The sequence below is a fragment of the Carassius gibelio genome, chromosome A16 (genome assembly GCF_023724105.1).
Source record: "Carassius gibelio isolate Cgi1373 ecotype wild population from Czech Republic chromosome A16, carGib1.2-hapl.c, whole genome shotgun sequence".
NCBI classification, from domain to species: Eukaryota; Metazoa; Chordata; class Actinopteri; order Cypriniformes; family Cyprinidae; genus Carassius; species Carassius gibelio.
Window position 1 is genome coordinate 31,295,954 of NC_068386.1, and position 72,089 is coordinate 31,368,042.

At 38.1% G+C, this 72,089-nt stretch overlaps 1 protein-coding gene and 1 long non-coding RNA gene across 4 annotated transcripts; one reads left to right on the forward strand and one right to left on the reverse strand.

Moving 5' to 3' along the window:
- The first annotated feature begins 10,858 nt into the window (after window positions 1–10,858).
- Window positions 10,859–15,590, forward strand: LOC128030953 (uncharacterized). Of its 3 annotated transcripts, XM_052619057.1 has the most exons (3): window positions 10,860–11,296; window positions 11,359–11,575; window positions 11,654–11,907. In XM_052619057.1, exons 1-3 carry the CDS (start codon window positions 11,153–11,155, stop codon window positions 11,713–11,715), a joined length of 423 nt encoding a protein of 140 aa, XP_052475017.1. In that variant the 5' UTR covers window positions 10,860–11,152; the 3' UTR covers window positions 11,716–11,907. The 3 variants fall into 3 exon arrangements, with proteins under 3 accessions (XP_052475016.1, XP_052475017.1, XP_052475015.1); XM_052619056.1 differs by having other exon boundaries at window positions 10,859–11,575; window positions 11,654–12,852; XM_052619055.1 differs by adding an exon at window positions 15,260–15,590 and having other exon boundaries at window positions 10,862–12,043.
- Window positions 15,591–24,365: 8,775 nt separating this feature from the next.
- On the reverse strand, window positions 24,366–32,598 carry LOC128030964 (uncharacterized). Its single transcript, XR_008188008.1, has 2 exons — window positions 32,410–32,598; window positions 24,366–25,174 (listed from the first exon to the last, which is right to left on the reverse strand). It is a non-coding gene; the product is annotated as an uncharacterized LOC128030964 (long non-coding RNA).
- Window positions 32,599–72,089: the final 39,491 nt, after the last annotated feature.

Sequence of the window (72,089 nt, forward strand, 5' to 3'; positions counted from 1 at the left end):
ACCTACATGCCAGTTGGAGTTTCATCTCAGAGTCCCAGCGTGTCCACGTAACAGGACTACACAAGAGTTATGGAACTTAGCCCACAAAGCTTGCACCAAGCAAAAGACTATTTGTGAAAAGACTGTGAAAAACCCCAAAGTCTCCGTCTCTGAGCACTGCTTGGAGTTAACCCTAGATGGCACCCTACAACACCACAGTCACAGACATTTTTACAGAGAGTCAATACCGTTCCAAGCCAGCAGAGGGCAACACAATCATGGTGGTGCTCGTCCAATGCACCAGAGCGAGCGATTCCCACCATCCAGGACACAAAGCCCTGACAGCCGGCAGTGAAACCACTCTCGACATGACACTGGTAAGCTCAATCCTGAGCCCACATCATAAAAACACAGTGCAGCCACGTCTGAGACAGCAGAGATCCTGAGGGTGCTGAAAGAGCTTCTTCACATGAAAACTCGCAAGGAAGATAAGCCAAGCACCCAGCACACTGCCCGTCATCCACAGACCACAGAGCTAACTGTCACAGCACAAAGTGACAACAACACCCAAGCTCCACAGCCGACAGCTGCACACCGTGAACGAGACAGCACAGGTCCTCACACCAGGTACCACAAACACAAGGTACCAGAAAATGCTGTTTGGACTACCTGCCTTCGCATCGAGCTACACAAGACCGGTCCTCACCACCCATCGATCGTCACACCTGCCCTGATGCCAACATTCCTGGGCAGCCTTGTCAAAAAGGGGATGGGCCGAAAAGGAGTCAGCATGGAAGACCTGATCGACACAGGATTAAACCTGATGGTGATCTCATCTCACCTTTTCAAAAGACTCCAATTTGAAGCTAAGAGACAAGATCGAACTCTTACACCTCAAACTTATGAGCTGAATGTACAGGCGTACAGACAGAATGACATCCGGTTTGAACAGGTTGTTTCCACTCACCTCACAATCGTTCTGATGGGTCTAGTACATCCCATGTTTGTCTCATCACTGAACACTCATATATTTCTCATCGGCAAAGACCTGCTAGAACACTTTGACCCTTTTCTGAATTTCAAACAGCTAAAAGACTTTGCTCAAGTGCGAGAACCTTTTTCCCACCAGCCACACAGGTTGCCAGAGCCAGACTGCCAGGTCACAGAGGTCACGGGAACTCCCACAGAGCCAGACTGTCAGGTCACAGAGGTCACGGGAACCCCAGCACCCAGCCGTGGCTCAAGTTCAAAGACAAGCCCCTGCACCTTAGTAAACGAACAGGGTAAAGTGGTACCAGCTTACACCAAAGGGGTCGCTGTTCAGCTCAACCTGCAATGTGGTCAAACCTTAAACCACACGCTGGGTTTCTTCCAATCCTCACCTGAATGTGTGAAACTCGGACCCACACTTGAAGCCACACCCCTCAATGAAATGTCATCTTGTATAGTCTACATCCTGTGCAACAACTGCATGGCAACGGACATCAACATTCCCCAGGCCTACCGGCTGGGATGGCTAGTGAGCCATGACTTTAATGACTTTGAACTAGTACTACCTGTCATTGAGCCCATTCCACCTGAACTGATACATGAAGGGAGTACAAACAACACATTGTTTACTGCACTCTTCAAATTTTGTTGCCATCACATCTGTCATGTCGGTGAGCAAAGACCAGGTGTGCAGAATGGATCTGACAGATGACCAACACCTTGCAGTATACACAGTCTCCCACCAGAACGTCAGTGAGACTGATGAAGCTGCTACACCTCGCAATACCAGACTGACATTAACACTTGGCGACCGTCAGTTCACCTTCAACAGGTGTCTGTTCGACTATGCCAACTCACCATTTGAATTAAACACCTGTTTGAACAAAGCCTGTACAGACTCTAACTATGCTAGACTCAGTGTCGTGTGCCATCTTCCATGCTGTAAACAGAATGGTTTCAAAACTGCAAACAACAAGCATGTTAAACACCAACACCTGTTCCAGCAATGTGATAACATCACAAAAACACACAATGTGACCGTGTTATGGAAGAAGGTAAAAGGACACTCGAAGCTACTAAGTCTAGACAAGTTCTTAAAAGATCAAACTGACACCCTTGCCAAAACTGGCACACTGAATAACATTCTGTGGTCACTCCCAACCCACCCACCCAAACTTTTAAGGTTGAAGTGATTACACACAGCATAAGAACTTTACTAGCTAAACTGCTTACCTCAGAATCGCTTACGCTGGCTCCGTTGTCTACACAGACCAACATAGCGGACATGCGGGCTTCTGAAACCTCCATAATGACTTTGTTTTACCACCTCTCAGACTCCTCCATCCACCCTGTCAACCAGTCTACAGTCACTGACAACCAACGCCCCAGACCACGGCATGATACACAAAACATGCTGCGTGCACAGAACAATATTGTGGGTTGTGCACCGTCGGACATCACAATGCCAGGGCTTGTAATGCCACAGAGCAAAAGGGGGATAATGCCAATATATTTCCATGACGTAGCATGTGCTGCGCCACGCAGCACCAGAGCCACTGACAAAACACTGAGGCAAGCGTCATGCCAGCAGCAAGATGTGGCAAAACATGGGCGAGGGCCAGCTAAACCCAGTCGCCGCCCACTAAGCAAAGAGGCTGCCCTGTCCAACCAAAGACAGCCCTCCTTTGTTTCTCTCTCCCCTTTCTCTCTCTCTCTCCCTATTATCTGTACCAGGATGCTGCTGTGATTTGCCGTGCCGTGCTGTCAGCCAAAGAGAGGACAGCTGCCACCGAGAAAACCGCTGAGACTCCTGACCACCGATGACAGGGCACACTACCCCAGCAATGTAACCGAATACAGCTGTACAAGGTTCGGATGGAGAGAGGACTCCCTCACTCACACTGAGGCCCATGTCAAACACATGTTCAGCCAACACGAGAAAGTGGCTGTTACACAAATGGAGTTAAGTGGACACCACCACCGCTCCAAACAGTTCCCGGGAGCTTTGCTCAGAGCCGCTGCTGCCGCCAGAATGTTAAACATTGTTATGTCCAGTGTCAATGCAGCGAACCAGACTGTAAACTCCTTGAAACCACTGTTTACTGTCTTCCAGAAGGACTTTACCCAGACTCAGCTGTTTACAGCATTAACAACAGACATGCTGTGGGAGGTTAGCTCCTCCAATGACAGCCTAACCACGAGTAAAACTCCACCATACATGATACCCTTAAGCCTTGTGTTAACTGTGCTGTCTTACGCCATCACCATGCCAGCTGACCTGCTACAAATACACCTGGCCAACTCTCTGGATAGTGCCTTCCTACGGCACGTCAACCCCAAACAGAGAGAAGTGAATGTGCTCCTGAACCAACTCATTAGCGAGTCAAGCCAAGTCTACAGACCTAAAGACATTGTCAGTGTCAGGATGTGGAAAAGCAACACCCACACCAAGACACACATTCCAGATGTGTTGGCCTACCACGACAGTGACACACAGCTGTACCTGGCCCCAAACATGCACATGTGTACTTTGACCAAAGACATTCATTATCTCTGCCTTAGCAAACCCTTCCTCAGACACAACGCTGAAGGAATCTGCGAGTTGCAACCCTGGGTCAGCGATACGCGCTGCAGTGCCGAAGCCAAGCCTCTTAAACAAGTGACAGAAACGCAAGCAGAGATTGTGGGTAACAGATGGCTCGTCAACACTCCTGTGCGCTCAGCTACACTGACCTACGACCAGCATGACACCGCCACCCGTGCCAACCTGCTTGACCAAGTACTGATAGGTACCACCCAACACATTGACATTACTCCCGTCGACACAGCCCTCCAAGCACTGTCTCGACAGCCCGTTCTGTACCCGTCATCTGCGGTCCGAGCCTGGACTGCTGCCGACACTGCACGGTGCATCTCCACTGTCATTGGTCACATCCTGACTCTTGGCGTGACCTTCATCCTATACAGGATGCTCAACGAGAGGCTAACCGCTACAGCCAAACTCGCGACAATCGTGGCTGGAGGTCTCCGATGGAATCCCCGGAAAGGGGGTGCCAAGTCAAAGACAACACCGAACCTCATCAAGCTGAATCCTCAGCTCCAGGAACCACCTGCCATCTTGAACCACCTGCCATCATAATCCACCTGCTACATGACCATCACGATTCACCTGTCATCTGCCCATCCTGATGATTGCCGTCCGATGATGTCCACACAGGGACTTCATCCGACGGAAAGGGGCAGGTGTAACGGATATGCAGGTCATCGATTCGTGGGTTAAATTCAGGCATACAAATGAAACCTTTTTGCACTAAATGCCTGGCCTGGCGCCAGCCTGGCTGGACTTAAATTATTTACGATACCCGTGCGAGCCTCAAAGGAGACATGAAAACCCCCAACCACATTCCAACACATACACAAAAAGAAACCTTTCTTAGAAGTTCCTTACCTTCATCATTTTATTAATAATATGTATTTTGATCGTTCATTGGTTGTTCACGCGAAAAGAGGCGTGAACCATCCCAAGCCATGAGAACCGACTGAACAAGGTCCGCCTCCTCTTCTTCTCCTTGTCGTTCTCTGACACGCTGTTCTCCTGTGCGACCAACGGGCCAAAAGCGCTCATATCGCCGTCCCCCTCAGCACAGGGACTGAGAGGAGCCAGTCTCATGGCTCCTCCGGAAGCTTTCGTTTTCGTTGCTTTGTTTTCTTTTCTTTACTAAGTTTATTCAACTATTCGCCTCTCCACACAAGGAAGACGAATTCTGGAACATTGTTTGTTGAACCTTTCAAATACCGTGCGAAGACAGAACAAAGGCCCCGCTCACGCTGCTCCACGCTCACGCTAAGATCCAGCGCTACTCCAGCGCTCGCCGGTCTCCAGCTCACGCACATTGGACACTTTGCAAGTATAACTTTTCTATGGAGATTTAAATGCTTCTTTAAAGTGTTGCTATGATTTGAGTCGTTGTTGGCTTCCAAAAGTTAAGAAGTGATAACTTTATTGAACATTTATAGGTCAATCTTACGGCCGTTTGCTGGACAAACCACTGTTTGATTTGCAGTAATTTACAGTAAGAGATATCACAATAATTGATATGAAGAATGGAATATTGACATATTAATGAGTAAGTTACAGTGCCCTGTAATTAGTTATTGGTATAGACAATTGAGCTATTTTTCATAATCAATACAATTTATGCTTTTAGCATACCGGTATTTTTGGACATCTGTTTTAATAGAGGTTTTAATCTTTTGCCTGCGCTGCCGCTTTTCAGAGTGCTCTTCACAATGCAAGCTTCCTAATTCGTCCCACCGAGAGCAGAGACTACATTACTCATACACCCTTGAGTTTTACAAGTGAAAAGCGCATGCGTCGCTTTTGCCGCTGTCAGTAACAACTCGACATGGCCGGAGATGCTGTGTGAAATGCGCCCACTCATCTCAGTAAAAATTCAAATACATTGAACAACATTTATTATGTTCTCCTGGGGTCAGACTCTGAGTACTAAAACCACATGTTCAGAATCAGATGACATGCTGGCTGACACCCCACCAAGTCTGAATGATATCGCTGCAGGTCAGACGCAAACTAATGAAGTAATGCAGTAGCTTTTTCAGATAGGGTGACCAGACATCCCGAATCTGGCCCTAATTGTCCCGAAAATTATACTAAAGCAAAATCTTGAGTAGTTATTGTCTGATAAACATTAAAAACTGTCTGCGGTGGTTGAGTCGTCCTGCAACCAGCCCCCACCGGCTGCTTATTGGCTGCAGCATCTTTTTTCTAAGTTCTAAAAAAAATACCGTTGTAGAATTTAGATATTCATTTATCTAATTAATCTATATGCACAAAGACAATACAACCTTTTTGTCCCCTTTTTGTTTTAAAGCTTGATGAAGAGAGCGCAAGTTGCTGCAGCTGTGAGGAGGACAGTGATGCACGCGTACAGGAGTGATTGACAGTTCCTGGGACTGTGTACAATATAAAAATAAATTTAGGCTTATCAGCGTTAGCGTTACAGAAAGGTCTGATTTACACACTGTTAAAACAGTCATTGTTGTTGTTGTTGTTTCTTTTTACAATGACATTTGAGTTCATGATTTTAATGTTGTTGTTTCTTGTGGCAGACTAAAGAGTAATGACAGATGGTTGATCTTTAAATAAAAATGTGTTTAGTTAAGGTTTGAAATTCATTATCTTTTATAATAGGCTACGAAGTCTAATATCATAACCCCCCCATCCCGTATTTATGAGAAAAAAAGAAGAAAATAATTGAAAGTTCAATAAATCAAACAGTCAGCTAAGATTTGTGGTTTCCTTTCAGTGTAAACTATTAACCACTAGGTTTAACGAAGGTCTGAATGTGCTAATATATCACTGATTAAAAGTAATACTTTCTAAACTGAATGTTTATGGGGGATACGGGGAAATAAGCTAAATCTGACAAAATGCATATATATTTAAGGAAATGTTATTTTGTACAAAATAAATAAATAATTATAATTAATACCATAAATAATATAATGTACAATAATTAGGCAATAATGAAAAAGTATTAATTGTGTGTGGCGTATCTTTGTTCACTAACAGTCATCAGCTAGATTATAAAAGAGTGGTCTTATCTTGTAAAAAGTCAAAGATGTATGGGCTGATATTAGTTAAGGGGTGATGGGAAAGAGAACACATGTCTATGTTGTACCTGCAGGAGCTGGGGTGGGGGCATGGTCCCACTGGTCTCCTGACACAAGGCAACCATTTGCTCTGGGAAGGAGTTCTGTCAAAAAAAAAAACATGTTTTAGCTCAAGGCTGTATGATTTTAATTTATCTTTGTCAGAATAGTCATTCCGAGCTAAATCCTCATCCTCTGAATACATATTCCATTAAAACTAAAAACATAGCTCGCTTAATAGTCTAAAATACACAGCCATATGAATTCAATGTTATATAACTCTTATTAGTAGTAGTACCATGCAAAGTTAATCCTTGTATAAATGCTCTGAAACACTACCCATAATGTGTATTAAATTAAAGAAAAGTCTGCTACTACTAATAGTAATAATAATGCAAACTAACGATAAGAACTTAGCTGTAATAAAAGACACTCATCCAAAAAAAAAAAAAAAAAAATCTTCTACAAAGAGAAAAAAAGCCTGTCATTAGAGGTTAAGGTGGATGAAAGAAAAGAGCAATAATTCAATATTATTCTAAAGGCTCATTGGTCAAAAAAAAAAAAAAAGTATTATGCAATCTTTTAAAAACATAAGTCTGCCACCCATTGACTCTCTTCTAATAGTTTTCTACCAGCACAAGAAACTCCAGGAAATTTGATACAATGTTTGCATAGCTCAGAAAAATAAATTAATTAATACAATAAATTAACTAATATCTGTTACAGTGCACATAATTTCGAAGTTAGATGAAAATCATTGGTATAGCATTTATATAACCAGAGCCATATTAAAAGATGAACTACAGTAAGATTAAACTAGATACAGGTTTATTAGAATCAAGTACTCCAAAGAGCCATGTTTAGCTGTTCAGGCCACATACCTAAATTATTCTCAAATGGAAATACATTAACATACAAATAACAATCCCACAATCCACAATTGACTGATTTATCGCTGGTTGATTATTACAATTATATCAAGTGGCCTTAACTACTATGTACCTTCATTTTAATTAATAACTTGGTACAATGCACTTATTGTGTACATACGTTTAACATCATACTTATAAATATTTAAAAAAATCCCTTACACATCAACCCACCCTTAATCTTACCCATACCACGAAACCTGTCCCTAACCTTACCCATATCCCACATCAATAGCAGCAAAAGAATTTTGCAATACAATATGAACACAACAAGTACACTGTTCTTATTTTTTGATGCAAGTAGTAGTTAAGGCCACTTAATATAAAGTGGAATTGTTTTTTTTTTTTTATTCATTTTATGGAAGCCCATACGTTTTGCTAAGTTCAAATGGAATGCAATCTGATCAATCAAGGCACATGGAGTCACTATGTGTAAATAGGCTCAAAGAAAGTGTTATCAAAGATTTTATAGTCAAGAGTGTACTTGTGTTCCAGCAATTTAAGAAAAACTGAAGGAAGTCTTACTGCATGTTGTTAAAAGTCAAACTGAATCATCTACAGTAGGTAAATAATTATGTTTGAATGCTCCTGGAGATCACAATTTTGCCCTAGTAAATATTGACATCTTGTGGTGATACCTGGGAACAAATCAACCTGGTCTCGAAGAATTCCGTGAAATGAACACGGTCCCCAGAAGTAATCCTAGCGATCAAACGACAACAGAACAATGAATTATCAAGTTAAAATCACTTTAAAACTATTTTAAAATATTTAAATTAAAGTACTTTAAGTAAACTCAGAATATTTAAAGCGATACGTTTCCAAATTATAAAACAAAGTCAATTGGGGGAGTGCAGGTGTTGGACCGTGTGTGGACCACTGGTGCTGCCTTTCATTCACTAACATAGGCATCACTTCCGTGGGCACATCACGAAATTGCAGGCAATTCCATGAAACTGCCACAGATTTTGAGTTAAGGGGCCATGTTCATTTCACGCAATTCTATGAGACCAGCTTGCAACAATTAATGGAGGAGTGTGGAATTTCTATAACACACTATCATTGGTGATTTTAAGAAGTTAGTTTTTTAGCAAATATAAAAAAAGAAAAACAAATTTCTATTAATTAACCCTTATGCGTTGTTGGGAACGTTTACGTCCACTAGGGGGTAAAGCTGATTGTTATTTTGGCCACAACTTTGTATTTTGTAAAACAAATTGTAATTCGTTTTTTTTTTTTTTTTTTCATATCTATGCATGACTTCACACTAGACAAATGCAGCCAAGATGAATACATCTAAATATTCAGTCAAGTAATGAATGAATGCATGTGTTAATTAAACAATTAGGCTATATTTTATTTACTGACAACAACAGGAGACATGAATAAACAAGTAAAATAATAAATAAAAGTAACTGTCACAATAAATAAAATACAAGTCAACAACACATGAAACAAAACTTTATTCAGACATTGTTCTGTTTTTGAATGTTTACAGACGGTGAACCCACATCCGTCCATCACGTCCCTCACTGCTGCAGTCAGACTGAATCTGATCATGATGACAGAGTGACATCGAGTCCTTGTCTGAGTGCACAGAGAGGATGAGGAAGACCATAATGAAGACCCTGAACCACAAAACCCTGAACAAGAGCAGGAGAACATGTGCGGGATGCTCTTTGTGTTGCTCTCCATGAGCATGACTACCTGTAAAACATTTACACAGAGTAAACGCTTTATATCATGTCAGCATTCTATTTATTGCTGAATTAATTTTATATTTTTACAACTGCATGTTAATTTGATATAGCTTCATTATTTCTGTGGTGTAGTGAACTGGACTGGTGAGCAGAAGGTTGCTGGATCTATCTCCACCTGTGAGTCTTTACTCCAGGTGACTCCAGAGGGATTGAGGTCCCTGTAATAACAGCACTGTAAGTCACTTCAGATAAAAGTGTCTGGCCAATTAATACATGTAAATGTTAATTTTGTTAATGATTTTTTTTGTTTTTGTTTGATTTTAAATGCTCAATGATGCTGCTTATTTCTTAAAGCTTTTTCTTCTAGGTACAACTATAATTTTAATGGATGCATACATTTAATACAGTTTCTGTTTGGGGTTTTAAAGGGTCAGTTCATTTAAACGTATAAATTCAGTCATTAACTAGAAAAAAAAAGTTTGTTGAGACAAACTTTAAGTTGGCTTGAGAAAGCCTGACCAGAAAGTTTGAAGAAGTTTAAAGAAGTTAGAGGTTTATAGTTTAAAGTTAGATTGATAGATTAGTTGAAAGAAAGATATGTTAGTTAGAAAAAATGACAGATAGATTAGTTAGAAAGAATGATATAGATTAGCTCAAATGAAAGAATGATAGATAGATTAGTTTGACAGAAAGAATGCATGCGACTAACATGTTTCTAGCATGATTAGGAAGTTGCTAGCATGTTGTTAGCATGACTAGCATGCTGCTAGCATGACTAGCATGCTGCTAGCATGTTTCTAGCATGATTAGCATGCGGATAGCATATTTTTAGCATGATTAGCATGTCGCTACCATGTTTCTAGCATGTTTATAGCATGATTAACATGCTGCTAGCATGTTGCTAGCATGTTTATAGTATGATTAGCAAGTTAATAGCATGTGGTTAACATGACTCGCATGTTGCTAGCATGTTTCTAGCATGAATAGCATGCGACTAGCATGTTGCTAGCATGTTGCTAACATGTTTCTAACATGATTAGCATGTTAATAGCATGTTGCTAGCATATTGTTATCATGACTAGCATGTTGCTAGTATATTTCTAGCATGATTAGCATTTGACTAGCACTTTGCTAACATGTTTCTCGTATGATTAGCATGTTGTTAGCATGTTGTTAACATGTTTCTATCATGATTTTAGCATGATTAACATTTCGTTAGCATGTCTCTAGCATGATTAGCATGTTTCTAGCATGATTAACATTTTGCTAGCATGTTTCTAGCATGATTAGCATGCAACTAGCATGATTAACATGTTGCTAGCATTTTTCTAGCATGACTAGCATGCGACTAGCATTTTGCTAGCATTATTTTACCATGATTAACATGTTGTTAACATTTTTCTAGCATTATTAACATGTTGCTAGCATGATTAGCATGCGACTAGCATGTTGCTAGCATGATTAGCATGCGACTAGCATGTCGCTAGCATGTTTCTAGCATGATTAGCATGTTTCAAGCATGACTAGTTTACATTTAGTTTACATCTTTTTTTTTTAATACGTCACTTCCTGTTTGTTGTTGACGGCTGAACTGCGTTGAGCTCCGTCACTATATTCTTTTCATTGACTATTTTTAACTTAAAAATCTATTTTATACACCATCGTTTCCGTTTATATAACGCGTGAATATATCCTCTATTGTATTCTACAACAAAAACAATTAGAGCGACTCGCTATCACTAGATTTATTTTGATCTCCCGGGTCGCTATTAGCTTTTAGCCAGTTAGCATCAGCAAGCGTGGTTGCTGCTAACTGAGCTTACATTGCTAATACTCTATTCACACACATTACCACTGCTGTACTCACTGTTACTTGCTTTAATGGCGGATGAATGTCTCCACTCTGTGCAGCTCGAGCTCGAGGCCGTGGGGAAGCAGATTCGCGACCTGGAACGGAGGCAGGCCGAGCTGAGAGAGCGGAGAGCCACGCTGGAATCATCCCGGGCTGACGCTCACAAGTCCGGGGTAAGTATACAGCGTGCTGTTAACAGTCCCACCACGTCTACTCCGTGTGTTTCTCTGCGCAGGCCCGGTGCACCCAGGACGCGATCTTCCCAGATGTCCTTCACTGCGACGCCGGGACACCACGGACCCTGGGTGCATCCACAGCGGAGGATGCGAGCCGGGTCCCGGGCGACGACATCTCCCCCTCCTGCCTTCGAGATCTCCATCCAGAACCGCTTCGCTCCCCTCCGCGAGACAGGACGCGACGCTGTGATCATCGGAGACTCCATCGTCCGACACGTAAGTGCTACGTTAGCCGAAGGTAAAGTGCACACTCATTGTTTGCCTGGTGCTCGTGTTCTCGATGTTTCTGCGCAGATACCCGCGATCCTGAAGGACGACGAGAGCCCGAGAGCGGTCGTGCTTCACGCCGGGGTTAACGACACCACGCTGCGGCAGACGGAGACGCTGAAGAGGGACTTCAGGAGCCTGATCGAGACGGTTCGCAGCACGACGCCCGCGGCGACGATCGTCGTGTCAGGACCACTGCCCACGTATCGACGAGGACACGAAAGGTTCAGTAGACTTTTTGCTTTAAATGAATGGTTGTTGTCATGGTGTAAAGAACATAAACTGCTATTTGTTAATAACTGGAATCTTTTCTGGGAGCGTCCTAGACTGTTTCGTGCTGATGGATTACACCCCAGTCGAGTCGGAGCGGAGCTTCTCTCTGACAACATCTCCAGGACACTTCGCTCCATGTGACTAGTAAGACAATTCTCAAATAACCATTATGATGAGTTTTGTTCCACCCGCTTAAATGATAAAAGTACTTGTGCTGTAAAACCTATTAAGACTGTGTCTGTTCCCCGAATAGTGAGGTCAAAATATAAATATAAATATAATGTAGGATCTAGAAAAAATCTTATCGTAATTAAACCAGAAAAATGTAAAGTAAATGAACAAAAACAATTTTTAAAGTTTGGGCTAATAAATATTAGATCACTCGCACCAAAAGCAGTTATTGTAAATGAAATGATCACAGATAATAGTTTTGATTTACTCTGCTTGACTGAAACCTGGCTAAAACCAAATGATTATTTTGGTCTAAATGAGTCTACTCCACCAAACTACTGTTATAAACATGAGCCCCGTCAGACTGGTCGTGGCGGGGGTGTTGCAACAATATATAGTGATATTCTCAATGTTACCCAGAAAACAGGATACAGGTTTAACTCTTTTGAAATACTAATGCTAAATGTTACTCTGTCAGACATGCAAAAGAAATCTAATGTATCTCTTGCTCTGGCTACTGTGTATAGACCACCAGGGCCGTATACAGAATTCCTAAAAGAATTTGCAGATTTCCTCTCAGACCTTCTAGTTACAGTTGATAAGGCGCTAATCATGGGAGATTTTAATATTCACGTTGATAATACAAATGATACATTAGGACTTGCGTTTACTGACCTAATAAACTCCTTTGGAGTCAAGCAAAATGTCACCGGGCCCACTCATCGTTTTAATCATACACTAGATTTAATTATATCGCATGGCATCGATCTTACTGCTATAGATATTGTATCTCAAAGTGATGATATTACAGACCATTTCCTCGTATCGTGCATGCTGCGTATAACTGATATTAACTATATGTCGCAGCGATACCGTCTGGGCAGAACTATTGTTCCAGCCACCAAAGACAGATTCGCAAATAACCTGCCTGATCTATCTCAACTGCTACTGGTACCCAAAAATACACATGAACTAGATGAAATGACTGGCAACATGGGCACTATTTTCTCTAATACATTAGAAGCTGTTGCCCCAATCAAATTGAAAAAAGTTAGAGAAAAACGTACTGCACCATGGTATAACAGTAATACTCACTCTCTCAAGAAAGTAACTCGTAGTCTTGAACGCAAATGGAGAAAAACTAACTTAGAAGTTTTTAGAATTGCATGGAAAAACAGTATGTCCAGCTATAGACAGGGTCTAAAAACTGCTAGGGCAGAGCATATACACAAACTCATTGAAAATAACCAAAACAATCCAAGGTTTTTATTTAGCACAGTGGCTAAGTTAACAAATTACCAGACGCCACCTGATTCAAATATTCCACCAACGTTAAATAGTAATGACTTTATGAATTTCTTCACTGATAAAATAGATAACATTAGAAATACAATAGCGAATGTAGATTCTACAGCATCTAACACTTCAGTTTCATCCATCGCACCCAAACATAAACTGCAGTGCTTTACAACCATAGGACAGGAGGAGCTAAATAAACTTATCACTGTATCTAAACCAACAACATGTTTATTAGATCCTGTACCCACTAAATTACTGAAAGAGCTGTTACCTGTAGCCGAAGAACCGCTTCTCAATATCATTAACTCGTCGTTATCTTTAGGACACGTCCCAAAACCATTCAAGCTGGCGGTTATCAAGCCTCTTATTAAGAAACCAAAACTAGATCCTAGTGACCTGGCAAATTATAGGCCTATTTCAAATCTTCCATTTATGTCTAAAATTTTAGAAAAAGTTGTGTCTGCTCAATTGAGCACCTTCCTGCATAAAAATGATCTGTATGAAGAATTTCAGTCAGGTTTTAGGCCCCACCATAGCACAGAAACTGCACTTGTTAAAATTACAAATGACCTGCTCCTTGCGTCAGACCAAGGCTGCATCTCATTTCTAGTCTTACTTGATCTTAGTGCTGCGTTCGACACCATAGATCATGACATACTCATAGATCGACTACAAAACTATACAGGTATTCAAGGGCAGGCTCTAAGATGGTTTAGATCCTACCTGTCCGATCGCTACCATTTTGTTTACTTAAATGGGGAGTCATCTCATTTATCATCAGTAAAATATGGAGTGCCACAAGGATCCGTCCTAGGTCCCCTTCTATTTTCAATATACATGTTGCCCCTTGGTAATATTATTAGAAAATACGGAATTAGCTTCCACTGTTATGCTGATGATACTCAGCTATATATATCAACGAGACCAGATGAAACTTCCCAATTATCTAAGCTAACAGAGTGTGTTAAAAATGTAAAAGATTGGATGACAAAGAATTTTCTCCAATTAAATTCGGATAAGACGGAGATATTAATTACACAGAATTAACACTACACAGAATCTTGTAGATTACAATCTGCAACTAGACGGATGTACTGTTACTTCCTCTACAGTCAGAAATCTGGGTGTTATATTAGACAGCAATTTGTCTTTTGAAAATCATATTTCCAATGTTACAAAAATTGCATTCTTCCATCTTAGAAACATTGCCAAGCTACGAAACATGTTATCTGTTTCTGATGCAGAAAAGCTAGTTCATGCATTCATGACCTCTAGACTGGACTATTGTAATGCACTTCTAGGTGGTTGTCCTGCTTCTTCAATAAACAAGCTACAGGTCGTCCAAAATGCAGCAGCTAGAGTCCTTACGAGGTCAAGAAAATATGATCATATTACCCCAATTTTACAGTCTCTGCACTGGCTACCTATTAAGTTCCGCATCAGTTACAAATTATCATTACTTACCTATAAGGCCCTAAATGGTTTAGCTCCAGCGTACCTAACTAGCCTTCTACCACGTTACAACCCATCACGCACCCTAAGGTCACAAAACGCTGGACTTTTGGTAGTTCCTAGGATAGCAAAGTCCACTAAAGGAGGTAGAGCCTTCTCACATTTGGCTCCCAAACTCTGGAATAGCCTTCCTGATAATGTTCGGGGTTCAGACACACTCTCTTTGTTTAAATCTAGATTAAAAACACATCTCTTTCGCCAAGCATTCGAATAATGTATCTTTTTAATTGTGAGTGTAGTTGCATCTGATCAAAGGTGCATTTTTATTCATTAGCTTGGGTTACATAAATTTTACTTTGTTGGATCAGCAGCTATGCTAATGATGTCTGTATTTTGTTTCTATGTTTCGCCACGGGATTTACATCCCGTGGTAACTAGGATTTAAACAAGCTCCAGTCTGGATCCAGAACACCTGAGAAGAGATGATGCTGACCCTCAGAGGACCCCAGATGATGCTAACCCTGAATGAACAAACAGAACTAACAATTATTCCTAAATGTGTGACTTAATCATATAATAACTTAATTAATAATATTGATAGTTCATCGTCTAGCTGACTACGTCTTGTATTATTATTATTTTTTAGTTTTTCTAAAATCCTGTCAAATGTGCACAAACTACTAGCTACTACTAAATATTGTAGAAACATAATTTTCTGTAAAGTTGCTTTGTAACGATTTGTTTTGTAAAAAGCGCTATACAAATAAACTTGAATTGAAATTGAATTGACTAGCATGTGACTAGAATTTTGCTACCATGTTTCTAGCATGATTAGCATGTTTGCTAGCATGTTTCTAGCATTATTAACATGTTGCTAGCATTTTGTTAACATGTTTCTAGCATGATTAGCATGCGACTAGCATGTTGCTAGCATGATTAGCATGTTGCTACCATGTCGCTAACATGTTTCTAGCATGATTAACATGTTTCTACCATGACTAGCATGCAACTAGCATGTTTCTAGTATGTTTAGCATTTGCTACCATGTTTCTAGCATGATTTTAGCATGATTAGCATGTTTTGCTAGCATGTCGCTAGCATGTCGCTAGCATGTCTCTAGCATGTTGCTAGCATGTTTCTAGTATGACTAGCATGCGACTATCATGTTGCTAACATGATTTTAGTATGATTAGCATGTTGCTAGCATGTTTCTAGGGTGATTAGCATGTTTCTAGCATGACTAGCATTCGACTAGCATGTTTCTAGCATGATTAGCATGTTGCTAGCATGTTTCTAGCATGACTAGCATGCGACTAGCATGTTGCTAGCATGATATTAGCATGATTAACATATTATTAGGACAGATAGATAGATAGATAGACAGATAGATTTACCATAGTTTACCATGATTTACCATAGTTTACCATGATTTACTATAGTATACCATGATTTACCATGTTCAAGTATGATTTACTGATTCTAGCATGATTTACCACGATTTACCGTAGTTTACCATGATTTACTACAGTATACCACAATTTACCATGTTCAAGTATGAAAACAAAACTACATGTATTTCGTATTGCTTGGCGGGAAAGTAGCATATCCTATAGAAGAGCATTAAAAACTGCTAGATCTGATTACTTTTCTTCTCTTTTAGAAGAAAACAAACATAACCCCAGGTATTTATTCAATACAGTCGCTGAATTAACGAAAAATAAAGCCTCAACAAGTGTTGACATTTCCCAACACCACAACAGTAATGACTTTATGAACTACTTTACTTCTTAAACCGATACTATTAGAGATAAAATTGCAACCATTCAGCCGTCAGCTACAGTATCACATCAGACAATGCACTATAGACCCCCTGAGGAACAGTTCCACTCATTCTCTACCATAGGAGAGGAAGAATTGTATAAACTTGTTAAATCATCTAAACCAACAACATGTATGTTAGACCCTATACCATCTAAGCTCCTAAAAGAGGTGCTTCCAGAAGTCATAGGTCCTCTTCTGACTATTATTAATTCCTCATTGTTATTGGGATATGTCCCCAAAACCTTCAAACTGGCTGTTATTAAGCCTCTCATAAAAAAATAAATAAAAATAAACACAACTTGACCCCAGAGAACTTGTTAATTATAGACCAATCTCGAATCTCCCTTTTCTGTCCAAGATACTAGAAAAGGTGGTATCCTCACAATTATATTCCTTCTTAGAGAAAAATGGTATATGTGAGGATTTCCAGTCAGGATTTAGACCGTATCATAGTACTGAGACTGCTCTCCTTAGAGTTACAAATGATCTGCTCTTATCATCTGATCGTGGGTGTATCTCTCTATTAGTTTTATTGGATCTTAGTGCTGCGTTTGACACAATTGACCACAACATTCTTCTGCATAGACTTGAACACTTTGCTGGCATCAGTGGAAGTGCATTAGCATGGTTTAAATCGTACTTACTGTATATGACCGCCATCAGTTCGTAGCAGTGAAAGAAGATGTATCATATCGATCACAAGTGCAGTATGGAGTACCTCAAGGCTCAGTACTAGGGCCGCTACTCTTCACGTTTTATATGTTACCCTTGGGAGATATCATCAGGAAACATGGTGTTAGCTTTCACTGTTATGCTGATGATACTCAGCTCTATATTTCCTCGCAGCCCGGTGAAACACACCAATTTGAAAAACTAATGGAATGCATAGTCGATATAAAAAATTGGATGACGAGTAATTTTTTACTGCTAAATTAAGAAAAAACAGAGGTGTTAATCATAGGGCCTAAAAACTCTGCTTGTAATAACCTAGAACACTGTCTAAGACTTGATGGTTGCTCTGTCAATTCTTCGTCATCAGTTAGGAACCTAGGCGTGCTACTTGATCGCAATCTTTCCTTAGAAAGCCACGTTTCTAGCATTTGTAAAACTGCATTTTTCCATCTCAAAAATATATCTAAATTACGGCCTATGCTCTCAATGTCAAATGCAGAAATGTTAATCCATGCATTTATGACTTCAAGGTTAGACTATTGTAATGCTTTATTGGGTGGTTGTTCTGCACGCTTGGTAAACAAACTAGTCCAAAATGCAGCAGCAAGAGTTCTTACTAGAACCAGGAAGTATGACCATATTAGCCCGGTCCTGTCCACACTGCACTGGCTCCCTATCAAACATCGTATAGATTTTAAAATATTGCTTATTACTTATAAAGCCCTGAATGGTTTAGCACCTCAGTATTTGAATGAGCTCCTTTTACATTATACTCCTCTACGTCCGCTATGTTCCTAAAACTCAGGCAATTTGATAATACCTAGAATATCTGGAATTGAACTACTGGTTTCGTCTGGTCAGAGGAGAACTGGCCCCCCAACTGAGCCTGGTTTCTCCCAAGGTTTTTTTCTCCATTCTGTCACTGATGGAGTTTCGGTTCCTTGCCGCTGTCGCCTCTGGCTTGCTTAGTTGGGGTCACTTCATCTACAGCGATATCATTGACTTGATTGCAAATAAATGCACAGACACTATTTAAACTGAACAGAGATGACATAACTGACATTCAAGTATGATTTACTGATTCTAGTATGATTTATCATAGTTTACCATGATTTATGATCTATGATAGATAGATAGATAGATAGATAGATAGATAGATAGATAGATAGATAGAAATAGTCAGATTGATAGATAGAAAAATAAGAAGAAGAAGAAGAAAAAGAAGAAGAAGAAGTTTAAATAGGATTTCAGTGAGTTGGCTTTCTCAAGCCAACTTAATGACTTGCCTTCATTCTGTCCAAACACAAAAGGTGATTTTGGTCAGGTTTCTCCTGCTGGTTTGTGTTCACACAGTATCATTCGATGGAGCCTGACTTTCAGATTCTTCATGACATTATTAGATGATACTTTAGAAACTTCTGAAACTCTGGTTTTATTGACTGATGTTGTATGAACAGAAACCAGCAGAACAAACTTGACCAAAATCACATCCTCAGTGTCTTTTGGTCTTTCTCTAGATGTTCTCACTGGCTCTGGGCTCACTGAGGATGAAGAGACCACAGCAACATCTGGTCCTGATGAGAAAACAAGAGGAGATGCAGTGATGGAGCATTTCACTCATGGCACATCTTCTCCATCCTCAGAGCACACAGCTGTCTGCAGACATTTCAGATCCTGCAAAGATGCACAAACACAAAACAAAAGCAGTCATTTTAACAGCACAGTGTAATTTCATTTCTGTATTAGAAGTAACAGAATGATCTTACTTTATATTTTGGTTTCAGGTTTTAGATAAATTATGTTTACTTAATGTAGATTTATTTATTTACATTACTTACATTAATCTAAAGCAATACAGACAGTGAAATCAACATAATAACACACACATCTCTCACTCAGATATCTGTTCATGTAATTTGGTCTTTTGCAATTATGTTAGAACATTTCTCTGTCTCATATTACACAGACAATTAATTGTCTTTAAGATGTACAGTATATGGTTCATGCAAATCCACTTTGGAGACGTAAATGTGCTTACTGGAGATCCGCTGTTCACTTTACATAATAAAACGTTTTGTTGTTGTTGTTTTTTTTATTACAAATATACTATAATGTTACTGTCTAGCGTCTTTACACCTTAACAAATCAACAGTTTACTCTACAGTAGCTCAACAAATACGATTTTATCACATGGGAACTGTGTTTTGTTTTATAATACTCACCTTTGTAAACACCCTCTACGCTGCTCTCCTTCACGTTCGATGATGATTTATCCCTTTCGCGTGGCATTCTGGGATTGAAAAGTATCCATCGATGAACCCTTCAGAATCTTCACTGAAGCAGTAGGACATCCGGGGATATCTCGCCTACTGTTTTATGGTTCAAGGTTTCGAACATACTTCTTTCTTTACATACTCTTTTTCCCTACTATATAGTAGGTGAGTAGGCATATTAGAACGCAAATTAAGTATACGTACAACTGAATCTCGCGAGAGTTATTGCAATTCTCGCCTACTCTTTTATGAACTCAAAAGATTCAAACATACTAATTTGTCGCATACTGCTTTTTCCATACTATATAGTAGAGAATTATGTGATTACGGACGAAGCCTTTGTTTGAGCTAATGGAATGATGGGAAAATGCTTTGAAATAAATAAAAAAAACTCAACAGTACACTGTGGGCAAATTCACTACCCTTTCGTTATGTTCGTGGATGAAAACATCCACTAAATTAAACTGCTTTAAAAATGTATCTCTAAATGTAACTCTCTCACAACAGACACGGAAGAGAAGACTATGCTGAATAAAGTCGTAGTTTTTGCTATTTTTAGACCAAATTTTATTTTCGATGCTTCAAAAAATTCTAACTGACCCTCTGATGTCACATGGACTACTTTGATGATGTTTTTATTGCCTTTCTGGACATGGACAGTATACCGTACACACAGTTTCAATGGAGGGACTGAGAGCTCTCGGACTAAATGTAAAATATCTTAAACTCTGTTCCAAAGATAAATGGAGGTCTTACTGGTTTGGAACGACATGAGGATTATTAATGACATATTTTTTTGGGGTGAACTAACGCTTTAATGTCATCTCTCCCAAAGCGAAAACGTGCATACAGTTCTTCTGAATTCTCCAGTTCTTCAGTATTGCACGAGTAGTTTGGCACACTCTGCATGCACCCTTTGACGGTACCTTCTCCTATGGTAACGATGAACAATACATGCCACATGGATGCCTCTGTAGGCTAGGAGAAATGGGTGCAAAGACACAATGTGTTTAAATGGTGTCACCCATTAACCAGCAATGATCTGATTGGTGTAAGCCTAATAATTTAACACAAGCAAAAGCAATCTTGCTCAAGGCTTTTAAGATTAGTGTTGGGGAGATCACAGAGTTGGAACCATGGAATCAAAAGGGCCTAATTTCACTGTGGCAGAAACCTGTGCAATGTTGGAGGGTGTTCAGGCCAATTGTGCCTCAATAGTAGGAGGTTTCAGCTCTGCAAAGGGTGGAGGACTGACCAAAAAAGGAAAATACAACATTTGGAGGACATAACCAATCATATCAAAGCCATGGGTCTGGCCAAAAGAGGACCATAAAACAAGTTATGTTGCGATGGAAAAACCTTAGGGCTAAGGCAACAAAAGACCTTACTGAAGCCAAGAACCCCCAAACAGGTAACAAGCCATATAAGAGGGGTGATTTCACTGATATGGTCCTTGATATCATAGGAGGAGAAATATCAGAGGCTTTTCATGGCATTGAAGGCACAGAAGCAGATGGAAAGGCCACAATTACAGAGACTAGGACTTCAGAAAATATAAGCAAAATTATCCTGCAGTGGAAATGTTTGTCCTGGACTTGACTTCAGTGACTGAGGAGTAGGATAGATCCCCAGTGGATGTAATGAAGACAGTCCAAGACATTCCTACAAGAAAACGGGTGGAGAGAGCACTGTAACATTCACTCCCCCACCTACATTTCCTACCAGCCCTAGACCCAAATTCGCAACATATTGAATTATGAGTTTGAATATGGCCACAACTTCCCCCAAAAGCAATAACATTAATAAAAATGTTAAAGGCACCCTTTTTTTATGTTAGTGTAAACCAAAAATAAGTAGCACACAATGCAAAAAAAAAGCAGTACAAAATTCTGGCAATAGATGGTGCTACACTTCTATAAAGCTCCAAAGCCTCTACTCAGGGTTGTCCAAACTCAGTCCTTGAGGGCCAGAGTCCTGCAGATTTTAGCTCTTGATTTGAAACACACCTGAATTAGCTAAACTTCCAGGCAGGTGTGTTTCATTTGGGTTGGAGCTGAACTCTACAGGACTTTGGCACCTCATGGACTGAGTCTGGACACTACTGCATGTTAACAAAATCAGATGAAAGAACACTAATGCAACTACAAAACCTAAAGAGGAATTGACATGACAAGTAACATGTTCTTCTGAAAAAAGTGCATTGAGAATTAAAGCATCACAGTAACAATCAGCATGAAAAATGAACACATAAACATTGTCTTGTTTAATTTCAATTGGCCGGGTTATTTTAATTATTAAATTCCATAGTACGTCCTGTGACAGGACGCAAACAAAGCAATTTAACTACATATACAGTAAAGCAACTGTGAAAACTATCAGTATCTGAGTAATTCAGGGCAGGTGTATAAACCATTTTAGGCTGGAAAAGCACTGGATTAGGCTGGATTTTAGCACTGGAAAAAAATCAAACCACTACAACATTTGAAGGTAAATGAATGTGAAAACTTTTTACATTTGGCTAGACAGTAAAATACTTGCACAGTGAAATGCCACATGGCTTAAAGCCTTTAGGTGCTGTGTTTAAGCATGCTATGTAATAATAGCCCTGGCTAAACAAGGGTACTATAAGTGGATACATCTAAGAGTGTGTCTGAACAGGAAGTGGTGGACCTGAAAATGAATCTAAATTGAAACTTTGAAACTGTTCTTTACATCAGTACAAACATTTTTCATGGGATGTAATTAAGTTGCTATCCAGCACACTACCAAAATTGATTATTGTGGCTCCCCATATATATTTTTTACTTTCTATACATTAAAGATTCCTGAGGAAAGAACAACTGTTTCACAGTTTCCGCAAAATTATTAAGCAGCGGAGTCATTTTCAACTGTGGTGTCATGACATTTTTTATCCCGTACCTAGTGTTTGATACAGGACATAGTTCCATGATATTCAGCTCGCTCAGGCACTTGGCAGGCAGCTGTTGGTGACTGATATTGTCTTTTAACAGCAGGACATGGGCTGGGTCAAACTCGCACTTCTGACAGATCACGGGCACCAGGGTATGGGGGGAGGGGGGATGGGGGGGTTGGTGGGGGAGGGCACTGGATTTACTTAAACCAAGGCCTTCTGATTTTGGTTAGTCACCACCAAACGCAGTGTTTTCAATGTGATGAGAGAAAGTGAAACTGATGTGAAGAATGAGAGAGGTTTATTTAAACGTATTAAAGAGATGGCATAAAATATCATTTTAAATAGCTTATATTATAAAAAAGAACAATAGTAAGGTTTGCCTTTAAACGTATATTAATCAAGTTTAAATACATCTTTAGCTTTATGCTGTCACTTACCAAAGTAATTAAACTGAATTGTCATGTATATCTATTGTTGTCTTGTTTTTTTTTTGTTTTTTTTTAAAAAACAAAGCTATGCTGTATTTAATCTGGATTTTTTTTTTTTTTTTTTAATGAGGAAAAAAAAAGAAATCGAGAGTAAACCACCCGGATGATACCTAGCATTCAAATGATCTTTTCCTGTGCAGCAAACTCACTACTTTGTGGCTATTTTCATATGCATGATCAAGATAAGATAAGAAGCAACACAGATCTCTGAAGTTTCACATGAGAAGTGGGCAAAATTAGACTTCATATGCACATGTTTGCAATGTCTTGTAGAGGAAGTATCACACTAACCACAATACACTGCTTAGAGAAAACTTCTTCAGAGAAAGAATTTTGGGTTCCATCAAACACCAATAAATCACATTATCTAATTTAATTACTCATATACAAATACTAATATTACTCATGAAACATTCAAATAACTTTATTTTAGAGGCAGTTACATTTAATTTAAGCTAATAGTAAAGAAACTACTGTTAATAAAAGTAGGCACATAAGACATTTAGTGTGTGCCATTTCCTGTATATTACTGTGCAGACAAATGAGAGCACATTAGAGAAGACTGAAGTGTATGAAACAGTATACATCATTTCAGCTTTGTTCCACATTTTAGTTGAAGTGTAATCCTACTTGAAAAAAAAAAAAAAAAAAAAAACAGTTTCTCCACTTTGTCACACATTCTTAGACCATGGATGTGAGACAACATATTTGTGAAACTGCACACTTAAATGACACTGAAAAAAAGCTAACTTTATAAGTACTGTATGTGGGCTGTCTGAATGACTATCACCTTGAATGCAACTGACAGATATGGTATAGATATGCTAATTTGAATCTCTATTCTATAACTTTTCTATTCTTCAATTTGGGAACTTTGTATTTAGCACTTTTCATGTTGCTGCATTATTATAATTAATTGCTTTGTTGTATTACTTATTTGCAGGTCACTTTGGATAAAATAGTTTTTTATTTGCAGTGTAGCAGTGGAACTATGACTGGGATCAATTTAGAGATTAAAGATGTCAGAAAGAGGTTCAGCAAGCTGAGCAAGTATTTAGACAGTTATACATATATAACAGCGTGCTTACCAACCAACCAAAGGGTTGACCATCCTGACCCATCCCTACTCAAGTTAAACATTTCTGAACTTACATGTGATCTATGTCTGTTTTCCTCACAAACATTGAAGAAGAATGAATGGTTACTCCATTTCTTCACATATGCACACACCGCTGACTTTCAAAGAAAATGATTTACAATAGAGTGCAGTGTTTCCCCCAGGTTTACATCTTTTGGTGTGTGGGGGGGGGGGGGGGGGGGGGGGGAGTGAGTTTGGATGGTTGGGGAAAATTGACAGACACAAACACTTAAAGGAGTCATGGTGTTCATTTGTTTCTTTTAATGGCAGCAGTGTAACTGAACAATTGTTTGAACTGTACATTAAACTAAACATGTAATTTAATCACAAAATGTGCAGCTTTTGTCAATTGCTGGGTATCTTTATCTATTGCACATGTTTGTCTTGACGTGCAAATCCATTAACTGTTAAATGTGATAGCTTAATCAATCAATCAATCAATCACCTTTATTTATATAGTGCTTTAAACAAAATACATTGCGTCAAAGCACTGAACAACATTCATTTGGAAAACAGTGTCTCAATAATGCAAAATGATAGTTAAAGGCAGTTCATCATTGAATTCAGTTATGTCATCTCTGTTCAGTTTAAATAGTGTCTGTGCATTTATTTGCAATCAAGTCAATGATATCGCTGTAGATGAAGTGACCCCAACTAAGCAAGCCAGAGGCGACAGCGGCAAGGAACCGAAACTCCATCGGTGACAGAATGGAGAAAAAAACCTTGGGACAAACCAGGCCCAGTTGGGGGGTCAATTCTCCTCTGACCAGACGAAAACCAGTAGTTCAATTCCAGGCTGCAGCAAAGTCAGATTGTGCAGAAGAATCATCTGTTTCCTGTGGTCTTGTCCTGGTGCTCCTCTGAGACAAGGTCTTTACAGGGGATCTGTATCTGGGGCTCTAGTTGTCCTGGTCTCCGCTGTCTTTCAGGGCAGTAGAGGTCCTTTCTAGGTGCTGATCCACCATCTGGTCTGGATACGTACTGGATCCGGGTGACTGCAGTGACCCTCTGATCTGGACACAGACTGGATCTCGTGGCCACGGTGACCTCGGAACAAGAGAGAAACAGACAAATATTAGCGTAGATGCCATTCTTCTAATGATGTAGAAAGTACGGTGTTATGTGAAGTTTTTCCGGTTCCGGTTTACCTAATTAATGCAGCCTAAAAATCCTTTAACGGATTTGGATATTAAAAGCATATTAGTATGTTATGTGTATGCCAGGTTAAAGAGATGGGTCTTTAATCTAGATTTAAACTGCAAGAGTGTGTCTGCCTCCCGAACAATGTTAGGTAGGTTATTCCAGAGTTTAGGCGCCAAATAGGAAAAGGATCTGCCGCCCGCAGTTGATTTTGATATTCTAGGTATTATCAAATTGCCTGAGTTTTGAGAACGTAGCGGACGTAGAGGAGTATAATGTAAAAGGAGCTCATTCAAATACTGAGGTGCTAAACCATTCAGGGCTTTATAAGTAATAAGCAATATTTTAAAATCTATACGATGTTTGATAGGGAGCCAGTGCAGTGTGGACAGGACCGGGCTAATATGGTCATACTTCCTGGTTCTAGTAAGAACTCTTGCTGCTGCATTTTGGAGTAGCTGTAGTTTGTTTACCAAGCGTGCAGAACAACCACCCAATAAAGCATTACAATAGTCTAACCTTGAAGTCATAAATGCATGGATTAACATTTCTGCATTTGACATTGAGAGCATAGGCCGTAATTTAGATATATTTTTGAGATGGAAAAATGCAGTTTTACAAATGCTAGAAACGTGGCTTTCTAAGGAAAGATTGCGATCAAGTAGCACACCTAGGTTCCTAACTGATGACGAAGAATTGACAGAGCAACCATCAAGTCTTAGACAGTGTTCTAGGTTATTACAAGCAGAGTTTTTAGGCCCTATGATTAACACCTCTGTTTTTTCTGAATTTAGCAGTAAGAAATTACTCGTCATCCAATTTTTTATATCGACTATGCATTCCATTAGTTTTTTAAATTGGTGTGTTTCACCAGGCTGCGAGGAAATATAGAGCTGCGTATCATCAGCATAACAGTGAAAGCTAACACCATGTTTCCTGATGATATCTCCCAAGGGTAACATATAAAGCGTGAAGAGTAGCGGCCCTAGTACTGAGCCTTGAGGTACTCCATACTGCACTTGTGATCGATATGATACATCTTCATTCACTGCTACGAACTGATGGCGGTCATATAAGTACGATTTAAACCATGCTAATGCACTTCCACTGATGCCAACAAAGTGTTCAAGTCTATGCAAAAGAATGTTGTGGTCAATTGTGTCAAAATCAGCACTAAGATCCAATAAAACTAATAGAGAGATACACCCACGATCAGAGGATAAGAGCAGATCATTTGTAACTCTAAGGAGAGCAGTCTCAGTACTATGATACGGTCTAAATCCTGACTGGAAATCCTCACATATACCATTATTCTCTAAGAAGGAATATAATTGTGAGGATACCACCTTTTCTAGTATCTTGGACAGAAAAGGGAGATTCGAGATTGGTCTATAATTAACAAGTTCTCTGGGGTCAAGTTGTGGCTTTTTTATGAGAGGCTTAATAACAGCCAGTTTGAAGGTTTTGGGGACATATCCTAATGACAATGAGGAATTAATAATAGTCAGAAGAGGACCTATGACTTCTGGAAGCACCTCTTTTAAGAGCTTAGATGGTATAGGGTCTAACATACATGTTGTTGGTTTAGATGATTTAACAAGTTTATACAATTCTTCCTCTCCTATAGTAGAGAATGAGTGGAACTGTTCCTCAGGGGGTCTATAGTGCACTGTCTGATGTGATACTGTAGCTGACGGCTGAATGGTTGCAATTTTATCTCTAATAGTATCGATTTTAGAAGTAAAGTAGTTCATAAAGTCATTACTGTTGTGGTGTTGGGAGATGTCAACACTTGTTGAGGCTTTATTTTTCGTTAATTTAGCCACTGTATTGAATAAATACCTGGGGTTATGTTTGTTTTCTTCTAAAAGAGAAGAAAAGTAATCAGATCTAGCAGTTTTTAATGCTTTTCTATAGGATATGCTACTTTCCCGCCAAGCAATACGAAATACCTCTAGTTTTGTTTTCCTCCAGCTGCGCTCCATTTTTCGGGCTGCTCTCTTTAGGGTGCGAGTATGCTCATTATACCATGGTGTCAAACTGTTTTCCTTAACCTTCCTTAAGCGTAAAGGAGCAACTGTATTTAAAGTGCTAGAAAAGAGAGAGTCCATAGTTTCTGTTACATCATCAAGTTGTTCTGAGGTTTTGGATATGCTAAGGAAATCGGATACATCAGGAAGATAACTTAAAAAGCAGTCTTTTGTGGTAGAAGTGATGGTTCTTCGATACTTGTAACAAGAAGTAGAATTTACAATTTTGGCTATATGAAGTTTACACAGAACTAAATAATGATCTGAGATATCATCACATTTGAATAATTTCAACACTATCAACATCAATTCCATGTGACAGTATTAAATCTAGAGTATGATTTCGACAATGAGTAGGTCCTGAAACATGTTGTCTAACACCAATAGAGTTCAGAATGTCTATAAATGCTGATCCCAATGCATCTTTTGCATTATCGACATGGATATTAAAATCACCAACTATTAAGACTTTATCTGCAGCCAGAACTAACTCGGATGTAAAATCACCAAACTCTTTAATAAAGTCTGTATGGTGCCCTGGTGGCCTGTATACAGTAGCCAGTACAAACATAACAGGGGATTTATCATTAACATTGGTTTCTCTGGATAATGTTATATGAAGCACCATTACTTCAAACGAGTTATACTTGAAGCCTGCCCTCTGAGAAATCCTGAAAACGTTGTTATAAATTGAAGCAACTCCTCCCCCTTTGCCTTTTAGACGCGGCTCGTGTTTATAACAATAATCTTGGGGGGTGGACTCATTTAAAATAATGTAATCATCAGGTTTTAGCCAAGTTTCTGTCAAACAGAGCACATCTATATTATGATCAGTTATCATATTATTTACAAAAAGTGTTTTCGTAGAAATGGATCTGATATTCAATAAGCCAATCTTTATCATTTGTTTATCCATATTGCATTTGTTTTTTATTTGTTGAACCTCAATTAAATTGTTAACCTTAACTTGGTTTGGACGTTTTTTGTATTTTCTAGTTCGGGGAACAGACACAGTCTCTATAGTGTGATATCTAGGTGAAAGAGTCTCTATGTGCTGAGAATTAACTGACCTCTGTGACGGGAGGCAGCTAGCAGACGGTCGGTTTAGCCAGTCTGTCTGCTTCCTGACCTGGGCCCCAGTTAGTCAAGTATAAACACTAAGACTATGTGCCATATTTCTAGACAGAAGAGCAGCACCACCCCAGGAGGGATGAAGACCATCTCCTTTAAACAGGTCAGGTCTGCCCCAAAAGCTCGTCCAATTGTCTATGAAACCTATGTTATTCTGTGGGCACCACTTAGACATCCAGCCATTGAGTAATGACAATCTGCTATGCATCTCGTCACCACGGTAAGCAGGCAGGGGACCAGAGCATATTACAGTGTCTGACATCATGCTTGCAAGTTCACACACCTCTTTAAAGTTATTTTTAGTGATCTCCGACTGGCGAAGTCGAACATCATTAGCGCCGGCATGAATAACAATCTTACTGTATTTACGCTTAGCATTAGCCAGCACTTTTAAATTTGCCAAGATCCATTAATATATAATATTATATATTATATATTAATGGATAATATATAGCTAAAAGCAGCAAATCCTATTGTGTAAAGTTTGTACCCTGTTCATGGTTGAGAAGTCCTGTTCACAGTTTAGCTGGGTCAAAACCTGGACTTTTGATGCTTGTCAGGGGCAGGATTCACTCAACACTGTTTCACATACTCTGTCTGCAGTGCGCATGCGTTGCCCATTTTTTATGCACCCATATTAATGGATTCCAGCGTTCACACTGCACGCAGTTGTGGTCTGCATTCAATCTTTTATCAGAGAACATTAACAATCTTTCATAATCATAGACATTAGTTTAATCTAAAATATAAACAACATATTATTCATGCATTTGACTTCTAGATTTGTATAATAAGCTGCTCAAGCAAGCGGCAACACCTGTAAACACAACAATTAGTCAACCTTTCTTGTTAGGATATCGCAAATATTTAAAATTAAAACACCACTGACAGAAACAGTCGACTCTCGTGCCTTTAACATTTAAATCTTTATTACAAGCAATCCCATGATTCTTAAATTAACTTTGTTTTTCTGCTTCCATAAAAGTGCATATATTATGTTGCCTCGTTTATTTAAATGTGCTCTTTTTATTGTTTTAATCCTATCCAAAATACCATGTGTTGCGAGTGAAACAAAGTAGGCTTAAATTTGTAAACATTTATTGTCAAATTACTGCATTTCAGTGGCAATCCATGTTCATTTTATTGCGAACAATGCGCTGTCACTTTAATTCAGCACATGCAGCACAGCAAAAATAGACTCTGTATGTAATCGATCACTGCACTGCTGCAGATGCACTGCTCCTGGAACGCACTAACAGACCGCAACCGCGTGCAGTGTGAACGCTGTAATCCGTTAACATGAGTGCGTAAAAAAATACGCAAAGCATACGCACTGCAGACGGAGTATGTCTGAAACAGGCATTACATCACTTTCCCACCGTGACACCGTCCACACTGTCGTTTAGATTTTTTTTTTAAGAATTCTTTTTTACTTAAGTAAAAATAATAATTATAATAATTTAGTTTAAAAGAAAGCATACACTATAATTAAAACTGAATGCAGCTACAATGCTGTGTGCAAGGGGACTTCACAGATCAGCGTCATCTCTTCTCCCTGTGCTGCATCTCATTAAAGAGGAATTATTGGCCTCATCGGAAGAGGACGGACATCTGACACCCAACCTTAAAGCCCGCATTATATCTATTTTAGACAAGAAAAATTAAGCTTTGCCAGAAGCAAGCCGGCAGCTTATGCGCAAGACCAGTGGTTCTCAACCCGCGGCCCATCACGAATTCAAATGCGGCCCACCATGCAGAACAAACACATACACAAACAAACCTTTCAGTTTTACAATTTTATTTTTTACATTAATTTAAAAATGTATTACAGAAATATAAGCTATAGCCTAATGTTTTTGTGGAGTGATTTTTTTTTTCATCTATTATTTTCAGAAGTGAGCAGATCACATAACGTTCTGCGTTTAACAAACACATAGCCTAGAACCGCGCACTTTGGCAGAATACAATTCAAATAGTCATCAAATGGAGCATCCGAATGAACACATACAAACAAGAATAGTCGCAGTATCAGTTAAGGAGAAGTGCTGGATTTTCGGTTTGTTCCGCAACTCACTTGAAGAAGATCAGGAAAATTTAAACATACTACGCAGCAATCATCATTTTATTGAAGAAATGTGGCAAAACATCACTAGAGTCAACCTCATATTATTACATTTGAAAGTGCTTTACACACATTTTCTGCAATGTCGCACGTCAAGTCATTCTCCCATGAGCATCCAGACTGCAAAATCACAACTTCATTGTGCTGTCACTCCTTTCGAGCCGAATATCACAAAATTGGTCAGCTGAGCTTCCTACAGCATCAGGTGTTTTATATATGGGGAAAAGGCCTAGAAATATGTATTTATTTCAATTAATTTAATCGATTAGATATCATAATGTTTAGGCTATAATATTTAAAATCAGGTGGGTTTGTATTGGTGACGTAATATGTAAATGATATGCGTGGGCCCGCGAGACGGGCACTTGGACCATAGTGCGCATGGTGGAAAAAAATGTTGAGAACCACTGCTAAAATGTTCCTGAACCCGTGCTACCGGGGGACTATGACCCAAATGTTGAAGAGATCAAGAAGATAACGGAGGAAGAAATTGTCATCCCCGGTATGATAGCCCACTCAACGCACCCTGTGAGAGAAGAGAGAGAACACAAATTAGGAGGAAGCTGACGTTGAGCCGCAGCCCACCATATATACATATATATATATATATATATATATATATATATATATATATATATATATATATATATGCCACTAATTCAAAAGTGAAATTATAATAGGCATGCATTTATAAGCTATTTAAAAGCGATGAAGCGAGGACAAAAGGCTCAGTAAGACCCGTGGGATTGCTTGTAATAAAGATTTAAATGCAAAAGGCACAAGAGTTGACTGTTACTGTAAGTGTTTTAATTAAATTTATTTGCAATATCCTAACAAGCAAAGTAGGCTAATTGTTGTTTAAATGTTTTTTATATACAAACCTAGAAGTCAAATGCATGAATAATGCGTTGTTTATATTTATTGAGTTTAAACTATGTCTATGAAAGATTATTACTGTACTGTGATGAGTGACAATGCTAGAAAAAGTTATTTATATATATATATATATATATATATATATATATATATATATATATATATATATATATATATATATAATTTAGAAGGAGTTACACCGCACTCACGATCAGCTTGGTGATTAAGTGTGCAGACAGTTCATTTTGGGTTATATACATGATTTGAAATCAAAATAATGAACAAATGTTGTGTTTGTGGACTAAACAGCCACGGATTAGTAGTGGACTGCAAACGCATCCTATACGAAAGCACAATGAGTCCGTGCTGCATCTGGACCACATACGTAACATACACGGACTGCATACGCACTGCAGACTTGGAGCAGGAGAGCAATTACGGCTACTTCTCGCAGAGCGATTGTTGCCATCTTCAGTTCCCTGTGAGTGTTTAAATAATGCAAATATTTTTGTCTGATTTTCATCTGTTTGACACGACATATTTCCTGCCTCCACGCTCGCTGTCCGCTAGTGCTCATCTGTATGTGATGCAAGTGTTTTGTTTGTGTTTGAGTGTGTGTGCGTGCACACTCATTGGGATAATTGTAAACGCACAAACACAGACAGAAAAGACTTTGCATTGTGGAAATAAGATAAATAATATATTACTTATGGCTATTTAATTTAATTAAATAACATTTTGTAACCTGGCCCTATAAAGAAAATCTAATTTACTTGACCTTAAAGGGAGGCGGGGGCCCCCCTTATATAATGGTAGGGGAAACCCTGGAACGTCTATCTACAGTAGTGATGTCTCATCAGTAGTACTGTAACCAGTTTCATTACAGTTGCTGCTGTCTGCCTAGAATTTAAAGATCTTCAAAAAGATATCACCCTGAGGCTTGAGGTCAAAAACCTCTATGAAACCACGTTTCGAAATCTTACTTGCGGATAATCTTGTCCTCCAGCACTCACTCTTTGATCAGAGCACAAGAGATGTCCAGGGCACACAGTAGGGCATTGGGCTTAAAGCTGATGGGCTAAGCATCGGGTGACAGCAGCTCCAGAAAATGATATGCTGGATTCAGATTGTATTGACTGCACAGATCCACCAAGAAATCCATCAGAGCTTTTCTGAAGAAGACATAAGGACAGAAAAAGATACAGTTACCTGACAATTTAGACTTGTAATTACATCATATGACGCAGACTGGACTGTGTGTGTGTGAGAGAGAGAGAGAGAGAGAGAGAGAGAGAGAGAGAGAGAGACTTGACTTTTACACCCCTTTTTTATTCACCATTGTTAAAAAAAGTTGTGGATATAAATTATTACATCGCAATCACATTAAACACAATTCCTCTTTTTAATAAATAAATAACAGCATCACAAAATGGGCAAATCGAAGTAATATTTTCATTCATTTTTGCAATAACCTTATTTGGAGCTAGGATACAATGGATCAATCTCCATTGCAGATCACCACATCTCTTAGAAATTGGAGGTTTACCGTATTTTCCGGACTATAAGTCACACTTTTTTTCATAGTTTGGCTGGTCTTATACTCAGGTACAACTTATAGTCTGAAAAATACGGTATATAGAAGTCTCCAGGAGGAAAGAATATTTTCTGGTATAGATAGTTGAGATCTCCATTTCGTATAAGCTTTTTCTTTCAACTGACCAACATGTAAAATTTGAACGCAAATGTAGTATAGGATTTTTTTTTTTTCCTTTACAATTAGGAAAAATAACCAGTCTCATCAATGCCACTCGGGGGACCACCGTTAACTTAGGGAAGTTCATCAATACAACACCATTCTCCAAAAAATGATTGACAGATTGACCAAAAGATAGAGGAATGGATGATTTAAACCCCCTAACAAACCCATCAATTACTCTAAGAGAATTAAAGCCAACTTGATCAGCAAGTGACTGTGAAGTTCTCCATTGGCCTATACTTAAATCAATTAAATTAATAACTTTAGTAACACCAGAATTCAAGAATCTACTGATTAAAGACTGAGATACATTTCATGGAAGCTCAATAAGCGAAAAAAAAAAAAAAAAAAAAAAAAAAAAGGTTATTCCACACCATAATGCTATTCAATAGTTCTGAATATATCAAAACATTCCCATGATTTCAGCACTGAGTAGGGCTGGACGATTATGGCCTAAAATCAAAACCTCGATTAATTGAACATTTTACCTCGATTACGATTAATGGACGATTATTTTGTTTCCGTTTAGTTTTTTTGCCCTCATAGTTCACTGACAAGGTCTGTACTGTAAATATGTTTGACTATTAAAGGTGAGATATTTTTTCCTATTGAAAGAGCGATTTGACATCATAGCTCACTATCAGCAGTTATTTTATCTATGTTCGTAACATTTCTTACAGATTATTGCTCGGTGTAAGAGATAAATAATGATCAGATAAAGAAAAATTAGCACAGAAACAGTACGAGTGATTGTGTGTGTGAATTAGTCATACAGCCTCTATATTATTGTGAAGCTGTGGGTTTTAAATAGCCTAGTTCCTTGAAAAGTAGAAAAATATGCTACAATAAGTTTTGAGACTCTAGCTACTTTAGTGATAAATCACAGGACAGTTTCTGCTTTCCTCTGTTCACGCGATCTGCACAGCTACTGTTTATATGAGATTTTGTGCCACAATGCAGCTGTGTGAACTAGGGCTGTCAAAATGGCTGAAAAACTAAAATCGAATTTGCAATTAAATATTATCCAAATTCAAATTATATTCGAATTTATAATACATAATTTTAGTTATGGTGAAGAAAAGCTTTTTGCTTCTCTTCTGAGGCCACATTGGGCAAAATATTACTAATGCACGTTTATTCAAAGCATAAGAAAATATGACTGTGAAAAAAGGTGCATAATATTTAAAATAACGTTTATAAACCAATTATAATTAAGTAGCTTAAAGAACTATAAACAAAACAGCACCATGTGTGCATCAGTGATGCGCGGGTTGATCCAAAATGCAAGATCACCCGCGGTTACGAGTCATCCAAAAATATTTTTAATGATATTCGGGTTGTGGTCGGTCGGGTCCTTTGAAATAAAGATGCCAATTAAACATTTGTTATTTATATAGTACTATGCACAATTTTGAAATATATAGGCCTACACTTTATTAGCTGAATAACTGGCGTGAATAGAGTGACCACCTGTCCCGCTTTATGTTGTACAGCAATTATACCCTTTGTCCCGCCTCACGCAAATTGAGCATCTTTTTCATTCGACCCTGCTTAATAAATACACTGATACGTCCATAGGCGTACTGTTAACTTATGTCCAATAGTTCAGAGGAGAGAAATAAAAGCGTTAGTCGATAGGCTGAGTCGTACATCAATCAAACTGTTGAAGCGCGCGCTGTTCGGTCAGGTTAATGGCCACGAAAAAGAGAAGATGCACTTTTAATAGTGAATGGACCACAGCATACCCTTGATTAAGACCTGTAGATGGCGAAGCAGAGAGAGCTTTTTTTCTGTGGGACATGGAGGAGAATACGACATGAAGTGACATGGTGCATGTGAGTACCACAGAAAAAAAGCACATCATCAAGAAACATGAAAATCAGTTCAATCGTTTTTCAATAAAGCAAATGACCCACAGGCTGATAAAGTTTGGGCAGCAGAAGTGACAAGCATTTATCATGTCGTACATGACTGCAGTAACAAGTTTGCCCCAGTAATTTTTCCAGATTCTGAAATATCTAAGAAAAAAGCTGTAGAAACTTTGGGTGATATTTTGGGTCAGGTAGTGTCTTAATCTTTTAGTCGGTGGGTTTAAAAAGAAATATAGGCAATATATAACAGAAAGCTTGAAATGTCTACTTTTAAATGAAAATATTCAAACCAAAATAAATAAGCTACTCTCTAATTATGTACTCCATATGAAATGTGCATTTCTCTTTGGCATTCAGGGTGAGTCCGCATCGTCAACTTCATCTTAGCAGTGACACAGAAAACACCAGTTTATTATTAAACAATTAAATGTCTCCTTGCTAATTTAGACAAATGCATAATCATTACTTTAACCGGTTCTTTGTGGCAAGCCTTATGTGTACTGTCATATCGCTTATTATCCTGTAGGCTAAAGCCTATTTAAAGGGGGGGGGGGGGGGGGGGGGGGTGAAATGCTCATTTTCACTCAATATCCTGTTAATCTTGAGTACCTATATAGTAGTACTGCATCCTTCATAACTCCAAAAAGTCTTTAGTTTTATTATATTTATAAGAGAAAGATAGTCTTTACCGATTTTTCCCGGAAAAACACGAGCGCCTGGAGGCGTGACGTGTGGGCGGAGCTAAAGAATCACGAGCGCGAGTAGGATTTTGAGTTGAGAGCGTTTGGAAGCTGTGACATTACCAGTGTTTGGAATAACGGCGTTTAAAAGAACGGCGTTAGGTAATGACATTATTTTTTCAGCAACGGGGTAATCTAACTAATTACTTTTCCCATCGTTACAACGCCATTACCATTACTGAAAGTTAAATGTGGTGCGTTACTATGCGTTGATTTAATAAACTATGCAATCCGAATGTACCCCTGGCTCACACAGCGAGTAAGGAGGTGGGTTAAAAACGAGATAAGCGATTATGATTAGCTAAGGCAGAGTCATATGTTTCATGATAGCCAATCAGAGCCAGTGTTTTTACACACATGCCGGCACATGCGCCAGCGCCAGCGGCGCCAAACAAACACACACACACACACACACACGCAATAGCACAGATTCGCAGCAGCAGCAGAAATGGCAAGTCAGGAGCAATCCGATGAAAAGTTGGCATTTTCAAGGTGGAGATATAAGCGCTACTTCAAATTCATTGTGGTCAAAGGCAAGAACGTGCATGTAATGTGTTCATGTAATGTGTGACACACGCACGCATCTACAAAGCTAGTGGCCAAAAACACCTTTCTTACAAAGATAATACTTGAAGTGCAGGATAAAACTCTTGCTGTCTTTTGACGTGCAATTAATATCGAAAGTTATGTACGAACACCTATCTGTTCTACTCATTTCAACTGACTTGTGAAAACTGCTAAAAAAATAAATAAATATTTGACATATAGGAACCTTTTTTTCTTTTTCTTTTTTTAAGCTGTACATGTGGAAAGTGCAGTTTGATGACAACATCGCATGTTGTTTACTTGATGTGCTTACGCCCCAATAGCTAAGTTAACAACACAGAGATATTTGAAGCAGTTTTACTCACCGCCTGCGGTTCCAACACACGATCGTGACCCTTTTTTGTGGGGACTGCATTATCCTTAAGAAATAAACGATGTGCAAATCCGGCGTCAAACTGGGCCTTGTTTGTAAAACAAGCCTCTTCGAAATGCAGGGAACAAACAAAAACACTTGCACAACTCCGTTGATGCTCTGTAAAAATAAACTCCATCCACTGGTCCCTTAATGCTGTTTTTTTTTTTTTGTTGGTAATCTGTGCTGGGTTGTTTTGCCCTGGCAACCAAAAACACACTTTATATAAGGAAATTCCGCTCCATCTATCATCACACAGACCCAGGAAGCGGGTCGGGTAAAATACTTTATTTAAATTTTTTTGCGGCCCGAGTTGCGGGTGGGTTAGTTGATAACATCGGTCGGGTGCGGGTGGTTTATACATTGACCCGCGCATCACTGGTATGCATGCATAGTTTATTTCAAAGGGGTGAAAGCCAATAACACAGAGTACAATTTTTCATTTAAACATGAGAGGCAGTAGGATGGGGAAAACCCACCATAAAGTCTCAAGATATGTTTTTGTAAAAAACTGAACCGACCTTAATTTTACATGGCTTTCTAAACATGCGGCTCTCTTGTGTGAGACGCGAGTGCAAAGGGTAATAAAAGACGTCCCTCTCTAGAAAATATGTGAAATATGCTTTCTGTGTGAATGGCTTGGTTTCAGTTTGATGTAAACAAGATCTTCTCCACATTCTCTTTACGCAATATTTTGATTGAACATTGCAGCAGCGCTGCATCTAGTTGCTTCAACTGTATAGGTTAACAAAAACATTCTAATGCAATGACACTTTTATATTGTCATCGCATCTTGTGCGACACTGATAAAGGCCAAACTATAATTTGACCATCGGCATTATGTCATTTGAGCGGCTGTCAACAGTGCATGCACAAGGTGAATGATGACAGAAGTGGTACTGCTCGTCAAGCTCGTACGCCTTCTGAAAGCTGTGCAGACGAAGCTGTGAGAGACGGAACAGAACGCGGAATGTGAAGTATACCCGAGGCGGGCCTGAAAGCTGCCCCCTTAACGGACACCTACAACTCGATTTTTTATACAGCCCTAGCACTAACATGGTAGCTCGATATAAAAATACACATCCGATCATCTAATCACTTAGACGCAAGACCGTCTATGTGTTGAACCGGCCTTCACCTCCGTGTTTTTCTTTTATGCCACAGACTGGACGGGGCAGAGTCATGTGGCTACACATGCGGTAGTATGCTTTTAAGGGGGGAGTATTAACAGGATTAAAAAAACAAAATAACCGACATGGTTTCGGTTTCTATATTACTTTTCGATTAATTGTCCAGCCCTAGCACTGAGACATAAAAGCTTAAAGACAGATCATTAAAAATATACCAATATGCTTAAGTATAGATCTCCCAAAACGCACCCAGGGCAAATCATTTGAACTATACAAAAGTTTCTGCAATGTTTGCATCCTCATTTCCAAGATCTTTGCATCGAGATGTATTAGCCCTTGACCTCCCTCTGCCACTGGAAGGTAAAGGACTCATGAAGGAAGCCAATGGCAACCACCCCAGAAAAAAATTAACCAATGTCTTTTGAACACTTTTAAGCAAGTCTTTACGAGGGTCTAGAACAGTAAACTTATGCCACAACATTGAAGCAAATATATTATTAATTACCAAGCATCTTCCTCTAAAAGAAAGTTGTGAAAGCAGCCATCTCCATCTCTGAAGTCTACCGTTAACAAAATCAACTAGCCCCTCACAATTCTTCTTTTCATAATGATCATTCCCAAAGTAAACTCCAAGCATTTTGAAACCATCCCTGCCCCATTTACACTGTTTTGGCAATTTTGGGGTTTGCCAATCATCCAGCAAAAAAGATGTAGATTTTTCCCAATTAATTCAAGCAGATGATGCTTTTTGAAATTTATTTAAACAAGAGGTTACCCTGTTAATATCCTCATTTTTTTTTTTTTTTTATAACTATTGTTACATCATCCGCATATGTGGTAAGTTTAATGGGACACAGCAGGTTCAGCATGATCAAAAACAGTTCTACAGACATCGCATACAAAAGGCCTGATAACGGACAGCTTTGCCTTATGCCTCTGGTTACTGAAAAAGACCTTGTCAAAGATCCATTAATCTTAAGCATACTATAAACATCATTATACAGCAGCTTAATACAAGATACAAAATATTGACCAAATCCAAAAGCTTCCAGAGTCTTAAACATATAGTGGTAGTCTGCATGGTCAACAGCCTTCTCCTGGTCCAGAGAAAGCAAACCAATGTCCAACGTGTGTCTTTTTGCAACAGTAATAATGTCTTTCACCAAAAACAGTTTGTCAAAGATTGTCTGTTTAGGGATTCAAAATGTTTGATCCACATGGATTATGGTTGTCATATGTTGCTTGAGGCTGTTAGTCAATGTTTTCAACAAGATTTTAGAATCAAGACATAACAGTGAAACTGGTCTCCAGTTTTTTAGACATCCAAGGTCTCCTTTTTTGGGGATCAATGTTAACATTGCTCTCTGGCAACTTAAAGGTTCCGTTAATGCATCCTACAAAAACATCATATAAATCCTGGCCCATTAGGCTACAAAAGGATTTTAAAAAATTCCACTAAAAGCCCATCCAACCCAGGTGACTTCCCGAGGCTAAACTCCTGAACAGCCTGTGAAACTTTGGAAAAGGTTAAAGGATTGTCAAGTTCTATCCTCTCTTGGTTCATCACACTGGTCAGAACAATACAAGTAAAGAAATTGCATGAGACTGAATCTCTTTTTGATTTGTTGTCACTTGGCCATTTGGAAGTTTCTATTGATGGAATTGTTTTTGCTCCTTTCGCTTTTTTTCAAGTCCCCCCCAAAAAAATGGGGTGGGAATGTCTATTTCATTAAGTTGGGAAAATCTAGTTCTTAAAAAAGCTAATTTTCCTCTTTCCTCCAACAGATTTTTCAACAGAAGCTTATTCTCTGTGATGTGATCTACAGAAGTTAAATCATCCGAAGCATTTTTGGTGCTTTGTTAAAGGATGCTGTTCGAGAATCTTCATTTCATCTTTCAAGCTTCCAATATTTTCCTGCATTGTATTGTTGGCAAAAGATCTTTATATGGACTTTGCCAATATCCCACCATTGACTTAATGATTGAAATCTATCTCTCTTTTCTCTCCAATATTCCCAGAAAAGATTGAAAGATTGAAGGAAATTTTGATCTTGTAAAAGTCTATTATTGAAACGCCACTGCGATTTATAGATTTTAGAAGATACAACAGAGACAGATATTGAACAAAAATGGTGATCAGAGAGAAAAGAGGGAGAAATACAACTATTAAAGAACCTATCTCTATGTATTTTTTTTTTACATGGAAACGATCCAATCTGGCTCCAGACAATCTATTTGAATTTCTCTTCAACCAACTATATTGTCTAACCCCAGGAAAAGCCTCCCTCCATACATCAACAAAGTCATGATAGTCAGTCAGGTTACTCAAAATTCCAGCAGACAATGGATGGGGTTCACTGTGATAAAATTTTTGCCTAATAGTACTCATGTATTTGTTAAGTCTGTATCGTTTAGGCTGCTCAATTTCACCATATGTGTTTGGCATCTGAAAGAGGTTTTTTAGGCCAAGAGGAATCATCTTTATTGTTCCCACTAATTAGCCGTAGCGAACTAGTAAGTGTTCTAATGAGTCGTTAGAAATTAGATGGGAGGGTACATTAGATAACATCACTTTTTTGCCAGATTAGATAGCGGTAAAACTGACACGAAAACATTCCCCACAGATAAACCACGCTCAACCAAATCATCTACCATTGACTCTTCTTTTAGAAAAACAACAATGGCTTTATTCATTCTAGATTCCGATAATATATTACTCGCAGCTAAATCAACTCCAATAGCATTTAAAACATCTTCAACTGTGATTGATTCATCCGGCATGCATTTACATCCATGTCGTGCAGTAAACAATGAAAGACCATCAGAATGGGTCCCCATTCAGCAGCACTTAACACACAGTGTTAAGAAAAAAAAAAAAAAAAAAAAAGAGATGTACAGTAGGGGAAACCTTACAGGAAAAAAAAAAAACCTGTCAGCGCTTACACACCTCTCACAGTCACACATCCATGCACGCACACAAACGAAAGACAGAGAGAGAGAAATAGAGAGAGAGAGAGAGAGAGAGAGAGAGAGAGAGAGAAAGAGAGAGAGAGTGAGGGTGATACATGAATGCTGGTCTTATATGTTTTGCTTCACTAACCAATTGTCAGTAATTTAATAGCATCTACCAAAATTTGTTATGTAGCCATTTTTAAAAGTTTTTCAAACACTGCTGATAGCTATTTTAACAAAACTGCTAGATTGTTTAATTAAAAAAAAATATCAAGGAAGGAATTTTATTTCACTATTTACATCATCTTTGGGATAAAAAATAAATAAATAAAAAAATCAATTGAAGGCTTTTTATGACCCGTAGTATATGGTTTCCACCTTCAATACAGAAACATAAGGGACGCCTGGGGGTGGGGGGGTCACCCCTCAGGACCAAGATAATCACAGGTCCGATGACGTGCCAGTGGTGGTAAATCACAACTTAAAACATGTTTTCATAAAAATATTAATTACTAATGAACTTTAGTAATTGTATAAAGCGGCGTGAACACAGATTTTGGATAAAATATTTTTCATTGTTTGCAGACAGTAACACCATCCAAAAAGTGAAACCACATAATAAATAACCGATCTATAATCATTTAAAAAAAATATATATATATTTATTATTATTAGTAAGTTAATGTTTTTATATAGTGTATTGTTAATTCTACAGTAGCCTATTGAAGAATGCAATCGTTTAAATTAGTTAAGTTGTTTATTTGCTTCATATAGGCACTGTATTTTTATTGTTAAAAATATCTCTCTAATTAAAATAATGCTTATGTGTCCGACTGTACTCCTTAACCATAATAAAACAAATCGTTAACACTTTAAAATAAAGTTCATTAGTTAATTAATTAATTAACATTTATTTATAACTTATTCAGCAATTGTTCATCTTTGTTCATGTTAATTTCCACATTTAATGATACTTTATTAAAATCTTGTTAATATTAGTTAATGGACTGTAAACTAACATGAGAACATTTCTATTAACTAACATTAACAAAGATTAATAAATAGGCTATTGTAACAAATGTATTACTCATTGTTAGTTCATGTAACTTAATACACTAATGTTTAATAAATTAACCTTATTGTAAAGTGTATGAATGTATTTCTCCCGAGGCATGCTGTCAATCAATCAATCAATCAATCAATCACCTTTATTTATATAGTGCTTTAAACAAAATACATTGCCTCAAAGCACTGAACAACATACATTTGGAAAACAGTGTGTCAATAATGCAAAATGATAGTTAAAGGCATTTCATCATTGAATTCAGTTATGTCATCTCTGTTCAGTTTAAATAGTGTCTTGATACTCATTTCCGCTGACACTTTCCAGCCGATTCCTCTCACTCTCGTTGGTACTTTTGCATCCGCTTTTGTTTCAGCGCTGGACGCGGAGGGGTATCTGGAGCAGCCTCCGCCATTCTTTCAAATCGACTCTCTGCCAAGAGACCCGCCCTCCTCTGACTCTGATTGGCCGTGAACCTGAAGGAAACTAATCAATCCAACGATGGCAGCGACTATTACCCAATCAGGGGCAGAATAGGACGAGTCTTCACAGAATGTCGGTGGCATGATTTGCCTGAGATGCTGCACTGAAGACAACTCCGAAAATACGGGACAAACCCTGTCCCATATTGATTCAATCCATATCATCTCTGAAAATATCTTGAAAATTGATCTTGTCTAAGTTAATACTTAAAACATTCACTTTAGCAAAGTTTGTATTATTTTCTGCTTATTTTGAAAAAAAAAAAAAAACATTTTTTGTTCAATAAATATACTGTCATTAAAATATTTCAGTATAAAAAAAATTATTTTAAAATACCAAAACAAAATTTTAGTAAAGATTCTAAACGTGTTGAAGGAGATCTAATAATAATTGAATATATATTTACAGTAGTAACAACAAATTATATTTTATTATATGATTAATATATGATGGTTTCATTCTAAACATAGTGATTATCTCTAATATGGACACCCAACTAGGGCTGTCAAAATAGCTGAAAAACTAAATTTGATTTTTTTTTTACTTAAATATTATCAAATTTCAATTAGCATAATATTATCATAATATCGAATTTAAAATGCATAATTTCAGTGTAGCAGAAATGACTCGAACCAGACAAATTAAAGAGTCGATCAGGGCTGTGGTTGAAACATGAGCTGAATTCCTCAGTAAGGCAACAGGAAGTCATAAAACATTCTGTGCCACAAGTCCCAAGCAAGATAACCAACCAACCAACGCTTTCACAGAACAGCTTTCCACATTAACACCACTAGAACAATTATTGACAATTTCAATTTGGAGAAGAGATTTGTCAAATTTGTTGTTCGTAATTGATAGGCAACGCTGGACATCACGTGTAAACCCATGAGAGTACTACACAAGATCCCTTGACTTCCCCCACCTCGCAGAACCAGACTGAAATTCCTACGGGACATATTTGTCAAATGTATCATATTCTTATTTTAGGAATCATGTCCAAAATTAGACCCTGCAAGAGCGGGAAAATTCGGACCACATGCTTGATAAGATAACATAAGATTTATGATACCCCCGAGCCAAGACAATATCTGATTGGTCAAGACAACATTTGAGGTGTGGCCAACAGGCCAGTTTAAATACTTAGGACACCATAAAATCCTGCTTTTAGTATTAGCCTTGCTTCTGCTATTAGTCATGCCTTCTTTTAGCTTGTAGCTTTGCTTCTTAGCTTTAGCTTTTAGCCATGCTGTTAGTCATGACTGTTCTTTGAGCGTGGTTCCAGCGTGCTTCAGCCTGCAAGCCTGCTGCTACTTAGCCATGATGAGAAGAAACACCACCTAGTCTCGTCAAACTTTACTTCTTTTCTTTTCCGTTTGAGAGTTTTGTGTTCTGAGTTAAGTTTTGTAATGTTGAGTTCAACTTCAACCAGCCACACAACTCTGCATCTTCAGCCAACGTCCAACCACGGGCTTCCCAGGACGTCACTTCAGCGACTACTGAACTTCCAGCCAATCAGTGACATCGGAAACCCCGTTTCAACTACAACAAAGGGACACCTTTACACAGGCAATGTACCTTCGAACATTTATACTGGTGTACCTAATATAATTTTAACCTCATTGAGGAACTCAGTGCGAGGGTTAATTAAGTGATTGATGACTGTTCATGTCTATGCAATTTAACGTATTGCTGTAAACTTGGGATTCCACATTTCCATTCTCTTAAACTCATCTTTCCCTAACTTTCGATCTTCCTGCAACTTGTGTGAATGTGTGCGTGCGTTCGTTTACTGTATGTGTTAGATTAGTTTACATGTCTTAGATTTATCTAATAAAGCCTTTTTCATATTGAAAAGAGAAGTATCTTGTGTTTTGTGCTTAAAAGTTAATGTCTTAAACTGCCGATCTTGTTACTGTGATAATTGATAGTGTTTTCACTATACTTTGGATATTAATATCCAGCGCAGATTTGATGTTAAACCGCTCATTCAGTGAATCGCAGGGAGTATCAGTGATCAGCCGTGAAACAGTGATTCTGTTCAAATTCCCTTTAAAATCTTAAATGATTCCCTTTGAGCTAAATTGACCTGTTTCCCTTACGTCAGTTAGGGTGAAGAAAAGCTTTTGGCTTCTCTTTTGAGGACACAGGACGGCGCATCAAGGAAAATATTACTAATGCACGTTTATTCAAAGCATTAGAATACATGACAGTGGAAAAAAACAACAACAACATAATATTTTAAATAATGTTTATGAACCAACTATAATTAATTACGTTGCTTAAACAACTAGAAAAACAAAGCAGCGTCAAGTATGTATGCATAGTTAAATAAAAAGGGAAAGTCAGTCACATAGAATACATTTTTCCACTAAAAAACATGAGATTCAGTGGGATGGGGACCAAAAACCAACCATAAAGTCTCGAGATTTGTTTTTAAAAAGTTGAACTTACATAAATTTTACATGTCTTTCTAAACATCCAGCTCTCTTGTGCGTGACTAGAGTCAATGGTGTCCCTCTAGAAAATGAGCGAAATATGCATTCTGAATGGCTTAGATTCAGTTTTGATGTAAACAAAATCTTCTCCACATTGATGCTCTCTCTTTTTTTTTTTTTTTCAGTGGCTTCAACTGGATAGGCTTACATAAACCTTATAATACAATGACACTTTATATCGTCATGGCATCTCGTGCGCCACTGATACACATATATATATATATATATATATATATATATATATATATATATATATATATATATATATATATGTGTATATATGCGGGTCGAGTTCGTCCACCTTTGAAAGTTGTGCCAGCGCTGTTGTTGGTGACACGGAACGGAACATGGAATGTGAATTATACCCAGGGGCTTATAAGGCAGCCTCCTTAATGCACACCTAAAATGATCATGCCATTTTGGCAATATGGGGGTGCTTAAATGTCTGATTTCACATGGAATAACCTGTTTTCTCCCAATAAGTAAATTTACAGCCTATTAAGATAACACTGTAAATAAGAATCTTAAAAGAAAAAAGCTTTAAATTAATATTTTACTGTGAATAAATCCAACCACCCAGATATAGATTTAAGTTTCACTTTCAATAATTTGTGACTGACAGAGGAGCATCTTGGCGGCAAGGATTTTAATATTTAATTAACAAGAATCAAACTGACACAGACAAAGCAATAGATTGGATTTTTTCGATCAGGTAGGGTACGAGTGATTTCAAAACTTTTCAGCCGGTTTATATGATGCCCAGGAGGTGTCATGGTCGGTTCACTTAGTTTTGTCTTGGCCACGACATCATAACCTGTGGGAACATGATAATATGTCGTGGCCACGAAATATTCATTTGTGGGAACGTCATATTAGCTTGTGGGAACATGGTACTATGTTGTGGCCACAAGATCATTTTGTTGAGGTAACAAAATCCTTATTTCGTGGCCTCAAGATGCTATGTTGAGGGAACAACATCAATTTTTCGTGGCCACGACTTCTTAAATTGAGGCAATGGAAAATTTTCTTATGGCCACAAGTTGAATCCGTAAACAAACCTGTGTGACCATAGCAACCCTGGATTATCAGAACTGTTACAAGCTCTTGATGTATAAAGAAGATCTGTAAAGTTGCAGAGACTAAAATCTCGAATCCAAACAGATATTCTTTATAAAAGTTAAGAATTGTCCACGCCCTCATAAAAACACCTAATTTTAACAAGCCCCCACGTCTACGTCACTGTATATGAAGATCTGCATAACTCCGCCCAAACGTTCACTCAAAGAAAGAAGGTGCAGCTTTTGTTATAACTGTTGCCACCGGCACCATGTCATGGAGACGCTGTGCGTTTCACTGTGAAAGCGAAAATACTTTGTTTGGCCTTTCAAAAGAAAATGTTATCTACTTCATCATGCCTAGAGCTGATCCGTACTAGTCACTGAAGAAATACATCAACTTCGTGATGTGAATCGCCACATCAGCTTTCACCGTGGACGAAGCGGAGTTCAGCCCGGGGCCGCCAGTTTCCCCTAACTCAGGTTCGCCGGCTGCAGGGCCCTGCAGAGACCTTTGGTGGGGCAGGTGCTCAAAGTATAAAAGGGGCACATGGAACAAGGTTTAAATAGCGCGGTTCAAAATATCAATACAACAATATATTGTGATGCATTCATTGTCGATTCACGTGTCGATATGGATGATTATGTATTGATACGGCAGCAAATGCTGTGATGCAGTTTTGAAAAAAGAAACAGATAAGAAGAGACAGTTTTAAGTTTAAAAGTAAAAAAAAAAATAATTATAATTCTTTCCACCTAATAATAACTCTGGGATTAAAAACTGAAATGTATTAAATTGTCCCACCCTGATGCCTTTTTCTTCTCTGTTCCACAGAATAATTAAGAACAGCTGTTATAGTAAAAACTATAAAAAACACTTGTGCCTCTACATTTTCCTCTTTCTCACCAGCCTTTGTCTCCTGGCTTTTTGTTACCTGATCTCTTTCTGTCACTTGTGCCTCTACATTTCCCTCTTTTTCTTCCTCCAACTCCATATTAGTGATGTGTCGTTCTTGAACGATATGTTCATTTTGAACAAATCTTTAATGTGACTCGAGAAGAACGAGTCGTCTCGGGGAGTGATTCGTTCAGTCACGCATGCACATTATTCTATAGGTTCTGTTCTTATTATTAAGAGAAAAGAAAAAAGAGAAAGATAATTGATTAGTTCATCTCATGAGTCTTCGGGTCGAGTCATTCCTTAATCACGTGACAGACCCATACGCTAAAACCATAGACAGTAAAAGAATGCAGAGAATAGAATAGTTCATCTTTCGGTTCTTCGGATTTTTCGTTCTTTTGTCCCGTGATGTGACAACATTGGCTAGAGTAATTCGTTAATTTACAACTTTCCTTACAAAATGTAGTATTTATTTATTATTAGTATTATTTACTCTTACAGTAACTTGATGCATTTCTGGTTTCAAATTGTGGTTTTTAATTTCTGTCATGGTGGTACTTTTCCATAACACTGAATGTGGAAATAAAGAGTTGGTTATGCTTAAGATGTTTATCCTTTTTTCTGTCTGCTTGTTTGTTTGTTTTTGTTTAGTTGTGCAGTTATTAAATCAGATTGTCTGTGTAAACCATACTTTTGTAACATATGACACTTTATAAACATTAAAAACACTGTACATACTTTTGAATGGTTGTTTATTGTTTATTTTTGTACCAGAAAAGCTTTGTAACAAAGAGGACAACTATTCCAAAATAAATTAAAATAATAAAAATGTAAATAATTAAAAATGAAATTAAAATTAAAAGATAATAAAGCCACAGGGTCTATTAACCTTAACAAATTAACTTTAAAAGTACAATATAAAAAAAAAAAGAAAAACTAAATATTGCACAACAAGCGTTGCTTTTTTTACATAATAATTTTAAATGAATGCATTTTAAAATAAATAACATTTTTGTGCCAAAATAAAAACTTTATATCAAAGAGGATAACTATTCCCAAAGTAACTGTAAACCATTTAAAAAAAAAAAAAAAAAAAAAATGAAAATGAAGAGATACTAAAGCTACGGAGCCTTATAACAATAACAGATTAACTTTAAAATCACAACAACAAAAATATTGCACAACAAGCTAGTCTTTTTCTAAATAAATAAAAATAAATAAGCTTTAAAATAAATAACACACTGTGGCTATATTTTTAGGTCTTGCTTTAAGGTATGTTTGCATTTTATTAAAAAAAAAAAAAAGTTCCCTGACCTCGGATGGGCTGAGTCTGTGAGCTCTTCTATCTGAGATAATCTGCCCAGTTTTAGAAAAAAAAATTCAGATGGCACGGATGTGGCCACAATGCAAAGTCTTGTCTTTGTGACTTCAGAAAGGCTTTTGTATACTGGTGAACATCTCCTCCACCAGGCCAGAGGCTCTGATGTGCGGGGTAAGAGTGGCTCTGCAAGGTTGGCCCGCATCTCCATCATAGCATCTGAGGTCTTAGAAGAGGTAGCAGAAGGCCTCAAACTGGCTAACCTCTCGTCAAAGTCTTCCCAAAACATGGCCCCTGCATTGGCAGTCGCACCAGGATCTGAAACTCCTCACTCTGAGCTGGGTTAAAACTGTTAAAGCTGAAGTTATCATAACCTTAATGTCTTAAACTAACATTAATAATTCAACCAGACCCGATTCTTTAGCACCAAAACAAACACACCCATACCCCAACAGGAACTGCTATGGTGGCCGAGAGAGCTAAACGTGCTGCAAATGACAAAAATACCATTCAAATTAAGAAAACATCTTCATCAGTTTGACAATACATGCCGCAAATACTCAGAATCCAAACAAATAAAGAAATGTGCTGCAAAAAAACAGACCACATTTAAGGGAACTGTAAAGTGTTTCAAATATGGCTGGGACATAATTTATAAATTTTTGCTCTGAAAAGATCTTTGTTTATTTTAACAATCCTGGTCATACGATTCCTTAGATTTTCTTTTGTGTGGATATTATTAGCCTAAATAAGCTGACTAAATACACAATTACTGTAACTGTGAAAGGTTATGTAAGCTGGCTAACTTAATTTTACAACTTACCTTAGCTAAACATAGCCTATGGTTTTACTATTGAAATTAATTAATTAATTTATAAAAAAGCAAACAAAAAATGGTTACTGCAATCATTAACATATTAACCATGGATCTACTACTTTAACCATAGTTTAACCATGGTATTTGTACAACTATGGTTATAAAAATGGTAATCAATACTAAAAAAAAAATAAAAACTTGGTTAAATTTTCTTTTGGTTGGTGATTTGGTGACAACCTTGTTTGTGTTGAGTATTTGCAGGGCGTTTCTGTATTTGTTTCTGTTGTGAGCATTTGCACCTTTTTTTATATTTCGTTATGTTGTTAGTATTTGCAGCACGTTTGCTGTCAAACTGATGAAGATGTATTCTTAATTTGCTGGTGCTTTTTCTATTTGAATGTGTTTTGTGAAGTTGAGCTCTCTTGGCCACCGTGCCTTGCCCCTATTTTGAAATCTTCATCCCACACGTACATGTACAACATGGCAACGACGATCGCGGAAACAAGCGAATATGACACACAAGCATATTCAAACAGAAACCAACATGGATAAGTTGTGTGAAACAACACACAATCAACGTTACTCACCTATCAAAAAGAAACAAAGAAACCTCGGCATCCGATTCAAGCCCTTCCCAATCCTTGAGTTTCTCTCCACCGCTGGAAAGCTGCTCCAATATTTACACGGGTCCTACCTCTTGCCTGATTGTAAACCCTCTTTTAGTAGATCTGTAGTAATATATCTGTAGTAAATCTGCTAATATGATAATTTTGAATAATAGCGTCTGCTAAATGACTAAATGTAAATGTAATGTAATATGCGTCCTGTGCACTCAAATTGAGCGCTCTCTTCTCGATATCAGGACAAGACACGGCCCCTTACCGCTGATTGGCTACAAGTGTGTTTTGGGACTCGGTCAGACACTGCTGTCAAAAGCGTGTTTCAAAACTCGCTTAGTACATGTTTAAGGAGTGGCTGGCCGGATCACTTCTACTTAGACTAATGTACATAGCATAAACTCAGATTAATCCTCTATTTACCAATAGAGCCTTTCATTGAGACAGTGAGAGGGACGGATCTGGTTACTATGAATCTGGGGAGGGGTCATATCCCCCCTGTCCCTATTGCCATCTGCACACCTGAGCCTTGGCCTTCATTCTCCTCCTGTTGAATGAATTCAGAGGAGCCATAAGTAATTCTTAGATTAAATGTTTTAGTGGTATTCCAATGAAGATTAATTTTATGACCGAGTCTGATACTCCTGAATAACCAGTACCATTAACAACTCCCCAGTCATTACACAGAAAAAAAGTAATCTGACATTCATATTTTGCTCGGGCAATGGGCATGCTGTCTGAGGCAAATACTAGAATAAATCTAAAATCCCCCTTCAGGCACTATCATACATCATCATATACAGTACCTCATGAGCAGAATGTATCTAATGGATGTATCACCTGGTGCCATTATGCTGTCTCATTCTAACAAACTCTGATGATATCCTTTGCCTTAACCTAATGCCAAAAATGAATGGAAAAGTGGTGTGGTGGAATCAGTTTCAAAAAAGCCTCTGGAGTCGATTAACGTATATACGCGTTATGAGGCATTTTTTCCTGATGACCCCGAAAATAACTTAAATTACATTTTAATTTTTTATCGTACAGCTAAGAGCAATAGGTCAATCGAATCTGTAAAGCAGGGATAGGCAACTTCGGTCCTGGAGGGCCACTATCCTGCAGAGTTTAGCTCCAACCCTAATTAAACACACCTGAACAAGGCAATGAGTGTTTGCGGGATTACTAGATAGATACAGGCAGGTGAGTTTTTATGAGGGCTGAAGCTAAACTCTGCAGGATAGTGGCCCTCCAGGACCAGAGTTGCCTATCCCTGCTGTACAGGGTCTCCTTTTTTTGTATACAGACATAATAACAACAAAACGTTGGTCTGCAGTGATCTACATTTAGAAACGCGTCATTAAAACCCTTTAATGTTCTGTTCAACCATTTGGTAGATCACTTTTTGAGTCCCTATATCTTATTGAAAAATGTGTGGAACTGAACTCAAGCTGATTGGGTCATCTCTACAACTTGGTTGAGGTATGCAATGCTCCAAACATCCACTAGAGGTCACTCAGTTTTTTGACAGTAGAACTTTTCACTCATCATGCTGCTAGCAAGATTAAAATTGAAAAATCACCTCTGACATTTGGACTATTTTTGGCTGTACTTTCAAAGGTGAGTTTGTTTTTTCAACATTTTATATCATCTAACACGTTACTTAACAGAATTATGTAAATTGATGCAAAACAGAAACCTCTTATAATGGTCAAATAATTTTTTTAAAACATCCTTGACCATACGGTTGAGATGGCACTCCATGGTAAACCTTGGCATGGAATGACAGCTCAACCGTATGGTAACAGTTTGGTGAAGTTATGCTAATTTTATTAAAATGCACTGTTTTCCATGGAATAAAAACACTGCTGTTCATGCATTGTTATCAATATGTTACAGTTATAGTGTTATTATACTTAAATGGTTTAATATGTATGATTTTTGTAACATGCTGGCATTTATATATAATGGTGCATCATTTCCAGGAGAATTTCCAGGAGAATCTGGAAGCATGTCGATATTGAGGAATCCCAGGTTCCTGATTCAAGTTTTGCACCCCCTGATGCTGTCAAGACACCCTTCCAATACTTCAAAGGGATCTTCACTGATGATATGATTCAACATATTGCTCATCAAACAAATCTCTACTCTGCCCAGGAGTTGGGGGATCCGATTAAGACTAACCCTGGTGAGATTGAAGATTTCCTTGCTATGCTACTTTTGATGGGTGTTTTCGACTTCCCGGCCATGGAGGACTACTGGCATCCTGCATCACGCTTTAACGAGATTGCTGATATCATGCCGCAGAGGAGATTCAAGCAATTACGTCGCTACATTCACTTCAATGATAATCAGCAGTGTGATGGGAGCCCTGACCGATTTTACAAAATCCAACCCCTTTTTGAGATGCTTCATAGGCAATACAAAGAAAGGATTTTTAGAAATCTTGGCCAACTGAAAATTATGAACATGAAAAGTATGAACACGTACAACACTCGGTACTTAGTTGGGGCTCCTTTTGCCTGAATTACTGTAGCAATGCGGCGTGGCATGGAGTCGATCAGTCTGTGGCACTGCTCAGGTGTTATGAGAGCCCAGGTTTCTCTGATAGTGGACTTCAGCTCTTCTGCATTCTTGGTTCGGGCATATTGCATCTTCCTCTTCCCAATACCCCATAGATTTTCTATGGGGTTAAGGTTAGGCGAGTTTGCTGGCCAGTTAAGAACAGGGATACCATGGTCCTTAAACCAGGTACTGGATGCTTTGGCACTGTGTGCAGGTGCCAAGTCCTGTTTTGAAAATGAAATCTGCATCTCCATAAAGTTGGTCAGCAGAAGGAAGCATGAAGTGCTCTAAAACTTTAGGAAACAATGGACCAAGAAGTGCCTCCCCCCAAGACCCCCCAAACCACAACCAGATGTACGCTACGACAACTATGGACATTTGCCACTTCATACTGACAACCGGGGGCGGTGTTGCCTATGCCCAAAGGGTGTGTCAAGATGGAAATGTGGAAAGTGCAATGTTTTCCAGTGCTTGATCGGAGAGATGGAAAGCTTCGCAGCATACCATCGAAAATAACGTGGCCAAGGTTCCCATAGGTCCTATTTCGTTTTGTCAATGCAAGAACAAAAGTTCTTTGAAGATTGTACACAGCAGAGCTGAGAAGTTGGAGAGGGCCCCATATGTTTTTGACAATACATTTGTCGTTAAAATTGTTGGAATTTTATGCAGAAAATGGGAGCGAAGTTCCCTTTGTTAAAATAAAATTGACTTGACATGAATTGTTTCATGGTATTTTTACATTTTCAACTTTGTTTTTGTCTTTGTAGGTATTAAATGATCATTTAAATGCTATTATACATTTATAATTATGTAATAGGTACTTTTACCATCAAGCAGCATCTCAACCATTTGGTAGAGGCCTATATTTAAAAAATTGGGTGGTATATAATTATTTATTTTTATTAATTGTGTTATTAGTGCCCCAATAACCTAAAAAATGTAAACAAGTAATTTTTACATTGTTTTTTTCTTGGCGTGAACATTAAAGGGTTAAAATTGACTGTATCTCAGTTGTAGCAACAATGAGTTTTACAGAATAATTAACTCAAATGATATATAGGGAATTTGAATAATTAATCAGGAATATGATTAATTTAGATCTCAGATGACGGTTACATTAAATTTGATTGATTATGAAAAATAGCTCAATTTGCCTATATCAATAAATAATTACAAGGCATTGTAATTTACTCATTAATATGTCAATATTCCATTCTTCATATCAATTGTTGTGATAGCTCTTACTGTAAATTACTGCAAATCAAACAGCGGTTTGTCCAGCAGACCACTGTTGACCTATCAATTTTCAATAAAGTTATCACGCCTTATAATTCAAGGAAAAATATTCTCTGGCCATGAAAACATTATCCTATCCTTATGATAAATTTAGTTTCTAAATTTAAAGCTTGTAGCTAAAGATCAGACATCTCAGTGACTCGTAATGTGAGTGGGGTGGAGTCCAAGCCAATCGTCAGTATATGGGTTTTTAATAATTAAACTAGTAATACATCAAACTACAAATCACACAGAGTAAATATGCGTACGACAATACAAACAGTAAGCTTTACAAGACATAACGGAATCCAAATAAAAGAGAGAGAGAGAGAGAGAGAGAGAGAGAGAGAGAGAGAGAGAGAGAGAGAGAGAAAGTAGAATGAGATCACATAAGGAGCTCAGGTATGGAAATCATAGTCAGTAACTTTTGGAAGCCAACAACGTTCAGATCATACCAACAATTTAAAGCAGCATTTAAATCTCCATAGAGAAAGTGATACTTGCAAAATGTCCAAATGTGCGTGGCGTGTGCCGGAGGCCATGTGACGCGCGTGCACGCTGCGCTTGATCTTGGCGTGAGCGTGGAGCACGTGGTCCTTTGTTCTGTCCTCGCGCGGTATTTGAAAGGTTCAACAAACAATGTTCCCGAATTCGTCTTCCTTGCGTGGAGAGGCGAATAGTTGAATAAACTTAGTAAAGAAAAGAAAAGAAACGAACGAAACGAAAGCTTCTAAAGGAGCCATTAAAATGGCTTTTTCTCTCAGCCCCTGTGCTGAGGGGGGGGGCTTGCGCTATGAGCGCGGCGTGAGGCCGCGCGGAGGGTCGCACAGGAGAGCAGCGTGTCCGAGAACCAAGAACGAGAAGAAAAGGAAGAAGAGAAGGTGGACCTTGTTTGGTCAATTCTTATAGCTTGAAATAGTTCACGCCCCTTTTTCGCGTAAACAGCCAATGAAAGTCCGCAATCTGAAGCGGAGGGAAAAGTTCCTTTGTCTCTGTGAAGACAACCCCCCCGGTGATCTAGTGCTTGTCCGATTCCATCAGGGATATTTCTATCGGTTCGTACTTCAGATTACATACATTTTTCCATTACTTTGCTCTAGATAAATGGGTCTGTCAGAGCATGACGATTAGAACAAGACTAAACATAATAGATATATGTGATCAAAACATGAAGTTACATTTAAATGCAGAATTACACATATTTAAAGATTTGATTAACACATGATAACACTGCAGATGTTTCCCAATTTATATGGGAAACATCTAATGTACCAAAAGGGAATACGTAAAACATGTATAAAACATAAAAACAGAAAGTTAATGAATACATTCCATAGAATGCATTGTTCAAAAGAAGCCAGTGATTTGGCTTCTCTCCTGTCCTGTGTGGTCGTAAACTTTTACGACCTGCAAAAGTGGGGGTTGCAGAAACATGGCTCTCTTTGAGAAGGTTAAAGTGAGGAGAGACATTTCCTAAAGTATAAGCTTAGCAACTTATACTCTTCACATAACAAGGATTAACCATTTTATGCAATCCATAAACATATTTAAAATACATATTAATAATAAAATGAAAGTAAGGAACTTATACGAAAGGTTTCCTTTTGTGTATGTTGAAATGTGGTTGGGGGTTTTCATTTCTTCTTTGAAGCTCGGATGGGCATCGTAAATAATTTAAGTCCAGCCAGGCTGGCGCCAGGCCAGGCACTTGGTGCAAAAAGAGTTTCATTTGGAAAATCTGAATTAAACACATGAATCGATGATCTGCATATCCGTTACACAGTGAATAGTCAACGAAGAGACATGAGAGATATATCTATAGAAAGCTTGAAAGTCCTGGGAACCAATGTTCTGTATGTGTTTTATGGCCTTATTCAAGTGATTTAACATTTTTAGTTTTTCACTAACCACGCATAGCATTTTTTTCCCCTCAAAAACACAATCATGTACATACATACTGCTCACATATTATACAATAGCCCAGTTTGTGTTGATTACAGTGATATTAGACTTTAGCCATTTAGATGTTTATAAGCAACTGAAAAAAAGCACAAATGTCAGGGCATGACAAAACTTCCCCAGGCCCCAAAAATACCCTTAGACCTCAGATGGTTAAATAAAGTTTGAGTACCATATTTGTATTGTATGTTGGACATAAAAAAATAGCATGTAGCACAGAAGTGTCAATTTTGACATTTGTACTGCTTGGTGAAAAAAACCTACAAACTAACAAATGAACATCAGCATGGTGACTTATGAATAGTTAATACAATAGCAACTGTATTTTTGCTTAAGCTCTTTTTTTTTCAGAACAACGGACAGTTTGTCATTAACACTTTGACAGACTGGCAGCTGACAGACCTTGTCGAAAGATTTAGAGGTAAGAAAAGAAGAAGTTATAGGGGACTACCTGTCAAAAGTGATTGATTTATGACCCTGTCACCCCGCCCCTTATGAATTATGACCCCAGATATCGGACAGACACGTGTGACGTCTAGTTCCTGTTCCTGTTTTCTTTGATGTTTATGACCCCTAGGTGTCAAACTGAGAAGCTCTGACGTCCTGTTCCTGTTTCCTTGATGTCTGTGAAATGGAGGTGTCAAATTGAGAACCTCTGGCGTCTTGTTCCTTGATGTTTTATGGCAGCGGCCATTTTGCGATCAGGATATAATTCAGTCATGGATTTACCATGTGGTATGAAGAGCAATCTAGGGCGGTCCTTCAAGCGTTCTGGTTGTTTCACACCTTTGAACAAGAATGAATGAGATGATAGGGAACACACTCTTTTTGTTTTGGGATGAAAGACTCTTCCAAAAATGTATCCCTATTATCATCAATGGGTGGTCAACAGATCAAAATGGCAAGAAATCATCTGAGGCAACAACTATATAATTCATCCAGGCTTCTGAAAAAAGTGTTATGTCTGGACATGTTCTTTTTAGGCCCTAAGAGCTCCAGCCCGTCTCACACTCATGAATGCAAATGAAGAAGCAGTAAATAAGTTTAAGAAATAAAACAACAAAGTTCTAAGATAACTCACAGGAGTTAAAAATGAGATCCATGCAGTCCACTTGCCCATATGTGAATGAAGTTGTTCCCAGACATGCATGTGTAGCCCCCTGTCTGCTGACTGTGCTGTTGTGTATTTGGTTTACAATGTGCTACCCTGACTGGAAGTATCAAACATGTATTGAAAAGTTAGTCAGGATGTAACTTATCATTTGAATGTCCTAACTAGTCTAAAATCTTCGATTATTCTTTCACCTTTTCTTCAAATGTCTCCTTCCTGACTTTCGGGGCTGGTACAACAGTGTTTATGCAGACACCTCACCATGGTCTGATCTATAGAGTATATGTTAATGTCTCTCACCTTCTAAGCAGGAAGGTGCCAGGGTGTCTAGCTTTTAGTGGTGGAAGACTAAACTGGGTCATGTTTTAGGTTGAAAGACATCCAAACACGTTAATCTGATGCTAAATTTTAATGTCTTAGAGAAAATATCAAAGCATTTGAGAAGACCATTACTCTCCATAGGCAATATGGTTTTTTCTACACTTTGACAGACTGGCAGCTGACAGACCTTGTCGAAAGCAGTGTATGTTCATAGTGTCTGTGGCATCCTTGACTTTTAATGTCTAACTTTATGTGTAATAGATGGGATTGTATTACGTGTAACAGAAATGACAAGACTCATTTTCAAGTTGAGGGAGGGGGCTGTTATGTGTCTTTTTTGACACAGGTAGACAGGATCGTAGACAGGTCGGAAAATACAACCAAAAAGGATATCACACTTTTAGTTTTAAACACTCATCCAGAACGAATATCCTTTTATTTATTTTTTACACTGTAGTTGTTCATAAATTCCTATGAACATACACTGCATGTTTGACCCCAATCACAAACCACAAACAGATCGATTATCTATTCAAATCACACATTCACAACAGAGAAGAGGAGACGCTTTCTCTTATGTGCTCAAAGCATAAGTTCTCTTTGGCCAAATGCCGTACACAATTTAGCATTTCGTAATTCAGTGATTTTCAGTGAATTTGTTTTGCGTAAAGATAATTCCTATGTAAAGATTATATTCGTTTTTTTCCCCCTAGAACCTTTACAAAAGTGCGGAACATCATAGCTCTCAATTGTGTTTGCATTACATCTAACAAATATGACTGAAGTTGAAAAACAAAGATGTTTAGCACATGCACACATTGAAGATGTTTACGTACACCGAGATGTTGCTTTATTTGAATAAAAGAAGATGGCGATAGTAACTGATAACATTCTTTAATGTTTAATGTTGTTGTGTTGAAAAAGATTATGTGTATAAATACCCCAAGGAAAATAATTTGTAATGGAGGTTTTCCAAAATAATAAAAAAGTTCAGTCAAATGTTTAATCATTTCCTTAAATGAATGGGTATGTGATCATTATGCTCCTCTCCCATTTCCAAATCTGTATGCATTACAAACATATATTTTCTTGCTGTACTCTCTTTCTTAGTGATTTGGTTTCTTGAAAGTACAAAATGCTATAGATTAAATGTATCTATACTCTTTACAAGAGTGTGGAATCTTCAATGTACAGCTCTCAGTGCAATCGTTGGATTTGTTTCAGTTGTAATAGTTTGAAGGGTAAAACAGTACGACATAATTTTTGTGTTGATCCTTCATGTGATCACACTTTGTGAAGTTGCACTAAAAGAAATATCTTAAAGAGAAACTTTGTTACTAAATTTATTAATTTTAATTTATTCCTATTATGATGACAGGTCACAAAGAGGAGTCTTCACCTAAAAACATACACTCCCCAAAAACACCAACAAACTGAATGACCATCCAAAATCCTGACAATATGTCTAAATATAGGGGTATGTGAAAAAAAGTAAAAAACATTGAGATTTTAAGATGAAAAAAAATCTGCTGGCATGAAAAACTCATAAATGTTTTAGCGCTGCTATTTACACATAGCATGAGAACAGTATACTGTGTCACTTGCCACAGAATTCATTACCAGTTTATTAGGGTCAAAAGGAAATGATGTCAATAGTTTTAAAAATCCTCAGTTTGTACATCTCTTCCATGCTGAAAATCCCAGATTCTGGTGCTTTTAATCTTTTAGTAAATCATTTAAAATGACATGATACCTAAAATTGGTCAGAATGAATACAACTACTTGGTTAGCATAAAGCTTCATCTGTATCCCCAGAACAATGTTTTGTTTTCTAGATATGGAAATTTACACCAATAAAGGTTTAGTGAACAATAGAAAACATCATGCAATCTTTGTGATTGTTAAACACCTCGGATAGATCATTTTAAACATAGATCTGTCAAATGATACAAGTTTCATACATTTAAAAAGTTTCCTGAAGTAAAAATTGTCTCTGTCACAAACACATCCAAAGACTTTTCTGTTCATATGAGAAAAACATTTGGCGACATTAATGATTTAAAAATAAAAAATAAATAAAAAATTAAAAAATTCTGTTCATGAGGCAATTTGAAAGAAATTACAGAATAAAACCAGTTTAATTTAAAGGCAATAGACCACATGTCTTACTTTAGTGACACAATGTGTTTAAACTTTTAACGCTTGAAATTTTTGTGTCATTATTTTACTGAGAAGCTTTAAGTGAAATGTATATTTGTACTTTACATTTCACATACTATCTTTTGGCTGGGTTAAAATTAATAGATTTCCTAAACAACAACAAAATTAAACAATGTGTACGATTTTGCCTGTAATGTTGTTTAATGAAATTCAGAAATGATCAATATTTTCCTATGAGGTAGGTTTAGGTAAAGCACTGGGTGTATTGACATAGTAGTTTGTAAAGTGTAGAAAAAACCATATTGCCTATGGAGAGTAATGGTCTTCTCAAATGCTTTGATATTTTCTCTAAGACATTAAAGGGGGGGTGAAATGCTCGTTTTCACTCAATATCCTGTTAATCTTGAGTACCTATAGAGTAGTACTGCGTCCTTCATAACTCCAAAAAGTATTTAGTTTTATTATATTCATAAGAGAAAGATAGTCTGTACCGATTTTTCCCGGAAAAACACGAGCGCCTGGAGGCGTGACGTGTGGGCGGAGCTAAAGAATCACGAGCGCCAGTTGCATTGAGAGCATGTGGAAGCTGTGACAGCTGTGAAGGCTGAAACTGAACGAGAGCAGCAGCAGCAAGGATTCGCTCCGAGCGGGGCTCGAACCCGGGTCTCCGATGGGAGGCGGGCGCACTAACAAGGAGGCAGAGATATTTTAAGAAGTTTTACTCACCGCCTGCGGTTCCAACACATGATCGTGATCCTTTTTCGTTGGGATTGCATCATCCTTAAGAAATAAACTAAACGCAAATCCGTCGTCAAACTGGGCTTTGTTTGTAAAACAAGCATTTTAGAAATGCAGGGAACAAACACAAACACTTGCACAACTCCGTTGATGCTCTGTAAAAATAAACTCCATCCACTGGTCCCTCAATGCTGTTTTTTCTTTGGTAATCTGTGCAAGGTTGTCTTGCCCTGGCAACCAAAAACACGCTCCTTTTGTGACATTTCGCGAAGCTCTCGCTCTGAATCTGATGAGTGATTGTCTGTGCACAGCCTCTCTCTGCTCTGCTATACGGGAGTGCGCGCTCTTACTGCAAACGTGCCCTCAGGACCCATATAAGGAAATTCCGCTCCATCTAACGTCACACAGAGCCATACTCGAAAAAAACTTTCCGAAACTTGTGACAAACCGGAAGGAGTATTTTTGGAACAGAAATACTCCTTCAAACGTACAACTTAATTTTTGAAACTTTGTCCATGTTTAGCATGGGAATCCAACTCTTTAACAGTGTAAAAAACTCAGTATGCATGAAATAGCATTTCACCCCCCCTTTAACATTTAGCATCAGATTAACGTGTTTGGATGTCTTTCAACCTAAAACATGACCCAGTTTAGTCTTCCACCACTAAAAGCTAGACACCCTGGCACCTTCCTGCTTAGAAGGTGAGAGACATTAACATATACTCTATAGATCAGACCATGGTGAGGTGTCTGCATAAACACTGTTGTACCAGCCCCGAAAGTCAGGAAGGAGACATTTGAAGAAAAGGTGAAAGAATAATCGAAGATTTTAGACTAGTTAGGACATTCAAATGATAAGTTACATCCTGACTAACTTTTCAATGCATGTTTGATACTTCCAGTCAGGGTAGCACATTGTAAACCAAATACACAACAGCACAGTCAGCAGACAGGGGGCTACACATGCATGTCTGGGAACAACCTCATTCACAGATGGGCAAGTGGACTGCATGGATCTCATTTTTAACTCCTGTGAGTTATCTTAGAACTTTGTTGTTTTATTTCTTAAACTTATTTACTGCTTCTTCATTTGCATTCATGAGTGTGAGACGGGCTGGAGCTCTTAGGGCCTAAAAAGAACATGTCCAGACATAACACTTTTTTCAGAAGCCTGGATGAATTATATAGTTGTTGCCTCAGATAATTTCTTGCCATTTTGATCTGTTGACCACCCATTGATGACAATAGGGATACATTTTTGGAAGAGTCTTTCATCCCAAAACAAAAAGAGTGTGTTCCCTATCATCTCATTCATTCTTGTTCAAAGGTGTGAAACAACCAGAACGCTTGAAGGACCGCCCTAGATTGCTCTTCATACCACATGGTAAATCCTGATGACTGAATTATATCCTGATCGCAAAATGGCCGCTGCCATAAAACATCAAGGAACAAGACGCCAGAGGTTCTCAATTTGACACCTCCATTTCACAGACATCAAGGAAACAGGAACAGGACGTCAGAGCTTCTCAGTTTGACACCTAGGGGTCATAAACATCAAAGAAAACAGGAACAGGAACTAGACGTCACACGTGTCTGTCCGATATCTGGGGTCATAATTCATAAGGGGCGGGGTGACAGGGTCATAAATCAATCACTTTTGACAGGTAGTCCCCTATAACTTCTTCTAAGAAATATTTGTTTTCCCATTCATCGTATATCAAGTGTGCATTGCTACTCAAGTAATTTTCAGACATGAATTCTTATGAAATATAATTTTCAGCAGTACTTTAACCTGTTAACCTGAGCCCCTATTATGGGACTCACAGCTGAAAGTGCTCTACCTAACTTATAATTGTAACTGTTTCCTACTTCAGTGTGTTACAAAAGTAATTTTGGTGGCTTTGGAAAGAAGACCCTTTGGGTTTTACTTTTTTCACTGCAAAAAAATGGCTTATCTTAATTAGTATTTGTGTCTGGTTTCTAGTCAAAATTAAAATTTAGAGGAAATTATCTGCCAGTGGGTTAAGTAAAATATTCTTAAAACAAAAGTATTTTACTTACCCCACTGGCAGATAATTTTACTTGTTTTAAGCAAAATGCACTTAATTTAGTTTAGTTTTTTAACCCTTGTAAACAAGACTAAAAATCTTAAGTCATTTGGCTTATCTAGTAAAAGCATCTTATGCATACACTTTCAGATCAGGGGAACACACTAGTCTACTTTATATAAAACACTGCAGTCTTTGATTTTCACTGTTTATTCAGAAGGCATATTTTAAAAAAAGCAAATAGGCCTACTCAATATTGTACATTGCAGCACTGTACATTGCAGTAAAATGAATTCAGATAAAGCAAAAAATAATAATAATAATATAAAAAACACTATACTGTAAACCCAGAAAATCATGGCAATTGTGCATTCGTGGGCTCATGGATCCCGCAGTCTGTTGGCCTCATCGACATTGCAAGCAATGTCTTCTCCCGCTAGGCACCGGGGAAAATATTGAAAACCATCCATGGATTGCTCTCACCTGAATGTCACCACAGTTCCATTGCCTGCAGAAGAAACATGCGGGCATGTGGGTGGACTCTCTGCCCAGCTTCCCTCACAGTCAGGCCATGGTTGATGACATGGTCAACCAAAGTTGCTCTTATATCATCAGAAAAAGGGGTCCGTGCATGGCCTCTTCTACCTCCTCTTCCTCCTCCTCCTCCTCATCTTCCTCTTCCTCTTGCTCTTCCTCTTCCTCTTGCTCTCCCTCCATCCATGCTTGCAAAGTTCTTGAAATGGCTAAACTGGCTGATTGGTGTTCAGTTTTGCAAGTAAGTGCCTTCAGTTGTGTATTTGAGTGGTAGCAATTACCCGATGTGTTTTGTATTTTGGATACATGTGTTTTCCAAACGGTACTCTGAGATTTCATTTTTGAACGAAGTGTCTTATGTATGAAATAGAGTGTAGTATGCAGGACCAAGTGTGTTGCATAAAGGAGTAAGTGTGTTGCAGAATTGCAACTAGAGTGCAAAGCAGCGCTTTTGTTTAAGGTATGGGTACATGTGTTTGAGGTATGGTAACAAAAGCTTCAAGTTGTGTTACTTTAGTCTAAGCATGGGTCTATAGTGTTCAAGCAAGGGGCAAAAACTGTAATAAAAATAAAAAAATATTTAACTTTGTGTGCCAATTACAGAAAATCCAGAGACTGCTAGAAATGCAGCATTTACAATATATTACAATGCAAATAATTTCTGATGTGCTGATGGCCACTTATACAGATGGTAATAACACAAATGCGCCATAAAGTAAACAATCCACTCTTTCTATTCATATAGACACATTCACTTTGATAGCCATGATTATACAGTAATAGCGAGCTGATTTGCTCTCAAACAGATGGTAATCATGCAGATACATTCACATTCAACATAAAACACTCTCACATATATAAAAACTGTTGAAAAATAAAACAAACAAAGAAAAAGGTGATCGCTATAAGCGCATCATGAGTCATCACGAGAGAGTGCCAGAATTCAAATATACTATCTTTCATTCACCTTTTTTCGGGTGGATCGTCTCATTTTGTTTGTGACACTGTACGTTGCAAAACCATGCCGTTTTTTTTTTTTTTACTACCAAAATGCAGTTTCTTAGTGTGAGTTATTCCATAACGGACATAAACAGTTATGTCGCTGAAGAACTGGAACGTAAACAAAGGAATTATGATCCATATTACAACGTAATAGCTTCATTGGATTAAATGTGCTCCATGAGATGTCGTTCAGTGGACCCTGCCCTTTCTAACTAAATCGGAATTTACAGCTGTGGATGTGTTTATGACTCGTTATTACAATGAATCTGGTATGAACTCCGTTTCCATTATTCAGGTTTTTATCTGTACTGCTTACATAAATGTAGCAAATACAGTCTTTATAAGCTTTCCATTGAAAAACAGCGAACTGTCGTCGATGCTTGAGGCTTCGATCTTTATAATGATATATAGTTTGTCAAGATTAAATTTTTCCCGTTTCATTTAATCTATTTGTAAACACTGACAAGTGCGAATTGAGGGGCGTTGAGGACACCCACGTCGGGGTGCAGGCTAACAGGTTAAAGTGGTAGTTTGAATTATAGGACATAAATAAAGATAAAATGTTTACTGTCAATATAGCCAATGCAAAGGTTTTAATTAATAACCCAAGTCCTGTGTCTTGAATTTTGATTTAGGTGTTTTCTTTACTCCACAAAACTCATTGCATTTATATTGTTGACTTGTTCTACTTTGAAAACTTTGAAAACGAAAACGAAACCGAAACTCTTTTTTATAAATTAATCCCTTCACATTGCCTATATTAACTATTTCATACATCTTTACATTGGCCCACAATCCAAATTATTAATTTAAATGTAGTTTTCTAAACTAGTTTTAGTTTTACAGTCCTACATCAGATATGAAAAAGGCACTGTCATCGGGTTTGGTTCAGTCATTTACCTGTTTGAAAGACTCCTCAAGCAGTGGCAGCGTGAGTGTTTTTTTTTTTTTTTTTTAATGTCTTTGAGATATTTATTTGGGTTTTCATGATCCTCAAACTGATTCAGTTTGAATTTTAAGGTTGCTATCCAATTCGATTTTCAATTGAAACTTTACTTAGTTTACTGGAGTCAGCCGATGGCTCTATACCAGGCAATCTTCTGTTTTTTGTTAGATTTCCAGTGTAGATCTACTGTTTCTGGTCAATCTTCACCAAATAATGCACACCAGGGTTCGTACACGTGAAACTTATTTTCCCACAGGTCCTTTAAAAGGTTTGAAATGAATAATTCGGAATTTGAGGCCTTAAATTTGAAATATTATTTGAACCAAAACATCCATGTTTCAGTGACTGACAACTTTGTTGTTGTTGTTTTTTTTACAGAATGTACCATATCAGTGTGTGTCATAGTTTAACGAATGGTTGAGAAACAATTCTCAGCCCCTCAGCCAGATAGAGACCTACAAAGGGCCAAGTGGATTAGGGACAACAATTGGACCATCGATCAGATCCTCGAAGAGTCCCCTCGCTTAATGACCAAAGGCATGGTGGGAGAGGGAAATATGATCTTACATATGAGGAAACATTGTTTATAAAACGATTTATTAGTGTGCCACATTAAATTGGTTTTAAAAATGTTTTCCATTTTATAGATTGCACAGGACTTTCTTGTCCTACATGGGGATGCTGCATTAAAGTTGTTTGAAACTTTGCTACTCATTTATGCTGAGAAGATCCTGTACCTGGCAAGATAGGAGGGGAAGCTAATTGCTATTGCCCCTGGATGGATTAACACCAGGTAATATATTCTTGTCAGCAGATCTTGTAAATGCAGGGAATGCGATGAAATTGCAGGGATTGTGGAATCACAGGTATGCTATTTCACATCGTATTGACAACTATGTCTTCCTACAGATGGTGTTGGTGAACTCGCCCTGAGTTTTGCCAGCCTTTCTTCTACTTACAATTTAAAAAGTTGGCTGTGGCTACAGTGTGAAAGTAGTTCACCTCACCATACAAGAATCACCATACATCGACCATAAGCCTGTCATTTCCACATCTAAAGGGGTTAAAAAAAAGTTCATTTTATCAGCATATTTGAGCTCAAGACTGTGTAAGGGAAACAGATAAATTTAGCTCAAAGGGAATCATTTGAGATTTTAAAGGGAATTTGAACAGAATCACTGTTTCACTGCTGATCACTGAGACGCCTTGCGATTCACTGAACGGGCCGTTTAACATCAAATCTGCGCTGGATATTAATATCCAAAGTATAGTGAAAACACTATCAATTAGTTCAGTAACAAGATCGGCAGTTTAAGACATTAACTTGTAAGCACAAAACACAAGATACTTCTCTTTTTAATATGAATAAGGGTTTGTTAGATAAATCTAAGACATATAAACTAATCTAACACAAAAGCACATGCACTCACACATTCACACAAGTTGCAGGAAGATCGAAAGTTAGGGAAGGATGAGTTTAAGAGAATGAAAATGTGAAATCCCAAGTTTACAGCAATACGTTAAAATGCATAGACATGAACAACCATCAATCACTTAATTAGCCCACCCATTGAGTTCCTCAATGAGATTAAAATCATATTAGATACACCAGTACAAATCAGAGTCTGGAGGTACTACTTGCGTCTCCTGTGTAAAGTTGTCATTGAAAGGGGGTTTACTCATGTCGCTGATTGGTTGGAAGTTCAGTAGTCATTGAAGTGACGTCTTGGGAAGCCCGTGGAACCTTGGGCGTTGGGTGAAGAAGCGGAGTTGTCTGGGCTGGTTGAAGTTGAACGGGCACTCAAGGTCAGGCACAGAGACACGCCATTACAAAACTTAACTCAGAACACAAAACTCTCAAACGGAAAAGAAAAGAAGTAAAATTAGACGAGACTAGGTGGTGTTTCTTCTCATCGTGGCTAAGTAGCAGCAGGAGTGCAGGCCGAAGCACGCTGGAACCGCACTCAAAGAATGCTATAAGTGATGACTAAAAGCATGGCTAGTAGCAGGGGCGATTCTAGGATTTTTTCAACTGGGGGGCACAAGAGGGGCCACGATTAATACAGAGGGGCCAATCTTGTGTTGTTTGAACTGTATATCCAAATCATTTCAAGAGTTCAGTAACCTTTAAAATCAGTAATAAACAGTGATATCCCATTATATTTTAATAGCAGTTATTCACTGCTCTAAATAAAAAAAAAATCAAATACAATTTGTATTAACTTTTCACTTTACAAAAGTGAAAGAAAAACTGTAATAAATAAAATAATCCAATGTATGAATAGTGTACAACTCACAAATAATAATAATATAATTTATTTATAATAGCCTTATATAATATATATATATATAATAGCCTTATTTATATAAATGCAGAATAACATTAATAATTCATAGAAATAAATACACAATTAATTAATTAATATAACTAATATAAATTTAATATAATTTCATTATATGTTTTTGTTTATTATCCACATCCCATTCAATTTGCATAGCAGCAGTTGCAGTAAATTTGCATTGATGAATAAACAAAATCAACTTATGTCAAGGCTAATTAATCTTGAGCATATTGATTTAAAAATATCATATATCCATACTTTGGGCCCTATTTTAACGATCTGAAACGCAAGTGTCAAAGCGCGAAGCGCAAGTAACTTTGTGGGCGGGTCTCGGCGCTGTTGCTATTTTCCCGGCGGGATAAATGGCTCTTGCGCCCGGCGCAAATCTAAAGTGGGTTGGTCTGAAGCAGCTTCATTATTCATAGGTGTGGTTTGGGCGTAACGTGAAATAAACCAATCAGAGCGTCATCCAACATTCCCTTTAAAAGCAGGTGCGCAAGTTCCATTATGGATTGCTATTATTAGGCGTATTTACCAGGCGCACGCCAGAAGCGGTTCACAGCCGAGGAGACTGATGTTCTTGTAAGAGCAGTGAAAGACAGAGAAGTTGTGTTGTATGGGGATAGGAGAATAATTAGCCTGAATAATTTGTAAGCTAGATTTATGCCTATTTTGTTCACATCTTCGTGGCACACCACAATGATTTCCGTCATCTCATGTGTTAATATTTTTTTTAGTGTAACAATTTATGATTTGCAAAAATAACTGTTGCATCTGTGTAGATTACATGAGCAAAGTGTATGCGCGTTGTGCACGCTATACATTATGGTCAAGCATGCGCCCTTAAAATAGCATAATGAACAGCGCGCAACGCGCCACTGACTTTAGACTAGGTTTTTTCTGGTCAGTGGCGCAATTGTTTAATGGAACAGCAAAATAGCACCAGGGATTGTTTGCGCCGGAACACGCCTCCTTTTTTGCGCTGAACCGCCCAGGGAGCGCAAGTTCATTCACTAGTTTAGCGACGTGCCTCTGTGGAGGGAAAAGCGCGCTTTGCGCGGGTGCAAAATAGGAATGACACATGCGTCGGTGTACAAAGTCAATTGCGCTGGGTGCAAGATAGGGCCCTTTGTTAGAAAGCTACTTGTTCAAAAAGGTAGCTTTAATTTAACATGTAAAATATGTGGATCCTATAAAACAGTTTAGAATAGCTTAATTAGTCCAGTGTTATTTTAGTATTAGTTATTTATTTTGCTATTTAATCATGCATTAAATAATTATGTATGATTTTTTTGAGAATGTTTCTGGGTGTCATCAAATGACGTTTTGTCAATAACTTCTGTGAAGGGAGGGAGAGAGAGCTTTCCAGGGTGCAGACAGCAATCGCGGAGCACCCTGGTGATTTAGAACGGCAACTGAATTTATTAGGAATTTACAGACGCAAATAGACTAAAGGTGTAGAAAAATAAAGACCTATATGTGTATTTTGGACTTTTTTTTCACCACAAGTCTGAAAGAAGACATGTTACTGAAGACAAACAGCCCAAAATCTCAAAATTGACCAGTAAAAAAAACGATGTTTTTGCATGTCTCACCCATATAGACTTAAAAAAAAAAGTCTCAAGTGTGGAGCGTTAGATAAACATTACACGATTTGTTTCGTCACCTCACTTGAGTGAAAAAAGTCGCTAATCGACTGCATGATTCAATAATGACTTTATTAGAATTGCTATTATAGTTTTTTTTAAACCATTGCTTTAAATTGCGTTGTTGCCTATATCGGCGCGTTCGGCCGAAAAAAAAAAAAGTAAATCGTAATGCAGTAAACCCCTTTTACATTCAGCATCAGAGGAGCATAGTAAATATAATGATTAGCATCTTGGTCTGCTCTAGGAGATAACATCGTCATCGAACCTGGTCTGCCTAACACCGAAAGACGTTAACGTTAGTACCAAACACTTCTTGCACTGCAACAACTCGCTAATCGAAAAACATAAGCTATTTAAAATAGGTGGTTTTTTCGTTGGAAAACAGCAGCTCGCTGTTCTTGGTCCTCGTTGAGAAGCATCGCGACGCAATCATGAGTTATTTACTAAACTGAAAGATTATAATTTGAATTTGTGAGTGACAGACAAGTAGAAGGGTGGGGGCACACTGGGGGGCCAATCAGTTTTCAGGAGGGGCCAGTGCCCCCATGGCCCCTCCCCTGGCTACGCCACTGGCTAGTAGCAAAGCTAAAAGCAAACATGACTAATAGCAAAAGCTAAGAAGCAAAGCTAGAAGCTAAAAGCTAGATTTTATGGTATCCTAAGTATCTGTCCTGTTGGCCACACCTCAAATGTCGTCTTGACCAATCAGATATTGTCTTGGCTTGGGGGTATCATAAATCATATGTTATCTTATCAAGCATGTGGTCCGAACTTTTCCGCTCTTGAAGGGAATAATTTTAGACATGATTCCTATAACAAGAATATGATACATTTGACAAATAACTGATGGTCAGGACTGTTTCAAGCAAGCAGATTCAATCACAAACATACCAAACATGATTATGAATTAGGGCTGCACGATATTGGTAAAAAAAAAAAAAAGAACATTATTTTATTTTTCGGCAATATATATTGCGATATGAAATCTAATCAAATTTTTTCTTACAAACAAAAATCTCTCTCTTGCGCGCTCTCTCTCTCTCTTGCACTCTCTCTGTCTCTCGCGTGCTCTCTCTCTCTCTCTCTCTCGTGGTGGATGCTGGGAGGTTCTGGGCGAGAGTGGTGCTGGGTGGGAGTAAAGCTGTGATAGTTTCACCTGTTTGTTTTTTTTTCTCTCTCTCTTTCTTTTCTTTTTCTCTATTTTTTGTTGTGTTTATTTGTTTGTATGGTTTGTTATTAGTTTATTATTTCTCTCGTGGAAAAAGTGGGAGTCGTGTGAGAGGAGGATGGCGTTCCACGTGGAGACGCCATCCATCTCTCTGCGAAATGGCTTCAGGTGCGTGCCGGAGGACGGAGTGACGGTGGAGGATGTTTTAGTCGCTGTAGGAGAGAAGGTAGGACATGAGAATATTTCCTCTGCGTCTAGAATGAATAGAGCTGTTGTCGTTTTCTTAAAACAACAACAACTTGTAAATCAAGTGATCGAAAACGGGCTTATCATTAAAGATGAATTAGTGCAAGTAACACCGCTGCATAATGCATCTAGTAAAGTAGTGATTGCGAACGTGCCGCCGTTCATCTCTGATGACGTGTTAGAGCGTGAACTAGTGCGGTTTGGTAAGATTGCGAGTCCATTCAGAGCGATTTCGTTGGGATGTAAGAACCCTGCATTGAAGCATGTCATGTCTTTTAGGAGACAGGTTTACATGTTTTTAGAATCACCTGATCGTTCACTTAATGTTTCTTTTCGTATAAAACATGAAGGGGGAGCATATATGATTTATGCAACTACCGGAAGTTTACGTTGCTTTGTATGCGGCGATGTGTCCGCATAAAGATCGCGAACAGGAAAACGTTGGCCAAGTGGATGTGATAGAGACCGATGCTCAGGTTTCATCAATACAAACGGGACAGGAGGAGATTATAGGCGTCACGGAGGTAAGGCAGGCAGAGCTAAATATAGCTTTAAATGTAGCAGTGAATACGTCAGAGATGCCGGTGGTAGCGGCAACAAGTTCAAATAATGCTACTGCTGATGATGATGATGATGATGATGCGGTTAAGAGTAAAGCACGTTTAGTTGTTGAACAGGATGATAAATGTGACGAGAGTGTGTTTCAAAGTATTGCTTCTGCGCCGTGTGGTGCAGAGGAGAGTCGAACAGACTCGATGACAGCAGCAGAGGATGGTCTGTCAGATGAGTCTGCTTCTGTTCTGGAGATGGACTCTTGTTCACAGTGTGGGTTTGAAGAGAACTCTCAAGATCCCCAGAAGGAGCTCTCTCTATATACTTTAGAGGAAATTGATCAGTTTCTAGATAATACTTTTGGAAAACAAGTTGATGTGAAGGAATTTTTTCCTGATGTAGAAAAATTCGTAAAGTCAGTTACTTTTCTTCAGAAGAATGTGGGGGTTGATCTCCTGAGCGAAAAGAAGCGGTTTCGTTTAAAGAAGCATTTAACCACAGTTAGAAAGGATCGGAAAATGGAGAAAAAGAGAACGTTAAAAGTACTTTAGTTAATGCTCTTTTCATGCATCACATGGTGTCTTTCTCTTTATTTCTGCTTTTTTCTGCCTGTCTGCTCTTTCTTCCAGTATTTTTTATGGAAGTCTTGAGGGTTGGCTCACTTAACATTAATGGTGGAAGGAATGAATGTAAGCGAGCTCTTGTGTTTGAAACAATAGAGCAAAAAAAACTAAATGTTATTTTCCTTCAAGAAACTCATAGCGATATTGCTAATGAACTAGACTGGGGATTATGGTGGAAAGGCCAATACATACTTAGCCATAAAACTAATGTGAGTGCTGGGCTCACAGTCTTATTTTCTCAAAATCTAAGAGTTAATCTTTTAAAAAAAGAGGAACCTGTAAATGGAAGATTAGTAATAGTAAAGGCTGATATTGATGGAGTTATTTTTTACTTTGTAAATGCTTATGCACCTAATGTGGGATATGAACGATTAATTTTTTTCAGTATTTTAAGAAGTGCTCTAAGTTCCTGTGCTGATGGAAATATAATCATGGGAGGCGATTGGAATTGTACTGAGAATTTCACTATTGATCGCACAAATGAAGAACCTCACCTTCAGTCTTCATCTCAATTATCAAGAATAGTTAGATATGTGGCGGATCAAACATCCACAAGCGAGACAATATACTTGGATAAAAATGGCAAATAATAAAGTCAGTGCTGCTCGACTAGATAGGATATATATGTCTAATTTTCTTAGCAGTCGGAGTATTGATTGTTTTATCACTCCAGTAGGGTACACAGATCATCATTTGGTTTCTCTTATTATAAATATGTCCAAGTGTACAAAGAAGTCATCTTATTGGCATTTTAACACCAAATTATTTCAGGATCTTAATTTTTGTAAACATTTTGCGATTTTTTGGCAACAGTGGCGATTGTGTAAAGGCACTTTTGAGAATTTAAAACAGTGGTGGGAAATAGGGAAAACAAACATTAAAATGTTTTGTTTGCAACATACTGCTAATTCCACTATTAAACTAAGAGAAATGATCCAGTCAATTGAAAAGGACATATCAAATATGGAGGTGGATCTAATTAATAGATATGATTGTAATCTGTTTAACAATCTGCAAGAAAAAAAGAGAGAACTGGGTTTGTTTTTAAATGAAAGGGTGAAGGGAGCTCTTGTGAGGTCTCGGTTTGTCTCTGTTAATGACATGGATGCTCCTAGTGCTTTTTTTTTTAATTTGGAGCACAAAGTGGCACAACAGAAACAGATGTCATGTCTTCGCCTTCCTGATGGGAGGGTGACCAGTAATATTACAGAGATGAGGCATCATGCAGTTGATTTTTATTCCAGTCTCTATGCTGCTGAACAATGTGACAC

Bases quoted from the DNA above. Each gene is read 5' to 3' on its own strand.
- LOC128030953 (XM_052619055.1), top strand. From the start codon at position 11,153: ATGGCGGATGAATGTCTCCACTCTGTGCAGCTCGAGCTCGAGGCCGTG.